The sequence below is a fragment of the Lactuca serriola genome, chromosome 4 (assembly GCF_051521515.1).
Source record: "Lactuca serriola cultivar US96UC23 chromosome 4, Lser_US96UC23_V15, whole genome shotgun sequence".
NCBI lineage: Eukaryota > Viridiplantae > Streptophyta > Magnoliopsida > Asterales > Asteraceae > Lactuca > Lactuca serriola.
In genome coordinates this window covers 118,323,686-118,395,774 of record NC_136411.1, presented here as the reverse complement: position 1 = coordinate 118,395,774, position 72,089 = coordinate 118,323,686, and positions in this window count along the sequence as shown.

Here is a 72,089-nt window from a genome sequence, read left to right as displayed (position 1 = left end):
AAGAGAAGTTCTAAATGAACCTACGACAATAGTCAGCGAGACCTAGAAATTTGCGAATTTCCATAGGCGTCTTTGGTGTTGACCAACTCTCAATGACCTTGATTTTTGGAAAGGTCCACTTGAATTCCCACTTCACTAACAGTGTGCCTCAGGAATTCGGCTCTTCGAATCCAAAACTCGCATTTAGAGAACTTCGCGTATAGCTTCTCTGATTGAAATTTTTTCCAAGGTCTGTTGTAGATGCTTTCTATGCTCTTTCTTAGTACGAGAATAGATAAATAGGTCATTTACAAGGAAAATGACGAACTGATCCAAGTAAGGACGACATACCCTATTCATTAAGTCCATGAATATTGCGGGTGCATTGGTCTTATCCGAGAGGTATCACTACGGACTCGTAGCGTGCACAACGAGTTTGGAAGGCCGTCCTCGGAACATCCTTCTCTATCACTCGTAACTGATGATACTCGGATTTCAGATCCATCTCCAAAAGGTAATTCGTTCCTTATGGTTGGTCAACCAATTCATCTATGCGAGGCAAAGGGTAACGATTCCTAATGGAAATCTTGTTGAGGTCTCCATTAGTTGATGCACATACCAACTAATCCGTCTTTCTTCTTGACGAACCATACTGGAGTTCTCAAGGGTGAGAAGCTCGGTCTTATAAAGCCGATGCTGAGCCGTTCGTTAAGTTGACCAGACAATTCTTGCATCTCTGTAGGTGCTAGTCCATAGGGTGATTCGGTTATAAGGGGTAGTATTTGATTGGATTCTAAGTTTATTCGCATGAAAGCATGATCACTCGTAGTCTTAAGCAGTCTCCGTCCTGAAGTTCATATTAGAAGTCATATTTGGTTCATCAATCTCAACTTCATGTATACGAGTCGTATATAATTAAGATTGAAAAGGAAGTCAAATAAATGATTCTTCTTTAAGCTCACATCCAAACAAGGAAAATAAGTTAAAGCGGAATCATCAATTATAAACATGTAGAACCTTGATTTTATATCGCACTTGAGTATACATTCCTCAGTGATAGATCAACCGTATGGGTCTTGGGATTGAACTTGACGTACTGTACGAGTGGTATTCCGAGAAGGTTTGTTGAGGTTTCTTCAGGAAGGACACGAAGCATAAGGTACTCTATGCATGAGTACCTCGGAGTTCTGGAATGACGGCTTCGCTAGAAGGGCGATTACGGAGAAAGAAATATACGCACGAAACTGCTATTGTGAGGATCAATTTGGCTCAAGTTGTATGATAATATCAGACTACTCAGAATAAGAGGCATTAGACTTAGACCATAAAGGCGTTACAGACAAAACACAATAGTGCAACTTCTAATAGAGTTTCAGTACTTTAGATTAACTACAAGACTACTGCTGCGAACAAGGTATACTACAAAAAGCAAGTATACGTAGCACGAGGGCCTCTTGACTGATGGGATCTTGCAAAAGATAAGATGCGAGTTGCACTAGGGTTTAAGAGTTTATAAGTCTATTAAAATGAAACGCCCTAGTATTTCAACATGGATTCGGAGTAGTCTCTCCTGCAACAGTGATCCTTAGTATCTTCTAATCTATGCCAGAGTTCTTTGTTATTGGACAATCCTTCTCGAGGTGTCCTATCTCACCGCATTGGTGACATATTTGGCTTGCACCAGCATCTGTGTTGGAAGTGATGTGTCGTGTCGGAGTTATGTGGACGCGGTTTCTTTTGTTGTTCCTCCTTTTCGAACAATTCCTTTTAAAGTGTCCGATTTCACCGCAACCATAGCAAGCTTGGTTGACTTCGATGTCAGGGACTTGAGTGATGGGCGGTGCCGGTGCTCCACAACTACGAGCATGGTGCCCTATTTTGTGGCAATTGCAACATTGCATTTCATATCAAGCCCCATTATGATGAAAGCTACACTTGTTACACTTCGGGAGTTTCCCCTCGTATGGTCTGATCGGTGCTGAAATGGTAGGGGTTGCCACTTTTTGCTGTTGCATGGCAAGTCTTTTGGATCGCTTGAGCTCCTTTTGGGCTTGACGCCTTCGTTTCCTATTCTCGGTTTTACGAATTTGCAAGTCTATGAATGTTATCATTTGTTGGATTCCCGGATCGATACAACGATTGGAATTGTCAACCCCTTTGCCATTCTTGTTTGCGTTGCCAAGGCTGAGGGTTGCAAGGACAACTGTCACGGCAGCTGTTACCGCGGCTTAGAACGTAGCGACGTCGATATGAAGGATAGGGGTTTCGTTGCTAGGTTGAGTATTTCTGGATGACGACATGATTCTGTTATACGAAAGAAAAGGAGTTGGTGAGTCATTATGGTTGAACCTAAATGTATTCCGATCATTCATGCAAAGAGTAGAAGTATGTTCTCGAGGGTTTGACCTACATCCCTATGATGTAGTCCTTGTAAAGAGTAGAAGTAAGGTCATAGAATGGTCACAAGATGTTTGTCGTCCAAATCGAGGTACCATTGGTTGGTGGATAACATGATCCAACCTTCGAAAGAGAATTGGAAATGTCTCGGAGCTAAATTACCATAGTCCAATAACTTGACTAGAATGAGTTTCAGATAGACTCCAATGATAGTATGATGAAAGTATTTGAACAAAGAGTGACATAGAAATTAGCTGACTGTCAATATCATTGAAATTTATGATGTAATAAGTTTGGGAAAATTGACCTTTTAGTAGGTCATACATCATATCCGGAGTAGAAAAGTTTTTGACAACATAAAGGCCTAATTAAAGTACTTACTGTACTGGGGTAGTTACATAGAAAAGTGCTACATAGGGCATAGACATGAAAACGATTCCTTATAACAAGGAAGGAAAGATAAACCATTCGTACTGGTGACGGCCATCCCTCTGGTGAACCCTTAGTTCAGCCAGCTGGCGCTCCATATCAAGCATGTGTCTCTCGTACACCCTCTGGCGTACTCGGAGTTCTATGACTTCGGCTCGTGTTTCAGCAAGTGCTTGCAGCAGGGCCTCATGGTCTCTCCCAGACCTCTCACGATCATATTCAAGATGGGTGGTACGGATGGTATGCATTCCTGCATTGGCATCAACCTCTGCGATATGATGGAGAGTTGTCCTGCCCTAGATTTCGTTTCGGGTAACTCTACGGATCAGGATTGGCAGAAGTCTGTCTACTGAGCCTCCTTCGCTTATGTTATAGAAAGTTCGGTCTCCATTGAATGGCATGGGCTGATCTTGGTATTTGCTGCATGTGTCCAAGTATTCTACCCAAGGGGGCGTCGGGCCTTGAAAAGCCGGACGAGGTTTAGGAATTTGGCTGGGGGCCACCGGGGGTAGGTTCTCAACCTCGGGCTCGAAGTTAGCACCATCCGAAAATCCTTCAGCATGGTGATCATTCAAAGGGATTGTGTAACAGCCCGTATTTCCAGGTATTATTCATTCTTATAAATTTGGTGATTTGTGAGGAGACTCGGCGAGTTGGAGCTCAAACTCGCCGAGTATGATCGCGGTTTGGGCACGGGTTCGCGTCCGGACTCGGCGAGTCCAAAAGGTGGACTCGTCGAGTCCACGCTGTTTAATGAAACCCTAAATTTCAGGGTATGAGACCTATTTAATGGGGCTTATGGCCGTCATTTGCGGCCACCAACCCCAGAGAGAACCCTAAAAGAGTCCTTGAGCGTTTTGTGAGAGAAAAGAGGAAGATCCTTGATTATTTGTGGGTGATTTTGCATATATAAGAGGATCAAGGAAAGAGGAGACCAAAGGAGGTGCTAATCCAGTGATTCCTAAGTCCAGAGACTTCATTTGAGGTAACCATTTGTTCCTTTCTCAGCCCTTGGTGTAAATCTTAGAGTTAGGGCTTCTTTGTGGAATGATTCATGGAGTAATTGGCCTCTTTTTGTGTTGATGCTTTAGATCTGGACCCAAAGAGGTCCAAAGACTCTTTTCCCTCAAGCTTTATGAGTGTTAATGGAGGCCATGAGCTTATAATAGCATTCTAGAGACCATATCATCAAATAAGGCCTTTGGACCTTTGCATGAGCACCAAGATTGTAACTTTACGTGATAAATGTGCTTGGAAGGACTGGATCTATGAGTTACTGGAATGGATCTGACCTCAGAAGTGAGTTTGAGTTCATGCATGGCTTAGACTCGCAAAGTCCGAAGAACAGACTCGGCGAGTAGCATGAAGATTGTCCATAACCACTCAGCGAGTGGTCTTACCGAGTTAAGGGTTGACTCAGTGATTCAGGGAGAGTCAGAGAGGGTTGACAGGTGGACTGAGTCAAGCTGGAACTCGCCGAGTTGTTCTTGAGACTCGGCGAGTTGAGTCGTGGTGGCCCTGCGATTCATGCCAGGTGGAACTCGTCGAGTCAGGGAAGTACTCGACGTGTCAAGAGAGGATCCTAGGGAGTCAGTGAACACGTATAGACTCGCCGAGTCCGATCAAAGTTGACCGTTGACCAGAGTTGACCAGTGTTGACTTGATAGGGGTAGTCAACCTTAGTTGAGAAAGTGTTAATTAGAGATATATTGTGTTATAGGAGGATTATAGCTCGGAGGATCGAGCGCGAGTGATTTCCGGGATTTGCGAGTTATCGAGATATGCGAGGTGAGTCTTCTCATTATACTTTACCTTGAGTAGGTAACTAGAGTTATGTGACAGAGTATTGGTATGCTATATGTATGTTATGTGTTGTACTGCATTATTTCTATGTGATTTATGCTGTGCATGCTTATAGAATTGGAACCCGAAGGTTCCCAGAGTTAGAACCAGAGGGTTCACAGAGTAGGGTCTACGGTCCCACAAAGTTATAGCCTCGAGTGGCTAATATGTGTTATGTGTGGTATTTTGGGGAACGCACTAAGCTTCGTGCTTACAGTGTTTTGTGTTATGTGTTTCAGGTTTCTCTCAGGATCATGGGACGGCACCGACTCGATTGTACACACCAGAGAAAGAGTCATGTTTTGAGGATCCTAGTTTATTATGCAAGTGAAAATGGAGTTATGTTTTGTAATTCGATTATGAATGAGATTTTAAGCAAAGTGTTTTTAAGAATTAAACGATTATTTTTAAATGAAAATTTGTTTTGAAATTTTCGGTGTTACAAGTTGGTATCAGAGCCTTGGTTTGAGGGATTCGAATGCGCCTTCGGGTAAATCTGGACTCAAACTGAGGAAGTAAGAAAAGTTTTCAAAGAAATAATTTTCTAAAGCGAATAAGAGTTCAAAGAGAAAGCGAGAAAGAGCAGTGTGTACAATCAGCCAGAGCCCGAACGGTGATTTCCCAAAATACCCTTACTTTTGTGTTATGAGATATTTATGATGCACTTTATGAGATATTATTGCATGCTAGAGACAGGCTAGGTATTCCATATTTTAGGATTAGAGTGGCCTGATTTGTGATGCCTTAGCCTAGGAATTGCTGTTATATGCGATGTGCTTTTGAGTATGTGATGAGTGAGAATATTTAGTTGGAATCCTTAGGGGATTTGAGTAGAGGAGTAATCTAGGGGAGATACCTAGATAAGTACCGTGGTACTTAGAGAAAGAATAGTTAGAACCCGCAAGGGGAAGAGTTGCAGAGTTCGGTGGTACTTTCGAGGATGAGCAGAGCAAGCAGAGTTATCACCCAGAGTGAGTCATATATATTCTTCGATGCTCGAATGCTGCTTGCTTCGTGCTTTGTGGAACTCCCGATGATGGGAGTCAGCTACCAAGCGAATATGACGATATTCAGGAGGTAAATGGCTGGCATCATTAGGAGCTCTTCAGCAACTGATAGCAGAGAAGTGTAGGAATCTAGGAAGAGCCTAGGGAGTAACCTTAGCCAGATGAGTGCGCTGGCAGAGTAGAGAATTTCGCTGGGGAGCGAGCGCGCGACGGAATTGGTGAGCGAGAAGGTCGAGCAGCTACTTAGGAGCTTCGGGATAGTCCGTGTGGAAAGTATGGGTAATTGTGGCAGGTAGTATGGGCCCGTACTACTGAAAGCAGAGGACACATACTTGATACAGGGAGTATTCTGAAGGTTCTAATGAGCGGATTGAGGAGTGATGTTATGGTTCGAGTACCATACATCGGAGCAGATTGAGGAGTGATGTTATGGTTCGAGTACCATACATCAGAGCAGGTTGAGGAGTGATGTTATGGTTCGAGTACCATACATCGGAGCAGATTGAGGAGTGATGTTATGGTTCGAGTACCATACATCGGAGCGGATTGAGAAGTGATGTTATGGTTCGAGTACCATACATCCGAGCGGATTGAGGAGTGAAGTTATGGTTCGAGTACCATAAATCGCAGCGGATGAAGGAATGATGTTATGGTTCGAGTACCATACATCGGAGCAGATTGAGGAGTGATGTTATGGTTCGAGTACCATACATCGGAGCGGATTGAGAAGTGATGTTATGGTTCAAGTACCATACATCGGAGTAGATTGAGGAGTGATGTTATGGTTCGAGTACCATACATCGGAGCAGGTTGAGGAGTGATGTTATGGTTCGAGTACCATACATCGGAGAGGATTGAGGAGTGATGTTATGGTTCGATTACCATACATCGGAGTGGATTGAGAAGTGATGTTATGGTTTGAGTACCATACATCGGAGCGGATTGAGGAGTGAAGTTATGGTTCGAGTACCATAAATCGGAGCGGATGAAGGAATGATGTTATGGTTCGAGTACCATACATCGGAACAGGTGGAGGAGTGATGTTATGGTTCGAGTACCATACACCGGAACATATTCAGAAGAGATGTCATGGGATGAGTACCATGGTTCGTAGTGAATGATTCTTGTGGTTCTCTGGTTATCCGGTCATGATTGATGAGTTATAGATTGGACACTATGGGTTTTAGGCATGTGGGCCATGATTGAGTTCGAAGAGGCGTCCCTTGAGAGGGAGGTCGAGAGCCTATCAGAGTATTTTTGGTAAGGAGTTAGAGGGAGGGGAGAATTTCGGTCTGAGTATAGCAATCAATCGATAGAGGAGATGTCACCTTCTATGACCTGAGTGGTGCTATTTATGTTCGTGTGCGGAACATGAGAGGCCTGATGTTTAAGTTTCGGGTTTGGGGGTAAAATCCTGCAGGTTGTCATTGATGATGATTTTCCATCAGAGTATCAGGTAGCATGTGTGCTGCGAGATAGTGATTTACCATGAGCAGATAGTCAGTTGGGACTAAGATAGTCGCGGACCACGTTACACCTATTTGAGTATAGTAGGGCGTATTGTAGAGGTATCAGTGGGGAGTCCAGTCAAGTTAATCAGTACAGTGGTTTTTTTATTTATGTTGGGTATTGAATATGGGAGTGGGTCCCTGTTCTTGGGATGATCCATGTGTTGGAACGTCGGTTGATGAGTCGAGGTGGGGGAGTATGATGATTTAGTGGTCCAGTCTATGAGTCAGTGATGTTATTGGACAATTGAGTTGTTTGGTATTGGATTGGTACGAGACTTGGAACGACTAGAGGCAGTCGTGACAAGAAGTTCTTGAGGGTTTCATCTGAGGTTCAGAGTTATGAGATCGATTGATTTCCTTAAAGGGGATTATCGGGCGTTGCGTAGCACTTTCCAGGGGCAGGTGCGTTATTGCTAGTGAAAATAGTTCGTAAGGTTGTTGATGTGTCAGATAGTGATGGTTCGAACCCTAAGTGGGGGAGAACCGGGTGGTTTATTGAGAGAACCAGAGATTTGTGCAAGAGCGGTTAGGGGTTGGATGCAGAAACCTGCGGCTTGAATTCATGAGATCAGGGTCATTAGTGATCAAGGAAAGGTGCAGGGCGAGATGATGCATGTGGTATATGTCTGAGAGAAGGATGGGTATCTCCATGGCGGGTGGTCAATGGTTAGGAATCTGGTGGTGGTTAGAGTCGTTTCAAGTGGAAGACTCGTAATGATGGTATGGGCAGTTGAGAACTTCTAGGTTGAAATATGGGTAGAAGATTGTCGAGTAGCCAACTCCCGGGCTGGGATGTGTATTCTTGCTTAAATTTTGAGCAGTAGTGGAAAGGGTTTCGGAGCATCATCAGTGTGTTCTGAAGGGTTAGCGCCTTCCTTGTATTCCAATTGTGTGTTTGGATGCACTGAAGTTGCGCATTGAGTGAAATAGGAAATTATTATGGGATTCAGAGGAAATGTATTGTTGTATGTGTATGGTGCTGGGAGTAAGGGAATCAGTGGTAGAGGCAGGACATTGTGATGCTCTGTTAGGGTGTCCCGTCGTTTCCGCGTATAGCGTCCCGATTTCAGAGTTATTTAGAGTCTTGGGTTTAAGATGACCAGTGATGTATCATGTATCCACGGTTCCAGTGGGAGCCCTTCGTGTATTGTCATCAAGAGGGATTATTTAAGGAAGTGGATCTCCGCAGAGGTAGGTTCTGTGTTATGGCGGTTGCCGCCAGAGTCTGTAATGCATATCGGGGAAAGTGTGTGTGTAACTATCTATGATAGTCTTCGGTGCATGAGTTAGTGAACATAGTGTGGCGTTGTAATGAGAATGAGAGTATAGGGTGAAGCTACGGGGAGCCGTAGTATTCACCAGTCAGAGGGTGTTGTGATGCTACGGGGAGCCGTAGTACTCACAAGTCAGAGAGAGAGAGAGAGAGTCGTGATGCTACGGGGAGCCATAGTATTTGCTAGTCAGAGGGTGTTGTGATGCTACGTGGATCCGTAGTACTCACAAGTCAGAGGGAGGGAGTCGTGGTACTACGGGGAGCCGTAGTACTCACTAGTTAGTTGGCGATGTGATACTACAGGGAGTCGTAGTACTCACTAGTCAGAGGTTGTCGTAATGTTGCGGGAAGCCATAGTACCCACTAGACGACAAGAGAGTGTGATGATGGAGTGTTCTCTGATAAGTGCATGATGCAGAAGAGTTTTAGGCTTGAGTAGCCCTAGTGTTGAGTTTTTTGGAGCCTAGTGGTTAAACCGGGGCGAGACTGGGGTCTCCGTCTCTGTCGGGAGGGTCAGCGAAGCACGCGGGAAAATATGCGCAGCAGACGCCAGAGGTTAGAGCTGAGTCGATCTTCGATTGGATTGTATTTCTTTATGAGGAATAGGGAATTTCGTGACTTGCGTGTCACTGGGCCGTGCTAGTGGTCACGGGGAGGAAGTTAGTGAGATGTTTTGGATCATGTTATGTGTGACCTTTGGGGGTTCAGTTGTGGGGCCAAAAGCTAACCTGGTGCTCAGTATCAAAGATGAATATGAGAAATGAGCTAGAGTTTACCATGGTGATGTCTGCGGACACTTCAGAGTGAGCAAACGATTCAGATGCTCGAGGATATGTTTTGGGCATGTGTATTAGATTTCGGGGGGGGGGGGGGGGGGGAATTGTGACCCGTATTTGCCCTTGGCAGTGTTTTCCTACAACAACAACCATCATTAGTGCATCAGTATGCAACCCTTTGAGCTATTGTAGGGAAGGGGGTATCGGACCCCATTTGCGGGGGAGAGGTAGAGCAACATGTGATGGGAAGTACAAAGATCGTGCTTCAGACGTCAGAGTAGATACGGCAGGTCAGACAGAGGTTGTTGACCGCTCAGAGTCACCAGAAGAGTTATGCGGACAGGCGCCAGTCCGAGCTCGAATTTTTGGTCGGTGACTTTGTACTCCTGAAGGTCTCTCCTTGGAAAGGAGTGATCCGATTTAGTAAGAGGGGCAAGTTGGGGCCCCGATATATTGGTCCTTTTCGGGTGATCGCGAGGGTAGGCAGGTAGCCTACCGTTTGGATTTGCCAGCAGAGTTGGGGCAGATTCACGACACTTTCCAGGTGTCGCAACTGCGGAAGTGTATAGCCGATGAGTCGGCAGTGGTTCCATTAGAGGATATTCAGGTGGATGCGAGCCTGAATTATGCTGAGAGACCAGTAGCAATCAGAGATCGGAAAATCAAGGTTCTGAGGAACAAGAGGGTACCCTTGGTTTTGGTTCAGTGGCAACATCAGAAGGGGTCCGAGATGACTTGGGAGCCGGAGCATGAGATGCGTGAGCAGCATCCGGAGTTATTTGCAGAGCGAGACTTCAATGGCGAAGTCTAGTTCAAGTGGGGGAGATTTGTAACAGCCCGGATTCCCAGGTATTATTCATTCTTACAAATTTGGTGATTTGTGAGGAGACTCGGCGAGTTGGAGCTCAAACTCGCCGAGTATGATCGCGGTTTGGGCACGGGTTCGCGTCCGGACTCGGCGAGTCCAAAGGTGGACTCGTCGAGTCCACACTGTTTAATAAAACCCTAAATTTCAGGGTATGAGACCTATTTAAAGGGGCTTAATGCCGTCATTTGCGGCCACCAACCCTAGAGAGAACCCTAAAAGAGTCTTTGAGCGTTTTGTGAGAGAAAAGAGGAAGATCCTTGATTATTTGTGGGTGATTTTGCATATAGAAGAGGATCAAGGAAAGAGGAGACCAAAGGAGGTGCTAATCCAGTGATTCCTGAGTCCAGAGACTTCATTTGAGGTAACCATTCGTTCCTTTCTCAGCCCTTGGTGTAAATCTTAGAGTTAGGGCTTCTTTGTGGAATGATTCATGGAGTAATTGGCCTCTTTTTGTGTTGATGCTTTAGATCTGGACCCAAAGAGGTCCAGAGACTCTTTTCCCTCAAGCTTTATTAGTGTTAATGGAGGCCATGAGCTTGGAATAGCATTCTAGAGACCATATCATCAAATAAGGCCATTGGACCTTTGCATGAGCAGCAAGATTGTTACTTTACATGATAAATGTGCTTGGAAGGACTGGATCTATGAGTTACTGGAACGGATCTGACCTCAGAAGTGAGTTTGATTTCATGCATGGCTTAGACTCGTTGAGTCCGAAGAACAGACTCGGCGAGTAGCATGAAGATTGTCCATAACCACTCAGCGAGTGGTCTTACCGAGTTAAGGGTTGACTCAGTGATTCAGAGAGAGTCAGAGAGGGTTGACAGGTGGACTGAGTCAAGCTGGAACTCGCCGAGTTGTTCTTGAGACTCGGCGAGTTGAGTCGTGGTGGCCCCGCGATTCATGCCAGGTGGAACTCGTCGAGTCAGGGAAGTACTCGACGTGTCAAGAGAGGATCCTAGGGAGTCAGTGAGCACGTATAGACTCGCCGAGTCGCTCTAGTGCACTTGCCGAGTCCGATCAAAGTTGACCGTTGACCGTTGACCAGAGTTGACCAGTGTTGACTTGATAGGGGTAGTCAACCTTAGTTGTGAAAGTGTTAATTAGAGATATATTGTGTTATAGGAGGATTATAGCTCGGAGGATCGAGCGCGAGTGATTTCCGAGATTTGCGAGTTATCGAGATACGCGAGGTGAGTCTTCTCACTATACTTTACCTTGAGTAGGTAATCAGAGTTATGTGACAGAGTATTGGTATGCTATATGTATGTTATGTGTTGTACTGCATTATTTCTATGTGATTTATGCTGTGCATTCTTATAGAGTTGGAACCCGAAGGTTCCTAGAGTTAGAACCAGAGGGTTCACAGAGTTAGAACCAGAGGGTTCACAGAGTAGGGTCTACGGACCCACAGAGTTATAGCCTCGAGTGGCTAATATGTGTTATGTGTGGTATTTTGGGGAACCCACTAGGCTTCGTGCTTACAATGTTTTTTGTTATGTGTTTCAGGTTTCTCTCAGGATCACGGGACGGCACCGGCTCGATTGTACACACCAGAGAAAGAGTCATGTTTTGAGGATCCTGGTTTATTATGCAAGTGAAAATGGAGTTATGTTTTGTAATTCGATTATGAATGAGATTTTAAGCAAAGTGTTTTTAAGAATTAAACGATTATTTTTAAATGAAAAATTGTTTTGAAATTTTCGGTGTTACAGATTGGATGATCATTCTCTGGATCTTCTCCAACCCATCCAGCATTGCCTTCGCTCGGGAAGTACGGGTCGCCATGGGGATGGGGTTCGGACATGTTATCTACGCGAGAAATAGGAATAAAGAAATCATTACTAGACGTACTAACTAGATAATTATAAGATAATCTTCATCAGTTACTTCAATACTTGTAAAGTGCATACCAGTTATATGTAATCAAAACAGGATAGGCCTTCGAATAGGTGACATTAACTCCAAGTTGACAAGGAACAGGGGGTAGAGCAAAATTTCACAGATTATAAGTCTATGTCATCCTTGTTACATTTAACCTTAGTGTATCCACTTAGCAACTATCGACCTATTAATGAAGATCTTAGTTCTCAACTAAGTAAGTTATAGTAACACAAAATACTCCTAATGTCTTCATTGTGGTAGGGTTGGTAAGTTTTTAGACTTGTTGCCATATCACAATCATTCTTGGGTATACGTTATTCATTCCCCGGACCAGCGTAGTTGATCAGGCTATGCCACTCCCAGGACTGACCATACATCCCTGAGCTCACTTGTGATATTCAACAATCGTAATATTTTTGTTTTTCTCATTGTGGCACTGATTTTAGTATGAATGCAGGCATGTATACTTAGTTAAATATTTTATTATTTAAAAGTATAAACTCTTGGTCAGAGTATTTTAAGCCCATTTTATTTCTAGTCTGTATATCTTTTATGGGTTGATATACTCAATTCACTATAAACAATGCTCTGATACCAATCTGTCACACCCCAAAACCAAGAACGGCGGATTCGTTCTGGGGCGGAGGACGTCATGTTAAGTATCACAACAATGTAAAGTAGTAAACAAACAACAACATCATCCATTGCATTAATAGTAAGATTTGAATACATGTGTGTTCTTTCATAGAATAAGACATGAACCTAAGTAATCAAAATAAAATACGAGGCTTGACTGCTCCGTCTTCTCAAAACCTGGTCATCGTACCTGTCTACTGGTGACCTGAGAATACAAGTTATTTTGAAATCATAGATCAGCATTTAAGCTAGTGAATTCATAAATACTTTAGTATCACTGATTTGTAAAAACAACTGTAATGAAAGACTTGTAATTGTTTGAGGAAAAGTATGTATAAGTATGAAAAACCTAGAAAATCCCATATTTCCTATTAGTAATAAATGTCGTCTTCTACAAAGACCCGTCTGTTTTGAAGGTATGCTTCTTTGTCAGAATGACGGTTTTTCCCATGTATATAACTATTATAATAAAAATATAGTCTACCTCATCGTTTATGTGAATGTATCACAAAATAAAGGTAATAAGGAAAATAAATATATTCATTTGAAATCGTATCAAAATATATTCTACCTCATCATTTATGTGAATGTGTCACAAAGTAAAGGTAATAAGGAAAATTGTATAATCCTTGAAATTGTATCCATTTGTCTAGGATAAACACGGCGTGGTAAATCGCCGACCAGTACGACCGAGAACATCCGTAGATGAACACACCTGATGTAGCGAGCAGCCAGGTGTAGGATGGTCAGTCCAGGAGTGTGTAGTAGTATTTCTTCATATAGTATGTAGTAGTGTCTCTTCATATAGTATGCAATAGTATCTCTTCATATAGTATGTAATAGTTTCTTTTCATATAGTATGTAATAGTGTCTCTTTATATAGTATTTAATAGTGTCTCTTCATTTAGTGTGTATTAGTGTCTCTTCATTTAGTGTGTATTAGTGTCTCTTCATTTAGTGTGTATTAGAGTAGTGTATGTATTAGAGTAGTGTATGTATTAGTATAGTGTATGTATTGTTTATAGTATGCATTGACTCATGTATGAACTGACTCTTAGTGTGATTTCTAGTACTAGGAATAGTAAATAGTATCTCCTAACTATACCTATTATAGTTACTAGTAATGTACGTGTATAACAGAAAGTATGCCTTTGCTACCTAAAGGTACGTAATTGACTAATAGAACTTTTATGTCTATATATGTATACATAATCTATAACTAATATTTAGACGACATTCAGACAAATAACCGATACCCTAAGGCCACATCCAAACAAGGAAAAGGAATTAAAGCGAGCTAGCAGTCCTAAGTCCTTTAAACATTACTTATATAACTATACATACATAGGCATGCACTTGACAATATAAAAGTTTAAAAGAAGTTTTGTAAAACCTTTGAAAAGTTTAATAATAAGAATTGATGACTTGATGTCAATTTATAACACGGTTTAAAAGCAGTTTGTTTGATATAAACAGTTTAAAGTATAATAAATCATTTGTCTGAAACACAGTTTGAAATACCCGAAAACCTTTGTTTGAAACATCGTTGTAACAGAGTTTGAAAGAAAAGACACAGTATCTAAGACATTTTGATAAAGATTTTAACATGTAAAAACATTTCAGAAAATCATTTAGAAGTAGTATGCTTGGTAGAACAGCTAAAAGCGTAGTAAATCCATCTGTTTACTAGTTATTAATCATATGTGATTGATATAATAACTAGTGTGATTCAACTTATCCCCCCCATAAAAGCATTTAAAAACATTTAAAAGGTTAATTAAGGGGTATGAACTCACCTGTAGTGAGTGGATTGGATGGAAGTGTTGGGCAAGGTGCTAGGTGTCAAGTGAAGACTTGAACACACACAATGATCCTAATATCACATAAAGACATATATATGTATATAATTAGTGATTATAACACTAATTAGACAAGTATAAAAACCCTAGAACAAGGAAAACACTTGGATTGAAGTGTTAAAAGAACTTAGGGTTGCATCTAAGGGTTGTAAGGCCTTGCTATTGAGTTTATGGCCCAAGGACCACTCTCCATGGAGTTTACTACCATGGGTTTATGGCCCAAGGAGTTCACTGCCGTAAACTCATGGTCATAGATGCATAAGTGTGGGTTTGAAAGGCTAGGGAAGCTTGAGGGAATTTCGCTTTACCCAAGGAAGTGAAAGACCCACTCAATGGAGAGTGTTGAGGAGTTTACGGCCCAGGGGAGTTTACTCCTGGCCGTAAACTCTCTAAATGGTCATATATATGGTCTTAAAGGTAGGGAGTCTCAAGGGTTTAAGTGTTCCAAGGTTAAACAAGAGTCTATATGAGTTTAAGGTCCAAGACTTGACCTTAATTGGAGTTTATGGCCTAAGGACCATTCCTCCATGAGTTTACGGCCGTAAACTCATGGTATTAAGTACCAACTCAAAGTTTAAGTCCCCTAGTTCAATGGTGGAGGGTCCTAGTCCAAGTTCTAAGCATAAGGAAGGAAATTAGGGCAACATTGCACCCTTATATGGAGTTTACAGCCTTGGGAGATCCTTGGCCGTAAACTCTCTTCCAACTTAGATTCCTTGATGTTTCTTAAGTCTAAACAAGTTCATTCTAGTATATAGCAAGCTAGTATAAGAGTACTTACGATATAGGATCTTGAAATGGCTGATTATGGCCAAGAACACTAGTGTGTGTTCTTGGTGAAACTTAAAGATCTTTGAAAACATGATTTTCATGGATGAAAAATCATGAGAGAATGCTAGATTAAGAGGTGTATCAACAAGTCAAGGAAGAATACTTACTAGTTATGAAGATCTAAGAAGGAAAATCGGATGATACTTGAGAGAGAAATAGGGTTTTCTCTCGCTTGGAAAGTGAGAAATGAGGTAAAAATGACTAAGTGTCATATATATACTCCTTAGAGTTTATGGCTGTAAACTCCAAGTTTGGGCCATAAACTCCAATCTATTGGAGTTTTGGGACTTCAATGTTGCACATTTAACCCTGGAGTATACTCCCTATGATTACCTCTGATGTATTAAAGCTCAGAATGCTCAAACAGACACCAAACGGGCTAAAAGTTAGCAGAAATGAGTTTGACTTTCAATTAAGTGTTTGAATGTATAGGATAGAAAATTTTGGGTTGTCACATCGTACAACAATAGCTATTACACTAGCATCAAGGTTGCTCCAGTCGAAGCCCTCTATAGCCGAAAGCGTAGATCACCTCTATGCTGGGCTGAAGTGGGTGACACGTAACTAGCTAGAGGTCAAATACCTGACAACACCATCACAAGCCCGAAAATCATAAGAGAAACAACCAAAAGGATTGCCAAATTCGGGAATGACTAAAAGCTTCAAGAGACATGCAAAAGAGTTATGCGGACAAAACACGAAAACCCTTGGAATTTTAGGTTGGGGACCGGGTTCTATTGAAGGTCTCACCCTGGAAAGGGTTAATACGTTTTGGAAAAAGTGGGAAACTAAATCCAAGGTATAACGGACCATTCGAGATCCTTTCCAGGATCGGCGCGTTAGCTTACAAGCTTCGATCACCATAGGAACTCAATAACGTACATCCTATTTTTCATGTGTCAAGCTTAAAGAAGTGTTTGTCCGATGAGACCCTCTTCGTCCCTCTGGACGAAATCAAAATCAATGAGACTCTCCACATTGTAGAGGAACCAGTAGAAATTATGGATTGGGAAATTAAAAGAACAAAAAAAAGTCGCATACCCATTGTGAAGGTCTGTTGGAATGCAAAGTGAGGACCTGAATACACCTAGGAGCGAGAAGATCAGATGAAACAAAAATACCCACATCTTTTCCCTAATCCGTAAATACTTATCTTAGAATAAATTTCAGGACGAAATTCTCTCTAACGGGGGGATGATGTGACAACCCGATATTTCAAGTCAATGGAATGACCTAAGTCAAGTATTGTAATCTATTTTGAATTGATAAATAAATAAAAATAGCGTCAGAAATGAAATGTTCAAAAGTCTCAAATGGGATACCTAAAATGATAGATCAGATGAAGAAGTTATGAATTTTTAACGGTCTTTTCCTGTCCAGGCCTATTAAAAATATATAATTAAAATAAATTCAAAATTTGCCAACGAAGTCTAAATAAAAGGTGTAATTATATTCTCACCTACGTGTGGATATAAAGAATGTCAAAAACTAAGCTCCTATGCGAAAGTTAGGCATCTTAGAAGATTGAGGCACACAAAACGAGGGGGTACGCCCAGCGTACGAGGATACACCCAATGTACGCCATACGGGGCCTTGGATCGACCACGTCTCCCCTATACGTCTCTACCCCCTGTCCCATCCGAAGACCAATAATCGAGGAAGGCGTCATGCATGACGCACACACCACGTACGAAGAACGCTCCGCGTACGAGGCCAGGTTCCCCTCCTATAAACAGGATGCGAGGGTTCCTACTTTTAGTTTCAAATTTACCACCTTCTCTCCTAAATTTCATATTTCTACCCCCTCGAGACTATCCTGACATCCCGATTTCATAACCAAGCTCTGACGGAAGTTCGAAGCCTTGAGATTCCCGAGGAATATACCACGTTCCGGTCAAAGTGCTGCCCGAGAAAAGTCTTGTTTTCGTCATATCACCACACTTTCCAGGTGAGTTCATACCCCTATATTTTCACGTTTTTACTATATTTTAGGGGAAAATACAAGTGAAATGCAAGAAAAGCTTATGTTGAAATGCAAATCGTTACATACAGTTTCTAATGCTTTATCTACATTTTGTTTATAAATGTTAAATAAGTAAAAGAACTTTATTACAAATTTTATACTTTACATGCAAAGTTGGTAACTGTGACAACCCGAAATTTTCATTCGGTAAAACCCTAAAAGTCAATCACCGCATATTATAAGTCAATTTCATTTCTATTTGTTTTTAACAAATCTAAAGTTCGTTTGACTATTATAATAATTATTCTTTAAACGAACGGGTGAAAGGACGTGCCGTCTCGAGTCTTGAAATTTCAAAATCGCGAATACTACGTAGCTTAGAAGTTCACGGCCAAACTTTTATGTTTGGGCCGTAAAATACCCCAAAACCGTAAACTCTTGCTTAAGTATGAGTTTATTCCCCAAAACACTTCACTTCTCATTTCCACTTTCAAGAACAACTCCCAAACACTCTCAACTATCATCCCGGTTTTCACCCGATTTCCCGAAAACGTAAGTATTTCTTGACTTGATTATTTGATATATCATAACAACTAGTGATTATACATCTTTTCATCCATCCATTTTTGTGTGTTGATTAGGTTTCCAAAACACCAAGAACACACACTAGTGTTCTTGGACTTTTAGCTCATTTCAAGCTTCCAACTAGTGAGTATTCCTACCCTAGTGTATTGTAAGGCTTGTTATACATCATTAAATCAAGGAAATGTCCCAAGAACACCAGGAACAAGGTGTTCACGGTTTTGGGAGGCTCCCAAAACCGAAAACACCAAGTAAGGTGCCAAAGGGTACCTTAGGTTGCCTTAGTCCTTCACAATGCCTTAGGGACTTGTCTAGATCCTTCCTTGATGTGTTTATCATATGAAAAGCACCAAAGTCACTCATTTGTATGTGTTAACAGTTTGGGGATCTCCCAAAACCGTAAACACCCCTTAGAGTGTATAAATGGACCATATTTATTCCTTATGCCTAAAATCTAACCTAGAATATTACCTTGATGAGCTAAGGACTTGAAAACCCCCAAATACCGTAAACCTTATGAGTTTACGGTAGTAAACTCAAAGGAAAACGGTTTAGGGACCGTAAACTCCAATTAGGAGTGAAATGGTGCCCTAGTACCTTCCATGGTCACATACATCAAGTAGAAAAGCTTCTAGGGACTCTTAAGGCTTCAAATATCAAACGGTCAACAAGTGGGTAAGATTACGACTGTAAACCCAAGGGTTTACAAACGTAAACTCTTTTGGTTATGACCACTAAACCATAAATTCCCTAATGGAGTTTTCCTTGAACCCCAAACACACTAGCCCTTCCCTACAACACTTAGATGCAATCCTTGGGACTTATAACACTTGTATAAGGTGTTTAGCATGTCCTAGGGTGTCTTGACTTTGTTTATTAGTTGTTTAAAGAATAATTGGATACATATATGTGATATTATATGTTAACTAGGATCATAGAGTGTGTTCAAGACTTCACTTGACACCTAGAAATCCTACATCTTTAGTTCATCCGTACCACTCACTACAGGTGATTTCATACCCCTTAATCAATGGTTTAAATGTTTTTAAATGCTTTTATGGGGGGGGGGGGAGAGGAAAACAAGTTGAATACTTATAGTTATTATATCAATCACATGTAATTAATAACTACAAAACCAGTGATTTTCTTACTGTTCAAACTGTTTATCAAACTGTTTTACAAGCTCTTTTACTTATCAAATACTTTTACTTAAGATCTTTTATACTTATTATCAAATGCATGCCTATGTATTTATATTTATATAAGTAATGTTTAAAAGGCTTAGGAAGGCCAACTCGCTTTATCTCCTTTTCCTCGTTGGGATGTAGCTGTAAGGGCATCAGTTATACGTTCGAAGGTCGTCTAAATATTAGTTATATATTATGTATATATATATATATATATATATATATATATATATATATATATATATATACACATAAAGGTTCTTCTATTCAATTGAATACTCTTGGGTAGCAAGGTTATACTTTCATGTTCATACGTACCAGTTACATTACTAGTAAGTTACCATAGGGGTATCACAGGAAGATACAAATACTATTACTAGAACAATGAGACATAAAATGAGTCAGTTCCTTCATGAGTTAGTACGAGTAGCACATACAGTACATTACTATACATGCTAGATAGAGAGATAACATGCATTACAGCTAGCACACACATAACATTACAGTACATACTGGCTAGACAGAGAAAGAGTACACTTACAGTTAGCACATTTAACACATGTACATTTATGCAGTTATGTAAATCATTAAGCGGGTTATGGCATTTCCTTCCATGACAATTTTTGTATCCCGAATCTCCTTAATTGGGGAGTGTATGACTTTGCGTATAGATCTATACTGGATTGACTATCCTACACCTTGCTGCTCGCTACAGTGGGACTTGCAAGTCTACGGGTGCCAAATGTCATTTGTTACGGCGTCTTACATCGTCGTTTTACTTGAGTCGGTAGTAGGATACGGTCGATCACATGTTACTTTGGACACCTTTTGTTTTAAGGTAGTTAGTACAGCGGTAGTCACTTATTACAAATACTACGGTGCTATGATATTTTCCCATACATTCACTTCGTGAATATTCACACGATGCACGGTAATGTAAAAACTATATTTTTGGTAAATGATGGTCAGAATTGGGAAAACACACACTCTAACAAGAGACACACACACAGACACTAGATGCATTGGTAGAAGGCAATAGTTAGTAGGAAACATAGGGGTTTCTAGGAGAGTTCAAACATTTTACAAAACATTGTACAAAACATCTTACGAAACATCTTACAAATGCTTTCATACAAACACAGACATTAATATACTTATGATCTCACCAGCTTTAAGCTGATACTCACTTTCAAAATAACTTGTATTCTCAGGTCACCAATAGACAGGTACAGGTGCCAGGCTTTTGAGAAGATGGAGTTCGTTCAAGACTCGTCTTTTATTTTGAGATGTATATTTTGGTGTCTATATAACTTGACAGAACACACATGTATGAAATTATATTATTAATGCAATGGATGATGTTGTTGCTTGTTTACTATTATTCATTGTTGTGATACTGTATATGACGTCCTCTGCCCAGAATGTTTCCGCCATTCATGGTTTTGGGGTGTGACAGTAACACACTAAGGCTTATTATTCAAATGAAAAACACTTTTGAAAAAACTATAATAGGTATAGTTTACGAGATATTCATGATATTTTACACTCTATGAACAATATAGAAAGGAAATACTTACATTTACAAGAAAAATGGACTTTTCATAAGTAAACCTATTTGATACAAACTTTTTGAGACATATGACTTCACGTACTTTCACGTATACATTTTAAGTCCTGTATTATAAACCATAATCTCTTGTAGGGAGAGTGTGATACTTGTGTATAGATCTATATGGGATTGACAATCCCACACCTAAACTATTAGCTACAGTTAGACCGACAGGTCTGGGGTGACATATGTCATATCACTGCAACGCTTGAAGAACGTTGTTACAGGCAGTCTGGGTCAATAGTACGGTTATAAAACTCACATGAAGTATTGAAACATTTGATTTACGAGGCTATCAAACGCCTTAGTGGTTATATATACATACATAAATCTACTTACACTATTTTGGGTATGTAAAATACTTATGCATTCCGGTTTTTAGAACTTTTAAAACTACTTAATTGTTGACACTTTTTCAAAACTACTTGTATTTCTCAAGGATTCAGTAATGCAGGTAAACCACAGCTTTTGGGATGGAACACTAAGGCGTCAATTTCAAACTTATTATATCATCATAATGTAATTTCTTTTGAAACATGTAATACAATCAACGATGTAACTTTTTACATTATATTTATGATTCTTGTTCTTGCTTTCTTTACTATTTACTCAACTGTTATGATACTACATGAAGTGATCCGCCCTCGAACGATTCCGCCGTTCTGGTTTGGGGGTGTAACACTGACCACTCGACAGTACACCCAAAAGGTGTACTGGAGTATGTTCTTGTCGAAGTGAATAATCTAATCTTATCCGCTGATTTTTTTATTCTGGACATGGATAATTTGGATATATTGGATGCCAACTCTATCATTTTGGGAAGGTCATTTATGAAAATTGCAAAAACAAAAATAGATGTATTTAGTAGCATAATTTCAATGGAGTTTGATGAGGAAGTGCTTAATTTTAAAATTAATGATGATAATTTTCTTTCTGATAATATTTGTGTTAATTATCTAGGTACCAATAGTCCTTTATTTATGGGTTACTGTGAGTTTTCTAATGTCTTTGTGCAAGGCGTATTTGTAGATGAGAATTTATTAGACACATCAAAAGAGCTGGATAAGGGAAATCTTTCGGGAAAAAGAAGTAAAATTAACTTCTAAAAAGAAGTTATATGAAGGATCAGAGAATGAACTGACAAGAAATAAGCTTGGGGGGTGAAGGAGAATTTGATTTCTATTAAGGAAAAATTAGAGACGAATCTAAAAAAGAAAAAATGGTTTTAGAGAAAGAAAAGGTGGGAGAGGTGATTTGACACCTAAAATTTCAAACCAAAAATTTCATTTTCAAATTACCCAAAACATTGCTCATAATCCAAACCATCAGAAAATCACAAGTATCAAATACAAATCATTATCACAAATATTAGTGTGCCACGAAATGCCCAGTAACAAAATCTCCCAGCGAGTGTGTACAATCAGACCTTCGCTTTCCCGTGATCCTCAGAAGTACTTGAAACACATATACTCAACAACTATAAGCACGAAGCTTAGTGAGTTCCCCAAGATATCTCATACATCACAACACATAAACAACTATGGGTTATCAGCAACCCTAGAGACTACATGAAGTCTCAGTGGGCAAGCAACATGCCATGTGGGTTATCAGCAACCCTGGAGACTTCCCGAAGTCTTAGTCATATATAAACATCATAACACAATAATAACCTCTAGACCCAACTGCTAATCACAGATACAACTATTCTACCATATAGGTAAGAATAAGTGAGGAGACTCACCTGATATGATGACTGATAAATATCACTACCGAACTGTCGGAACTAGACTCCACCTAATACACACAATAAGTAACCCAAATCAGTTAAGGTCATTATCCTGACTCACAAGTCCAAATCCCACAATTACACTCCTTGAGGGAAAAAAACACCATTTTGCTCCTTCGATGTTCGAAAACCCTAAATCTTTAACCAAAGTCATAAGTCAGCAAAAACTCAACACGGCCAGCGCGTACACTGGGTGTACGCCTCCTATGCGTTGCGTACTCCGTGAACGAGATGGGTCGGGGTCAAGCTTGGCTACGCTAAGCGTAGCCAGAAGTACATTTGGTGTACATTGTATGATCCCAAACTTGACTTATTAACGTTTTAATCATTAAAACATGCAACCAAAACTTAGGTTGACCTCAAAAGAATGTCTTAAGCCATAAAGTTAATAACTTTAATGTTGGATTAGTGTCTAAGTCCATAATTATTTTGGTATGTACTTGCCCCGATGGTGCATGGTCCTTTTGGGTTGCCTTCACCAAAGCAACTTGATAGGACGAATTATGGAGAGAAAGGAATAAATATGATTTATTAATATATTATGGGAATAATATATTAAAGGAGAAATCATATTGGTTAATTAATATTAGTCAAGAATTAATAAGAATTAAGTTTGTGACTAAAAGAGATTAATTAAACTTAAGGGACTGGAATTGTAATTATAAGATAATTGCAATTGGGCTATGGATTGCCTTATATTATAAGGTTGGATGAATTCTATGGGGAAACCCATTAGAAATCGTCCAAGGCCTTTAAGGAAAGGAGTCCATGGGTTGCTTAGGGCTTAAGCGTCCAAATTAGTTTTTGCTTGTTAGATAACCCTAATAGCCTCACTATATATAGAACCCTTATGCTCCAAAAAGGTGGTGAACTTGTTCTCTAGGGTTTCCACACGTTTTTTTGAGAGCCTCCTTCTCTTCTCTTCTTCATCCTCTTGCTCTTGGGGTTTGTGAACCATTAGAGGGGTGACATTTGTGACTCTAAGCTTTCTAAAGTCATTACAACGAGGATTTGAGATTGTTATTGATATATAACAATCAAGTTATGATCTAAACCCTAATTATATGTTGTATTGATTATCATATGCTAGATCTAGGGTTTATAGTCTTGGATAAATTGCATGTACAATAGAGAAACCTAGATCCAAGCATTAGGGTTTGTATGAGCACATAGGATGTTCTTATGGCTAAAACCCATCAGTGGTATCAGAGCCTTGATTGGTTTCTATTGTCTTGATGCATTATGTAGCTGAAAATTGAATTCTGGCTTACTGTTCAACCTGACTCGGCGAGTCACTACTTCGACTTGGCGAGTCAGCCCTACTCGGCGAGTTCCAGAGTGTGACTCGGCGAGTCGGAGCGTCAGACAGAGGAAATTTCGGATTTTATTACTGTTTTGCTTAAGGATAATTACCAAATTCGTTTTAAACCTATAAAATACGAATTTTATTGTTTCTTAAAGAATATCCTTGCCAAAACACAAGATAATTACCAATTGATTAGATAATAACTTCCTTATATGATAAAGATTGGATTATTTGTATTAATTGGGTAACTTATTTTGCAAGAAATTGAAATTAGGTCAAATGTAGATAATGATGAAATTAATTCTTTAATTTATATTATTTTTTATCTGATCCTTGTGTTATGAAAAGTTTCAATTTTCCCCTTTAGGTTTTATAGTTTAAATTTGAACTCAAAGGTTTAGTTTTGAAATTTAAATAGTTGAAACCCTAATGTTTTGAAAAAGTTTCAAAACTTGCCTCCAGTTTTGGAATTTAAATTTTGATTAAAAAGTTTAATTTTGATGTATATTTAAATTCTAAACCTAAATGTTTTGAAAGGTTTCAAAACTTGCCCTCAAATTTGGAATTTAAAAGTTGATTAAAGTTTAATCTAGGATTGTTAAATTCTAAAACCCTAGTATTGTTTTGAAAAAAGTTCAAATCACACCCTTATGGTTTTATTAATTAGTTAAGGTGTATAATTAAAAGAGATTTAATAAATCCATAAAAGTTTTGGTTTACAATTTAATTGAATTAAAAGTATAATTGTTAAATTTGACAACCTAGTATTTTAAAAGTGTAAAATACACCCTATACTATATATAACATTAAAAGTCTAACATTATATATATGTATGAGTAAAAGTCAGTCTTACCGTTAGTAGGCCTCATTCACGAAGCTGGTCTATAAGGGGTGTTTAAGGAAATTGCCTATAAAATGGCGATTGAATGGGTATCCACTCTTACCCACCGCACTCTTGACTAGTGGAGGCTCGTTAGCCGAACGGGTAGGATAGGAAAAAACCTTCCATTATAAGTATAATGAAGTACAAAAGTAACTAAATGTTTTACAAATTCCCAATCTTAGTTACTTAGGCAAAGTGAATTGATGCAATTCCATGAAATTACACTTTGTTCCCTTGCGAAGACGTTAGTGGAGCGTGTGTGGTTTACCAGCACACTAAATGGTTCTAAGCAAAGGTAGCAAAGGGTGACTCAATGTTTGTCATAGTTCGGTGGAGCGTGTGTGGTTTACCGGCACATCGAATAGGTGACTGTAACATGTGAGGGCACCATGTAAGTTTGCATGGTTATTCACACCCGCTTTGTGATCCTCTACATCCCAGTCACAAACAAGAGGGGCATATCGAGATTTAAACATGCCATTGAAATGTTCAATGAATCTCAAAGGATCTAGGAGTTTTCATAAATTTAAAACATAAATTTCTTTTTCATTTTTCGTGGTGGAAATTAGTGAATCGTCATTCACTTATATTCAAATATTCTACAACTAGACTACGACATCCCTTTTCTAGGTTGTAGCGTATTGTGTTGGGTCCTAGCCTTAGTATCTCATTTGGGTGATTTACTAAGGACTCAATCAATCAACTAACTTGAATTTGTTTTCTCCCGTTTTGTAGATGTCAAAGTACGACAACTATGGTCTTCCCAAATCCCGTGGAACAAACTTTCAACATGAAGATGATATTCCACGATTCGATCGAGGAACAAGAAATCATGCTTTACTTCCTCCACTTCCTCCAATTATTCTCCCTAACCCACAAGTTCAAAGGCTTGAAAAGTTCAAGCTCACTCAAGCCCTTTTGGCAAGTAAACATGAAGAGGGAAAGTCGGTGTGTGCACACGTCCTAGGGATGAAGTCACAAATTGATAGGTTAAGAATGTTAGGATCCGTTGTCTGTGAGGAGATGGCTATTGATTGGGTTCTTCAGTCACTTCCTAACTCATATAGTGAGTTCGTAAGAGAGTACTATATGATGAACTGCGACGTGACCCTTATAGATCTCACCTATATGCTTATTGCTGCTGAATCAACAATGGTTTGGCGCAATAGAAAAGCAAAGTTGATTGGTGAATCTGCCTTCAAGACCTCTATGGATATAGACAATGGCAACGAAAGACATGCTATGATCGAAAATTTTGATCATAAGAGAATGGCAATATCTGAAGTAGTTCCATGTCCTGTTCCAAAAGAGTCAATTTGCTTTTATTGCCAAGAGAAGGGGCATTGGAGACGAAGCTGCCCTATTTACCTAAGAGATCTAAGAGATGGGAGAGTCAAAACGTATGGCTCTACTTTAGGTAAAATCCATTGACTAACTCTTTTAAGCTCCTATTCTAGATTCTTAATACATAATGTGATAAGATTACAATTGATGTTTTGTAGGATCGAAGAAAAGAGAGGAAGCTTAAGGGATGAAGTAAGCAGAATCTAACCGTGAAGAAATGGATTTCGATCGCAATACTTGAAGATTAGATTCTTGAGCTACTACTTAGAGTTAGAATTAGATTGCTAAGAAATATGTATTAGCATAGTTTTTCAATGAATTGCATTGTAAGGACAAAATTTTTCTGCAATAAAATAAATTTTGACTTTATATTATTTGTTTATCCTTGCAATGGCGTGTATGAAAAATTGATGTTTGAATGTTTCTATTATTAGCAATAATGGATTTGATTCTTAATTATGGAAATGTCGAAAATTTACCAAATAAGGAGAGTTTCTCATCGCCCAAGTTTCAATTGGACAGAAACTTGGAATCATGCAACTTGGTTGCATGATGAATGAGAAATTTCATATTTGGAAATTAGACTAATTCGTTGACAAAGTGTCAAGTGAAGGACTAAGAGATCAAGTACACAAAGTTGTGTGTTGATCAAGTCCACCACAAGAGTAACAAAGACGTTCATCATGATTTACTAAAGGTTTAGTAAATATGGTTATACTTATAAGATTAAGTGTAATTCTGAATTGATTGAAAAGGTTTAAATCAATAGCAGAACGAATAAGAAGAATCAAGTAGGCAGAAAGATAAAAGTTTTTGCATTCTAAGAAGAAGGGAGAGTACCTTTTATGATTTATGATAGGTCTTAATGATTAAGAACCATATCTCAATTGATCCTCTAAGTGAGTATTAGTACAATTGTATGTCTAAGAAGAGGAATCAAGAATTGAAGAAATGGTTAAATCAAGAAGTCAATCATACTTCGTTCCAAAACAAGTCTTAGAGTTTAGATTGTGACATTGAGTAATAAGTATCAAGAAGCTTTATAACATTCATCAAATGTGGAAAGTTGTGATGTCTTGGATAAGACAAAGACCAACTAGGACCAATTTATGAAGTGTTTTGATAAAAACTACACTAACTCTTGAATATTTGTTTGTCAAGAAATGTTTATTGACAAGAGAATCTTATATATTAAGGAGTCAGTGGGAGTCTTAATGGTCTTGAAAGGTTTCAAGAAAAAATCAAAATAAACCTTATCGATCATCACTAGCACACAAGTTGAGGTTTACAACCTATCGTGTTGACATTATTTTGTTTCTATGCCATTCCAATTAAGTTAATTATGCATGTGAGTTCTATGAGTTCTCATTTGAACGCATAAAAGGCAGGCACCTTGACATTGATAGGAAAAGGTGAGCTGCTTAACTACTTGGAAGACATGGTGGGCAGCTGTGCTACCATAAGGCAAGAAATCAAGATTAAGAAAGTTCGGTCCATATGAGTTTAAATTTGTCGTAAACTTTGGTTTTGACAAATTCACATGGACAGGAACACATACACCATTAAAATCTAAGTGTCATAAGATTCCCTCCTTCATGAAAGTGAGTGTGAGGAAATGATTTCACTAAGAAAGATTTTAAGAAGATAGTGATTGTGAAATTGAATTCTCGAATTCGATTATGGTTACGGTATCCCTTTCCATGATTCGAATTGTGAGATTTGGCAATTAGTCTAACTTGTTTAGACACACATATGAGCTATCTAAAGGAAAGGTGTATAAGCTTAGATAAAGGATTATCAAAGCATTAGGTATTAGAAACATGAACTTAAGGAATTCAACAATTATTGTTTTTCTGGAAGTTAAGCTGTTTTCTGAATACATGTCAAAGCTAGTGGGAGCATAAGTGTTATGTTTATAATAATCATCTTGATAGTGGGAGCATAAATGTGATGATTGTATGATTATTATGGAAAGTATTTCAAGTTAGCAATATTAATTATAGAAAACAAGAGTTATACTTTGCAAAGTCGCAATAGTTGAAAAGTTGTTTTGCTATAATTAAGGGAGAGAATGTTATGCTTCATTTCAAATCTAAAGGCTTAGGTTGTGGAATGTTAATATTTTAGTCAAGGAAACATAGTGTGTTCACAAATTTCGATTATGATTATGGCATTCCTCTTCATAATTCGAATTTTGAGAACGTAGCACATAAAATATTATGGCAGAAGATTGATAAAGTATCAAATCTTTATGTAAGACGTTATGTGTCGTGTCCCATACGCTTCGGGTATAGGATCGATTGCAAATGCTATAATATTTGACCATTCTAAAATTTTCCAAATGTCTAGCGCATTTAGAGGGAAAAGGACAAGAATCGGTTTTGACTAAGATAATTAAACATCCATCAAAGGACAATCCAAAGTTCACCGAGGATTGGTCACTTGTGAGTAGTTGGAAGTATAGCATTGGATGGAACATATCGAGATTATTATAAATATATAGGATTCTATTGAGAATGATTTATCATATGGTAAGTATGGAAAGTTTTCCATATTGGGAATTGAATGTTGAAAATCTATGTCTAGATTAGAAACTTTTATGCAAAAGGATGTTCAAAGGAATGTACTTTGAGTGAGAGACATCATATCTAAGGAATTGTATTGTAGCAATCTCCGATAGAGGACTTTGTAATATCATTGGCAATAGTCTTTGTGACTTTTTGTGCTATGAGATTACGAAAATGATCATTGCATAAAATGTTAGAATCTAACATATTCTATAAGTGGCAAGAATTTGATATTCTTTCACTTATGAAAAAGGATTTGGAGTTGTGAAATGAGTATGATTGGAAATGTGTTCATTTGATATATTTCACAAAGTAAGAACCATAGGTAAACATTGTGTGCATGATAAGAGCATGGGACAAGTGTAATAATTCAAGTAAAAAGTTGATTACCCGAAACAACAAATAATGAGTAATCGATATGGTGATAAATAAAAGGTGTTTTATTTATACTCAAAGGTTTGAGGCCATATGGGATTAGTATTATCCTTGTGTTTCACTTTGCATGTTTTGACTTCCGGAATAATTTAATTAGTTTAGAACAGTCAAATTATTCGAACGGGCCACAGTCGTTCGTATGTTGGAAGTAGGTATGAATAAAGACTATCATGAATTGGTGTGTGGATTGTCTTAAGAGTATTAGACATAAGCAAATGTTTGCTGCAACGTTCGTGAGTGCTTATGAATATGATTTGAGCATTGGATTAAACCCACGCTCACTTGGATCACTCCATGAATTGTATTACAAGTGATTGGTGAGACGATAATATCTTATATTCTTGAAACCAAGATGTGTGAGTTGTGTCTTGCAAATCGGTTGCACATTGATAATATGTAAACGCACCAGTAACTTGGTCTCATAAAACATATTGTTGTGTGTGATTCGGTGAGTGAGTGCAAGCGAGCATTGAATCAAAGTTTATCCATTCCTTTTATCCAAAGAAGGATAAAAGCGATATCTTTGGGCCCCTCGATGATTTAGTGATAACAAACGTAAATGCTCGGCCGGGCTAGGGCTAATTTGATTTGTTCAATTAGTCAGTCGTCATATATCGGATGTCAAGAAATGGTACAGAAAGAATGATTAGAAATCATGTCTTATACGATATCTAGAATGGAGGAATATATGATCCCTTATCTAAAGGACACGCATATCTGATAGGATCAGAGTTGACAGCGGCTTTAGAAAGCTACGATTGCAGATCAGGATCTGAAGTCATACGCATAATAGTTATTAGACTTATCCAAGTGGGAGACTGTTGGATTAGTGTCTAAGTCCATAATTATTTTGGTATGTACTTGACCCGATGGTGCATGGTCCTTTTGGGTTGCCTTCACCAAAGCAACTTGATAGGACGAATTATGGAGAGAAAGGAATAAATATGATTTATTAATATATTATGGGAATAATATATTAAAGGAGAAATCATATTGGTTAATTAATATTAGTCAAGAATTAATAAGAATTAAGTTTGTGACTAAAAGAGATTAATTAAACTTAAGGGACTGGAATTGTAATTATAAGATAATTGCAATTAGGCTATGGATTGCCTTATATTATAAGGTTGGATGAATTCTATGGGGAAACCCATTAGAAATCGTCCAAGGCCTTTAAGGAAAGGAGTCCATGGGTTGCTTAGGGCTTAAGCGTCCAAATTAGTGTTTCCTTGTTAGATAACCCTAATAGCCTCACTATATATAGAACCCTTATGCTCCAAAAAGGTGGTGAACTTGTTCTCTAGGGTTTCCACACGTTTTTTGAGAGCCTCCTTCTCTTCTCTTCTTCATCCTCTTGCTCTTGGGGTTTGTGAACCATTAGAGGGGTGACATTTGTGACTCTAAGATTTCTAAAGTCATTACAAGGAGGATTTGCGATTGTTATTGATATATAACAATCAAGGTATCACCTAAACCCTAATTATATGTTGTATTGATTATCATATGCTAGATCTAGGGTTTATAGTCTTGGATAAATTGCATGTACAATAGAGAAACCTAGATCCAAGCATTAGGGTTTGTATGAGCACATAGGATGTTCTTATGGCTAAAACCCATCATTTAAGCCTTTGCATGGCTGAAATAAGCTGAAACCTCAAACCCTAACTTAAACCATACTCAAAACTACCACACTCTTGCATGGAAAGAAAGGGACCTTCAAGCAAGCATATTATGATTCTATATCACTTAAATCACATGAAAGGATAACTAATATGCTCTGGAGTGCACCATACCCACAAAGATCTAAGATTGGGACAAAAAAGTTCATAAATAACCTATTTAACAGATCTAGAAAGAAACACACCAAGGTATAAACTTTATACCTCCAAAAGATGCACAAGATGAGTTAGTTTCTGGATCTACAAGCTTGCAAGCAATACCACCTTCTTTAATGGCCTTCTTCTCCAACAAGAAAGCACCAAAAATCACTAAACGCTTCAAAATCTTCACACACAAGGATGCGACTCGAGATTAGGGTCTGGAAGGAGTGAAGGCTATCTTTATAAGGTCCAAGGGGGGTATATGGTCGTTTAAATAGGGAACAATCCCTAAATTTTAGGGTTTATGGTATGAGCTAGTATGCCCTACGTACCACATGTACGCCCAATGTACTAGGGTGAGCCCTGCTATTCTAAGCCCTGCACAGGTATCCTAAACGTACCACTTGTACACCAAGCGTACAAGCTAAAATGCCAAAAATTCTTGTTACATGGGCCAAAGATGAAAATCTCTGAAAAACGGATGTTACAATTCTCCCCAGTAGAATTAGACATCATCCTCGGAATTAGCCTCGAAAAATAGATCGGGGTAGTGCTAGCACATCTCAGTCTCGGGCTCTTAATTTCACTTCGAGCCTTTGCGGCATTTCCACTGAACTTTAACCAAGCTCACTACATTGTTCCTCAAGGTCTCCACTCTCCTTTCCAGAATTTTCACTGGCCTCTCGATGTAATTCAAGCGATTATCGACCTGAATGTCCTCCAACGGAACCAGCACTGTCTCATCGCTATATACTTCCTTACCTGGGAAACATGGAAGGTATGATGAATGTGACTCAACTCCTCAGGTAGCTCCAACCGGTAAGGTACCTTTCCCACCTGGGCCAACACTCTAAAAGGGACAAAAAACTTGGGGCCCAACTTACCCTGCTTCTTGAAGTGGATAACACCATTTTAGGGTGATACCTTTAGAAGCACCAAATCTCCCACCTGAAAATTGAACTCTTCTAGCGGATCTGGGTCGTTAGTAATCACTATCTAACTTGCTGGATAAGCTTGGTCGTCTTGAGCATTATCTCAGTGCTCCCTATGACTCTCTGGACGATCTCGCCCTAGCAAATAGGAGTCAGACTCCTCCTCCCATACAAATCTCAAAGGGATGCATGCCAATGTTGGCATGATGGCTGTTGTTATAAGAAACTCAACCAAAGTGACATAGGAGTCCCAACTCCCACCAAAATCAATGATGTAGGCACAAAACATATCCTCAAGTGTCTAAAAAGTCCACTCGCTCTGCCCATTGGTTTACGGATGATAAGCAGTACTGAAATGCAACCGGGTGCCCAACTCTTCATAAAACCTCTTCCAGAATCCGGAAGTAAAACGAACATAGCGATCTGACACAATCGATGTCAGCACCCCATGCCGAGCCACCACTTATTAGGCATAAATCTCAGCTAATTTCTTTCCAGAGGAGCCTTCACTTATGGCTAGGAAGTGATCACTCTTCGTCAAACAACCCACAATCACCCAGATAGTATCAAAACCCCTCGCAGTCTTTGGCAATTTTGTAATAAAATTCATCGTGAATTGCTCCCACTTCCACAGTGGAACCTCCAAGGGCTGCAACTTTCCGTGAAGGCGCTGGTGCTCGGCCTTAACCTTCCGGCAGGTCAAACATCGCTCTACAACCAGGCCACATACCTCTTCATACACGACCACTAGTAACTATGATTCAGGTCGGGATACATCTTCGTAGCCCTAGATGAATGGAAAATCTAAACCTGTGGGCCTCCTCCATCAATACCTGTCGAGCCACACCAGCATAGGTACCGAAACCTGCATGTGAAGAGTCAAAGGCCCCTTGTTGTCGATATCAAAATGTGAAATCTGACTGATCACCCGATCATTTTTCCAATTTTCTTCCTTTATTTTCTCTGACCGTGCTTCTTTGATCGTTTCCAAAATTAGGGTCATTAAAGTCATCCTTATACACAGACCCTGGATCGGGGTACTGACCGCCCTCCGGCTCAAGGTGTCGGCCACCAAATTTTCCTTGCATGGGTGATACATAATCTCACAGTCATAATCTTTGACTACATCCAACCCCCTCCTACGCCTCATGTTTAGGTTAGGCTTATCCATAAGATATGTCATGCTCTTATGGTCTGTATAGAAGGTACACCGAACATCATACAGATAGTGGCGCTAAATCTTGAGAGCGATAATAACCGCCTCAAACTCCAAATCATGAGTGGGATACTTTGCTTCATGAGGCTTCAACTGCCTCAAAGCGTTTGCAATCACATGCCCCCTCTGCATCTACACAACACCCAAACCTGCAATGGATGCATCACACTAGACCATAAAATCCTCAACTACCATAGGGAAGGCAAGTACTAGTGCCTCACACATTCTCCGGCGAAGAGTCTCAAATGATGTCTGCTGCTCAGGCCCCCAACTGAACGCAACATCCTTCTTTATCAACTAAGTGAGATGAAAAACAATCTTGGAGAAGTCTCGAATGAATCTCCGATAATATTCTGCCAAACCGAGGAAGCTCCAAATCTCGGATGGAGACTTCGGCACTTCCCACCGCATCACCGCCTCAATCTTCGATGGGTTGACCAAGATACTGTTCTGGTTGACGAGGTGTCCTAGAAACTAAACCTCACGCAATCAAAAGTCACACTTGGAGAACTTAACATAGATCCTCCCCATCCTCAAAACTCCGAGAATCTCGTGCAAATGCTCTTCATGCTGCTCTCTGGTATTCAAATAGAAAAAGATGTCATTGATGAAGATGATCACTGATCGATTCAACATGGGCCTGCACACCCATTTCATGAGATCCATGAACGATGCCGGTGTGTTGGTGAGTCCAAAAGGCATCGCCACAAACTCGTAATGTCCATAGCGAGTTTGGAAGGTCGTCTTCTGAATATCCTCCTCTCACACCCTCATCTGATGGTAACTAAACCTCAAATCAATCTTGGAAAACCAAGATGCCCCCTACAACTGATCGAAAATATCATTAATCCTTGGGAATGGATAACGGTTCTTGACCGTCAACTTGTCAAACTCCCGGTAATCAATGCACATCCGATGTGAACCATCATTCTTCTTGACAAATAGGATTAGTACTCCCCCCAGAGAACTGCTCGGGTGCATAAAATCCTTTCCTAACAGATCCTGAAGCTGAGAGGATAACTCTTGCATCTGAGGAGGTGCAAGACGATATAGTGCATTGACAATTGGTACTGCACCGAGGATAAGATTGATCCAGAAATCTACTTGCCTCTTAGGAGGCACACCAGGATATTCCTCGAGAAAACATCAGGGAACTCACGCACAATGGGAACATCAAAAATAGAAACTAATCCCTTATAATCAACCCAAGTATCCACTACATATGTTAGATAGCCCTTACAACCATGCTGTAAACTCTGCCTCACCCTGTTACAAATTAGTTAAATAATTTGTAAAACTTCTAAAATATAAAGCATTGCAAAACTTAGTGTTCACTTTTAAATTTCCAGTGACGCACCTTCAACAATGTATAATTACTTTTCTAAATCTATTGAGTCTTTACCTTATATGTTTTAACTATTATTGAACTCCATTCTAAAAAGTCAAATTGTCAGATTTTCAACTGCCGTTTGTAGTGCATCTTCTTTTTCACAAATGAATTTTAAATTAATAAGATAACTCGTGATTTTTAGCAAACATTTTAAGACCCCCACATGTCTATTTAATCATCAACATACATCAAATATTGAAGTTTGAAAAATATCTCGACTTGGCTTTAAATCTACCAATACATATTATTCTTAAAATTTTAACAATAGTAATCATTGTCGCTGGTACCTTCATTTTTCTATCCCCCACACTTGATTTCTTGCTCTCCTTCTAATTTTCGATATTGCACACCCACTATAATAACATAATACATTGGCTAGCTTTGTTTCTATCTATTTTGTTTCTCGTGGTATCATGTTCGTACACATACAGACTAGAAGTCTACCCTTTCGTTTTGAGCGATTAATACGTGTATAGTCGTGAGACATAATTTTGATTTAGTCAACTTTGATATATTCAATTATCAGTACTCCCCCCGGAGAACTGCTCGGGTGCATAAAATCCTTTCCTAAGAGATCCTGAAGCTGAGAGGATAACTCTTGCATCTGAGGAGGTGCAAGACGATATAGTGCATTGACAATTGGTATCGCACCGAGGATAAGATTGATCCAGAAATCTACTTGCCTCTTAGGAGGCACACCAGGATATTCCTCGAGAAAACATCAGGGAACTCACGCACAATGGGAACATCAAAAATAGAAACTAATCCCTTATAATCAACCCAAGTATCCACTACATATGTTAGATAGCCCTTACAACCATGCTGTAAACTCTGCCTCACCCTGTTACAAATTAGTTAAATAATTTGTAAAACTTCTAAAATATAAAGCATTGCAAAACTTAGTGTTCACTTTTAAATTTCCAGTGACGCACCTTCAACAATGTATAATTACTTTTCTAAATCTATTGAGTTTTTACCTTATATGTTTTAACTATTATTGAACTCCATTCTAAAAAGTCAAATTGTCAGATTTTCAACTACCATTTGTAGTGCATCTTCTTTTTCACAAATGGATTTTAAATTAATAAGATAACTCGTGATTTTTAGCAAACATTTTAAGACCCACACATGTCTATTTAATCATCAACATACATCAAATATTGAAGTTTGAAAAATATCTCGACTTGGCTTTAAATCCACCTATACATATTATTCTTAAAATTTTAACAATAGTAATCATTGTCGCTGGTACCTTCATTTTTCTATCCCCCACACTTGATTTCTTGCTCTCCTTCTAATTTTCGATATTGCACACCCACTATAATAACATAATACATTGGCTAGCTTTGTTTCTATCTATTTTGTTTCTCGTGGTATCATGTTCGTACAAATACAGACTAGAAGTCTACCCTTTCGTTTTGAGCGATTAATACGTGTATAGTCGTGAGACATAATTTTGATTTAGTCAACTTTGATATATTCAATTATGCCTTTTATCATATACATCTTGTTTTTATTTTGAAATCTACTATAAACAAGTGATCCTTATTTACATTTGCTCTTTCGGTCTAAATTTGGAAACTTGAATTAAAATGCAAGTTTCATTATATTTTTCCTTGTAATTAATACACAAGATGAAGACCCTTATGCTTATAATTTTTCTATATCCGGAAAATATATGTGAATGATATGTTTCCTTATATTTCTTCTTTCCTTTAAATACATCAAAAGTCTTGAATTTTACTATTATATATTCTCTGAATGATTGTTTTGTAGAAACACTAAATTATGAATCCACTATTTTCAATGATCGATATTTTTACACAATTCTTAAAATAGCATTCTACTTTGTAATTTTCAGTGCGTTCCTAAACTCTCAACTTTGTTTTCATAAATATTCTAACTCGTAAGTTTGAATTTGTCCTAACTTAGACAATTAGACAATTTTTCTAAAGAGTAATCAAAATATTTTTGTATAAATTCCCTTATTGATGACTTAAACCTATAACCTTAATTAATCTTTATATTATTTTACTACTTCGTTTGATCGCCAAACATGTATTTTCATTATCTTGGAATTATTACATATTTGATAATAGTGAGATTAATTATCATTTGTAAACACACATTTTGATAATAGTGAGATTTTTATTACTTCTAAACACTTAAAATGTTATCTACACAATGTGATTTAATCGCCTCCATTTGCAACATTGACTCTCTAAATAACTATATTCTTCGAATATAGTTCTATTATTGTAAGAGTAACCGTACTAGTAATTATAACCTCGGAGATCCTCAATCATTTCGTAATTTATTTTGTAGATGACACTTAAATAACCTTTACATTGGAGATGTACCAAAACATCGTTGTCGACCCTTAGTACGTATTTTTAGGAACTTACCTTCGATCGCTTCTTTTTCATTCGTGCTACCCCTTCTTATTTCGGAATATATCTTTTCCGGATATAGTAGCCAACCCGGAAGTGAACAAATTGTTCCTAATATCTTCTTTATTAGGTGGCGAAATTACACTTAGTGCTAATTTAGAATGCGATTTAAGGATCAATGCGGATTTAATGTTCAATGCAGTTGGTGCTTCAGAAAAACTTATAACATTCTTTTAAGTTAGATAATGTCTAACTATATAATCTTTTTCAACTAGGTCGCTTTGGTTAGATCATGATTTCCATGATCCTAATTTCTCCCAATCTAGACTGTAGAACTCGAATTAGGGAAACATTAATTTGATTATAGCTAAAGAGTTCGACTCTTCCCTTGAGGAATTAACCCAAAATAATCAAAGAGCTCTTCAAGTCACCATCTCTCCAATTATACAATTGTATTCGGCTAAGTTCTAATAGAATGTGTCACGAATTGAATTTCGGGACGAAATTCTTTAAACCGGGGGAAACTGTTACAACCGTCAAAATTCGAGTCAGTTCTAGATTTGACTAAACTTAATTTCACATATAGGCGCAACATATACTAGACTTAGTAACTAGAAGCTAAGTTATAACCTACTAGAAACTTGGAAACAAGTAGAATCCAAGGAGAGTGTACTTAGAGTTCACATTGATATGTGAATTCTACAACTACTTAACTATAGAGACTATCTATATTCGGGTCACTCTTTGACTCGAACACATTTTCATGAATCATATACATACATCATGCACTTGACTTAAAAGTAGAAATTAGGTCAAAGTCTTATAGACACTTAAGTCAAAGCTGAAGATCAGAACTAGTATACTCGATTCCCCAATTTCGCTTGAATCTCGAAATCGATAAAAATAAATTACAAACATTATTTTCAACAAGAAAAGAGTTTTTTAAACTCTATTATAATTTGAGATCTCAAATAATTCAATTTATTTCGATATCCAAATATTTATTACATCTCAAGACCCTAAAAACCCTAAAATCTCATATTTATAAACTTTAACACCTAAAAATCCATAAAATTTGGTATGGAGTATATAATATCAATTTAAAATAACTCAATTTTTTAAAATATAACCAAGGAAAAAATAGAATTTAAGTCATTAGTATTTAACCTTATTTTCTAAATAAAAAAATCAAGATTTTATGTGTAAAATCTATATTAAGGTGCATATTTTATAAAAAAATTGATATTTTTATAAAGAATTTGAAATTTATAAAAATGGAAGAGAGGGAAAACCTCTCTCCTCCTTCATAATTTCCTGCTCCTTCTTCCAAGGTAACTCTTCCCAAAAAAAATTAATCGCTCTTCACTTTACTCTCATACTTTCTCTCTTACACTCCACCTCGTCTCTCATTTCTCTCTCACACTCTCACACACATTCTCTCTTATTCTCTCTATGAACCACGAAAATTTCCAGAAAACAAGTCCAAGAACACTCATGATGCTCAAAATCTTCATCATCTAGTGGTGTTCATTAAGGTAGAACACGATTTCCTTTCATTTTCCTTTAAGTTTTCATGGATTTTCTTACATTTCCTTGTTTTTCTACACCATTCTCTTAGAAAATTTGTCTGAATGTTCATTCACTTCAGTTTTGATGATGATGGTGGTAGATTTTCACCAAAAACATCTTGCATGTTACAAAATGGTGAAGATCCATGACCTAAACCTAAGTCAAAACAATGGAAATGCACTTTTCTACACGATTCGGTGGAAAATCACCACATGCATCCAAAGTTTTCTTTCAAAAACAAATTTTGAACATTTCAAACTCATGAATGATCTTCAAACAAACATGCATGTGATGATCTTCAAGCTTAGAGGCTAGATCATCAAAGTATGTTGTTAAAAGCTTTCAAATATGTTCATGAAGGATTTATTTCCAAATAAATATCTAAAATTCTTTTTCTGACCAAATCCGATTTTTCCCAGATTCCCATCAACAAGATAAGATGATCTGTAAATCTCTAGAAAATAATTCATTTATCTCGAATTATTATATTTATTGCAAGAAAATAGATCAATAATTAATATAAAATACTTTTATGAGATCTATAAATCCTAGATAAATTGATGGACGACCTTTAAGGTAAATAATAAACTCTGATTAAGTTTCATCAATTTTTGTTACAGTGTAGTATGGTTTTGAATTTTCTTTTTGCTTAGCTCCAGTAAATCATAAAGCCACTTTAGAAAATGTGAAATGGCTACCTAATAATTTTTACATCTCCGACCCCATGTTGAAGACTTAGAAAAATATTTTTAGAATTTTTGATAATGCATTCCTATTTTTACCCGATTTTTGTATTTATAATGGTCTAAAAACAGGAAAAATAGTTTTACCCATCCAAAATTCATGAAAATTTACCAGAACACCTTAAAATATATTAGGATGCTACATAAAATTTATGATGTTTTCTCTCTTCTGTATGCTATTGTGCTTCTATTTTCCTTAGATTAAATACATTAAATCCATTTTTTATTAGAAAAAATGCACAAAATCATAAAATTGGGTTAAACAGTTTATAAATCCATTTTTATATTTTTACCAACTTAATTATTTTTAATAACAGTAATAAAATTTTTTGGGTAATTTTGGAAACTGTTTTCTCTTTATCTCCATTTTTATTAGAATAAATGCACAAAAATCATAAAATTAGGTTAAACAGTTTATAAATCCATTTTTATATTTTTCCCAGATTAATTATGTGTAATGGTAGTAATATAAAATGTTTGGGGAATTTTATTAACTGATTGCTAGTTTTCATGAATTTTTATCTATTTAGAGAATTAAATATAAGAAAAATGGTTATACATATCTATAAACCATGAAAATTTATCTAGAAATCTTTTAATGTAGTTAGAACCAAAATCTGAAGTTTGGTAATTTGTATTAACTCTTTATTATTTTTCATGATTTTATGGTTATTCAAGAAACTAAAATGGTGAAAAATAGTTAGACAAATCAAAACATCAAGAAAATTTATATTGAGGTCTTTAACTTCAATTAAAACTGAAATGAGATGTTTGGGAATTTTTATCATCTGGATTCTACTTTTCATGAATTTATATTGTTATGAAGGCACAAAAATGTGGAAATATAGTTAATCACATAAAAAATTCAACATAAAATTTCTAAAATACTTCTACTGTATTTGGAACAAAAATGTAAAACTCGATGAATTTTGGAAACTGTTTGATAATACTTTTGGAATTTTAGGAGTTTAAAATACCTTTAAATGTATTGAAATGCCCTCAATTAATATTAAAAAATTATCTTAATCACATGAGTTATAAAATTTCACGATTTCATAAAAATCTTTGTAACTTATCAATATTAAATTTGACACGATATTGGCATAATTCTATAATAGTAGTAAGTATATACTAGTATTAGATTTCGATTAGAGACTCACTAGCGAATACCATTATTGTAGGAATCGATAGTGCTACGAGTGGAGCATAGTCAATGCACCATTTGCATGATCTCAATGTATTGTAAGTATTCACCACTCCCCTATTTTCGGTTTTTAAATGTTTTGGGGTGGAAAAGCATGTCCTAAACTTTTTATATTCGTTGTATTTATTTTGACTCGTATAAAATTGGTTGCTATATTTCGTATGTATATGTATGTTACTTTAATTCATGAGGACTGTATCGCGGTTAAGTCCCTAGAATCTCTAGAAACAACTCATTAACTCTTTTGAGCCTATGGTTATTATGGATAGCGCTATCAGGAGGTAGACAACTCCTCACTCGCACGATTCGCTTGAGTGCATTTTACCATTTTATACACTATGTTTGCGATACACAAAGTAGTCAATAGGGCACGATTCGGTCATTAGGCTTGGGTTGTGAACTCATGAATGGAAACTTGATGCACATACGAATCTTACATCTCATTTTAGCGACGAAACCTGTATACTCATTTTAGCAACAAAAGTTATATACTCATTTTAGCAATGAAACTTGTATACTCATTTTAGCAACGAACTTTTATTACTGAAAATTTATATACTTGTTTTAGCAATGAAATTGTTTACTCCTTTTAACAACGAATATTATTTCGATTCTTGAAAAATCATTTTAGCAATATACTTTTATTTATGAAAACTTTTATTTCGATTCTTGAAACCAATATTATTTTTAATCTGTGAGTTCTCACCAACTATTTTTATAGTTGACGCTCGTTTTACATGCCTTTTCAGGAAACATCTAGTAAGAGGCACGTAGAGACACAACTTGTAGTAGCATTTGCATGTCTTGACTTTTAAATACATTGTAATTTCTTTTAAAAAGTTGTTCAAACTCATTGTAAATTTGTAATTATTTTTAATACTATGGTTGGTATTGTCTTTAAACTTTTGCTATGAGACCCTTTGTACTGCCTAGCCTCGTGTTTCCGCTTTAGCGGGGTGTGACATTAAACCCCTCTTGGGTTTGATTTTCTTCAAAGCCTTCATTCGTAAAAGGAATTCCGAAATTTCTCCTCTCTCTCTCTCTCTCTCTCTCTCTCTCTTCAAGTTCCTTGGTTGCTAGGGTTTGGGTGTGAACCATTAGAGGCATGAACTTATGGTACTTCCTTCCATGAATTCTATAAGAAGGTTTTTGAATAGTTATTTACTACAATAACTAAAAGGTAACTAAACCCTACTTTGTTTGTTAAATACGAAAAATTTCCTAGGTTTTATAGTTTTTGTTGTTCAATAAAATATTACTTCAATAGAGCTATTACATAGATCCTTACGTTGCATGTACCCTTAAGTGTTAAGGATTTATCTGTGTTAATACATGTAAAACCCATCAAAATCATTATTGAGAGATTGATTGACATAGAGATTGATCACAATTGAGAAATAGATCATGATTGTGAGATATATTATTCATGAGAGATTGATCTTTAGTTAGATAGATCATTGATGAGATAATTCTTTGATCAGAGATAGATCATTGATTGAGACATAGATTATGATTGAGTGATAATTGGTTACTAAGAAATTTGATATGTGTACACCATTAAGTGGTGTAATTTATTTGTTGCATATTATTGATACTGAGTTGATATATGCATATATGATCTATATAATTTATCTTACAGTAGTTGTTATTCACTAAGCTGTGAGACTCATGTTGTAGTAATGATCATTTTGTAGGTATATATTAATAATGACAAGGAGTATTGCATAAAAAGTTGTGGAGTATGTGGCGCGACGACTAGAGATATATGGCACAATGATCATATATACGTGATGTACTTAGACCGATAAATAGCAATGTACATTGCTAACCACGATGCGGACGGAGAGTAACCGCGACATGACAATAAGCAGAATGCTAGATTTGAAAATGAGAGAACATGTTGCAGTGAGATTGAGAGGCGATTAGACAATTGATAGACTAACATAATCGATATATGAGAGGCTATTGGATCATTTCATGTAGATAATTGACTTACTTGTTTAGCCCATGAGAGGTGATTGGGTTTGCCCATGTAGACTATATTATGATTGACCCTCTAAGAGGTGATTAGGCTTAATCACGTGATTAGGCCCCCAAGAGGTGGTGATGCATAATTATAATATGAGATTGATCATAGAGATATGTATATAGGTCTCCGAGAGGTGTCGAGGTTTAATCCCAAAAAAAGATCCATTATGGTTGATTTGAGTGACTAATTTGAGTAAATGATATCAATATAAGTAATTAATTTGCATGAATGATATTGATTTGAGTGATTAATCGTACTGATCTGAGGAATCCGAGTACTAGATCTGAGTAATTGATATTGATCAGAGTGATTGATTTGAGCAATTGATAGATTTGATTGATTGATCTAAGCGATTAATATTTATATGAGTAAATGATTTGAGTGAATGATATAATCAATCTGAGTGATTAATCTAATCAATAATAGTGATTGATCTAAGTGATAAGAGTGATTGAATTGAATAATTGATCATTGATACGAGTGAGTCAAGAGATTGATTAAGTAATTGATATGAATATTCATATTGATCTTAACGATTGATATTAATCAAAGTAATTGATTTGATCGATTGTTATTAATTTGAGCAATCTGAGTGATTCATAGATATTTGAATAAACGAACCACACTACGAGTATCATAGAGATTAATGTGATTGATATTGATTTGTATGATTTACAAACTCATGAAGTTATTGAAAAATGAGTGATAATATTTGACATATACTGACTTGTTGAGTATCTAATCGATATTCATTGTGAGAGGGACTTAATGAGTTTTAGTCCATATTTTATGACAATAATGATAAAGATGATGATGATGATTTCCATGAGCATCTACACTCGTTACTTGAGGGTGAGTCATAAGTCCGAGTGCCAAATGATTGATAAAAAAGGATAAGAGAAATGGCTGACTTGAGGTATGATAAAGCACAAGAGTATGAAGCGCCTCTATGGAGGATAAGATAATCAGTTAAGATGAGTATGAGATGAAGGATCTTGTATGGTGAAGAATCATATTAAAGTGATATTCCTAATTAACATATGATACTAATGGGTCATACTAATAACACCTTGATATAATTGAGTATTTATTAGAAATTGATTTTAATAAATATTCAGTAAACTCTTATAACCAAAATTGGAAATTATTTATTTAATCGAAATATTAATTTTCAATGGAAAGTAACATATTGTTTCATATGGTATGAATTAATAGGTCATGTATAACCCTTTTTGGACTAGATAAATTCTTTTGTCTTTTACCTAAAAGTTAGAGTTTATATTTTATAAACTTGTTTTATAAAATTTTAACCTCTTTCTTTCTTTTTCTTCCTATTGCCGAATGTTACATGGATTAGAGGAAGTATGGTGTTTGCATTTTTTTAATGTAAAGAAAGAACCCTAAGAGACATGTTCATGACATAGGGACATGGTTGTCTTAAAGTGTAAAGGCCTAATGGGTAAGCACTTCACTTTATGCTTAAAGACTAAGCCTTGCATTCTTGTTTACTCACTTGCTTGCAATTGTTGAAATGTCTTCCTCTCAATGTCTTTTCTCTATTGCAGAGAATAGAAGTATTGAATGTTACTTGTATTTGCTCTCTTGGATCAAATACTTGTGTATTTGACTCCAATCTTAAGATTTCATCAGAAGGACTAGCATCCAACACCATGTTGGCAACTTTTTAGTGTCTCTAAAGTTCGTACTTCTTAATCAACTTCTAAGACTCCCAAGAGGACCCAAACAACTACATATGTTGTTATTTCTTCTTCCCTTCTTTGGTTGATGATCTAATCTTTCTACAGCTTGCAAGATGATACTTGGTGGGTGTTAACGTTACCAGGAACGACAACGTTAAATGTAACGAAAAGCATAAACGAGACGTTATCTCGTCAGGACCTTGGCTAAGGCAGTCCAGCACCAAGATGGTAGTTCGTTTCCCTCTACGAGGGACGAAATGCCCCGTGATCTTCTCATTCACTCACAACCAATCGGGACATGACAAGAAGCTTAGGTGACACCCAGAACTAACGTCACCAGGCAGTTAGTTATTGTGGGAGTTATCCTCCCAGTCAAAGGAGGCCACGTCTCACGCTCATCAGAAAAGGTCCCCACGATCCGTTAGAAACAGGTATAAAAGGATCTCTTCCACCTCAAGGAAGGGATCCATCTTCGTTCACACGAACGTTACCCTAAAATTACCTCTCTCAGAAAACAAACTTGATCATCAGAGCGACGTCCCCGGAGAACACCCGGACGTCCTTTAACGATTCTTCTGTGTTGTGTTCTCAAGAAAGCTTCCAAAACAGATCTATTCCGACATTCAAACCCCTGTAGAACATGTCATAACATTTGGTGCCATCCGGACATATCATCAAAGTGATACAACCAATAGACGTTGTTGGTTCTCTGCAAAAGGGGGGATCTAAAACCTACAACATCTAGGATGGCAGTAAAAGATTTGTTCAGAATATCGGTGACATTAAGCAACGACCATCATCATGAGTGAAGAACACAGGCCCCAATCTAGGTGCTAATGGCACAGATCCCGCCAATTACGGATGACATAGCAGAGCTAGTACTCCAGAGCAGTTTCCGGCAACTGTCGTCGGATGTTTCATTACCTCAAATGGCGATATCGCATCTCGGTCTGTTGTAGAAAAATCCGTATGACGGCATAGACGTACTCTCCATCTCTAACTCTCGTAAGAGAAACACACCTCACTATGCGGAAGACGAGTTCAAGGCACTCTCGAGAAACCTACTCAACATTAGTTTCTCGAGCAGCGATCCCATACCATCGAACTAGGATCCGTGAGACCCACTCCTTATATCTGGATTCATTCGTAACATGAAAGTCCATCAAATATACATTGACAATGGTAGTTGCTCTGATATACTCTATGAGCATTGTTTCCGGAAACTACCAGACGCGTGGAAGGAGGGGCTACAACCCCCAACCAGTGGACCATTGGTAGGATTCACTAGGCATAGCTTGTGGCCATTGGGCACTATTCGTCTGCCCTTAACATTGGTCATCCACAACGAGAGGTACCGAATCACAAGAACAATTGAATTCTCTGTGATCCGGTACCCAGCAGAACACAATATTCTGCTTGGACGATCAGCAATCTCCTTATTGCACCTCGTACCATCGATGATCCATGACATCGTTAAATTTACCACACGCCAGGGATCAGTGACGGTCCTAGCGACAAACACCAGAGCACAACCTTGCCACCAGATCATAGCCTCTCCAGAGCTTTTGCGAGCACCAAAGATGTCCAAGGAGGGATGTTCCACTAAGCAACACCAGATAAACATGGAATATCCCGAACAACTCGTGCGAATCGGAGCTCACTTATCAGATGAGACCAGGTCACAGCTGGTTGCACTCCTGAAGCAACACTCCTCCGTTTTCGCCTGGAAACCAACAGATCTGACAAGCGTTGATCGACAGGTTATAAAACAGAACCTTAATATCATGCCTGTAAGCAATCCGGTTAAACAAAAATGAGGGGCCAGCCGGCAGCACGAAACAAGGCCATAAACGCAGAGGTGGCTGATCTGGTGGACGCCGGCATCCTCAAGGAAGTAATGTTCCCAACATGGATCACAAATCTCGTCATGGTAAAGAAAGCCAATGGGTCATGGCAAATGTTCATTGATTACTCGGACCTTAACAATGCATTCCTAAAGGATTTTTATCCTCTCCCGGAGATTGATCAGAAGGTCTAATCGCTCGATGGATTTCAGCTCAAATGCTTCCTTGACGCATACAAGTGCTACCATCAAGTATAGATGAAACGAGAGGACGAAACAAAAATTGCCTTCCACACCGAAAAGGACACCTTCTGCTACCATAAAATTTCTTTTGGACTCAGAAATGTGGGTGCTACTTATCAAATGCTCATGGACAAAGTATTCGCCGATCAAATTCGTAAGAATATCGAAGTCTATGTCGATGACATGGTAGATAAGAGCCACAATGAAGAGGCATTACTCCACGATGTTGAAGAAACTTTCTAAACGATAACCAAAGCGAAGATGAAGTTAAACCCAGCCAAATATACTTACGGAGTAAAGGAAGGGCAATTCCTTGGCTATCAGATACCCAAGGAAGGAATTCTGGCCAGTCCCACAAAAATCTAGGAGTTCCCGAATCGAAAACCCCTCACACCCTCAAGGGTGTGCAGGAGATCAACGGCAGGTTAACAGCATTGAGAAGATTCATCACCAAATCTGCAGAAAAAGCACTCCACTTGTACTAAACACTTAAAGGGTGCATGGACACAAGCAATTCATGTGGACAGAAAAAGCGGATGCGGCATTGCAACAACCAAAAGATGCCCAACACCAACTACCGACTCTCACCTGCCCGTTACCAGGGGAAACGCTACAGATGTATCTAGTAGCTTCCAAAGAAGCCATCTCCTCTATGTTTGTGGTCGAGAGAGAAGGCAAGAAGGTTCCCATCCATTTTGTTAGCGGGGCCCTACAAGGACTAGAGGTCAATTACCCAGCCTTAGAAAAACTTATCCTCGCCCTGGTATACGCTGTCAGACGGCTATGGATGTATTGTCAAGCCCACAAGGTGGATGTTCTGACTAGTTATCCAATAAAGCAAGTGATGTTAAGGTTGGAAAAGTCCAGTCACCTGGCTAAGTGGGCCATAGAATTAGGCGAACATGATATCCATTACCACCCCTAGACTAGCATCAAGGCACAAGCCCTCGCAAACTTCCTGGTTGAAATTCTATATACCATTAAGGGAGTGCCAACAACGATCTCCGTTGACCTACTCGAGCCTAAAGCTGGCAAAGAACTCTGGAAGCTATACACCGATGACACAACAAGCAAAGAAGGTTCAGGCACAAGACTGATCATATAAATCCCCAAGGGTGAAGATATCACTTACGCGCTGCGGTTTGACTTCCAAGTCTCAAACAATGAGTCAGGGTACGAAGCACCCATAGTAGGTCTAAGGCTAGCCAAAGAGGTTGGCTCAAAAAAACTAGTGGCCCTTAGTGATTCGTTACTTGTCACAAACCAAATAAACAGAACATATGAGGTAAAGGACCCCGGGATGCAGAAATACCTAGACGCGGTCTGTAGCTTAGCTAGCACATTCAAAAGCTTTTCAATAAAAAAAATCTCCCAAGGAAAAAATGCAAGGGCAGACACTCTCAGAAAACTGGCCTCTACTTCATATGATCACCTCACAAAGAAAGTGTTGGTCGAAGTACTCCTGGAGAGAAGTATTGATAACCAAAAGGTTAATACAATATCGGCTCCTCCATAATGGACCAAACCCTATGTCAATTACTTGCGCCATGGCGTGCTCCCGGACGCCCCAGAGGAGGCGAGAAAGGTCAAAATCAGAGCACACCATTTTTCAATCAGGGACAACCAACTGTACTGAAGTGGATATTTAAGCCCATGGCTCAAGTGCATCTCTAAAACAGAGGGGAAAACATTCATCAAAGAAAACCATTATGGGGACGCATCAGCACAAGAAGGTGCTCGCGCACTCACAGGCAAAATACTCCGCATATGGGTATATTGGCCAGACGTGTACAACGACGCCGCAACCCTAACCAAGAAATGTAAAGAGTGCCAAGCATTCGCTCGCTTCCAAAATCAACCATCCATGCCATTAACTAGCATCACCATCCCCTGGCCCTTCCATCATTGGGGGATCGATATAGTGGGACCTTTCCCACCGGCACCGGGGGACGTGAAGTTTTTGCTCGTAGTCGTGGATTATTTTACCAAATGGATAGAGGAGGAACTACTAGGCACAGTCACTGGCAAGTAAATGATAAAATTTCTGACCAAGAACATCCTGACCCATTTTGGAACTCCTAGGATCCTCATAAGTGACAAAGACACGCAATTTGAAGGAAGCCCCTTCAAGGAGTGGTGCGAAGAGAAGAAAATCCATCGTCGGTTCACCTCAGTAGCGCATTCTTTGGTCAATGGACAGACTGCGATATCAAAAAAAAAACCATAGTCAATGGTTTGAAAAAAAGGTTACTCATATCAAATTCCACCTAGGTGGATGAACTCCTAACCGTGATCTAGTCATATCATACCACAATAAGGTCAAGTATAAGAGAAAGCCCATTTAGCTCAACTTATGGGACAACAGCAGTCCTCCCCCTGGAAATAGTGGCAGGCTCCTTGAAAACAGAGAGTTTTGAGGAAGCAGCTAACGAAGAAGGGCGGTGTCAGGACCTCAACATGCTCAATGGAAAAGGTGAGGCGACACAAGTGCGCCAGGCACTATACAAATCACAAACTGAGAACTATTACATTCGAAAAGTCTGGGTGAAGAACTTCAAAGTTGTAGAATGGGTGCTAAAAAAGAAAGAGTCTATCCACGTTGAACCATTGGGGAAACTCAATGTCACGTGGGAAGGACCATACAAAATTATGGAAGCCCATAAGAATGGTGCTTATATCCTAGAAGCTCAGGACGGGCGTGCCATTCCAAGAACGGGGAATGCGTAGAGCCTGCATCACTTTTTTCTCTTAAAATGAGAATTAAAGATAGAATTAATGCTAGCAAAGTTATTGTGTATTAGTTTTAACAAGTAAATGTAATCAGCAAAAATTACTTTACTACTTTCAGTCTTATTACACTCGAAACAAAACTAGATCAAACAGAAAGGGCAATTCAAATGCTCCTTATTTTCTAGCTTGAAAAAAACAAAGAGGATGTGTACCTTTACCGTATGACAACAACGATTGATCATCCAACGTCACACGAGCGAAATCATTACAAGGAGGCGGCCAGGGAGTTTGCAAAAAAAGGCTCATAACCTTTCTCCCAAAACATGTTCATCAATCATATCATAGCAAACATACAAAAGAACATGTGACATGAGTGTAGAAGAGTCATACCTTCCACTAATGAGAAAAGAATAATCGGGTGAGCCTCAAGATGAGATCTTGGCTACACCTATGGTCTTTAAGAAGCAAATTAGAACAAATTTCTCAAAGACCAGCTTTAGTAAAGCATAAAGAGTTCACCAATAAAGGAACTCAAACCAGGGGTATAAGCCAGCCCTGCGTAAAAACCATGTGGTGCCAACATAAACCATACATGAAGCGACCAAACAACAAGAATATATGTGGTAGTGAAAAACATTCATGCCCAATAACAGAAAGTAGAAATTGTTAGATTGTCGGACTCTCGGACATTCAGGCTACCTCTGTGGGCAGCAAAGGCAAAAAACAAGAGAGAAAGGTTCACTGAGATTACATCACAACAAATCAAATAAACATGCGCTACTTGTGGGTAGGGGTGTTACCATCACTGGGTGAAGAACTTGGGTTAGGGCCAGACCCATCTCTCTGAGCATCTTGACAAAGATCGCGGAGCCCGGCCATGTACAGACTGCCCAGGCGGAGATAGCCAATGAAATTTGTCTCAGTAAAAGTCGTCATGCCATCTTCCATCTCTTGGGTCTTAGTGGCCACGTCGACCTCAACCTCCGGATTCAACTCCCCTATAGTCACTAGCTCTTTCACATCTCTCTTTCCATGCTCCAACCCTGCCGCCCACACTTAAACCAAGCCTTGGAGAAATTGAGGGCTCTCGATCACCTTGTCCACCACCTGGCTGAGCCCATCACTAAGGATCGACGAAACATCCTTCTCCAACACTCCTTTTGCAACACTCTTGGCAACTAGATCAACCTCTAGTTCTACCGTCCACTCGCTCAGACCGGTATTCTCTAGACTGTGGGCCCTCACGCGATCATTCAGGTACCTCACCTCTTCCTCTAGCTTTGCCACTTGCTCTTTTAAGCTTGCATTCTCGAGCAGCACTACCTCCTACTTGGCCTCCCAGCTACTCTGATCAGCTTCTGTGTTGGCCACCTGGGCTTTCAGTTCTTCACATTCAATGCTCTTCCTATCAGAATCAGAATGGATGGTCCCCATCTCGGAGATACATTCAACAGTTGCGACCAAGTAAGATGGCACTTAGGCGGCGCTGTAACGCAAGCCGTCGGCCATGTACTCATCTGACAAGACAGTTGAGGCCTCAATTATAGCAGGAGGAAAAGCATATCGACACCATTCAAGAGCGGTGTCATGGTCGGAGACAAGGTCCTGGTAAGTTAGCCTGTAGGCATATGGATGAGAACCCGGAAGAAGGGAAATGGCTGCAGGTTTATCCGAAGAGGTTGATGCGAGACCTTGGGAAGGAAAAGAACCAGTTTTTTCCAAGGCCCCTTCAACCGTGGGAATAGGGTTGGTCTTGTCGGTGTTTTCTTCTCCTGTACGACAGGGCGGTTCAATCGCCCTAATTTGTGCCCCTTCCAGCAGTTTTGGAGGACTTTCCTCAGGGGCATGGTTGAAATCATTGGTACCTGATGAGATTTAAAACCTTTAAATCTATGAAGATCGATTAGATCTCAAACAGGCAAATAAATATAAAACTGTAAGAACACGAAAATATGAACGAGACAAGTGTGAATCAAACGAGTCGAATGATTAAAACAAAATCCTCAGAAGAGCTCGATTAAGAACATCAACTGTAGAGGATTGGTAGCTTACAAGAACAATTAAAGAAATCTGGAAATACTATCGTTATGCTCTAGATTAATCACTAAAATCGTTATCCTAATATGCATGCAAGCATATACTTATATATTAAACATAATGGGCTCTCGGTTGGACAGGCCCAAACCGGAATACAAAATAAATAAATAAACATACGAGCTCAACGACGCAACACTTAACCAAAACTTCAGCCCAACAATCTCCCCCTTTGCGTCACTTGGAGCGAGACCTTCACTTGTTACTTGGGCCAGCAGCTGAAGCAGGTACCTTCTTCTTCACAGTGTTAAACAGACATTTGGTGAGCGAGAGAATCGTTTGTCTAAACCGGATGTACCATTGGATCATATCGTTGAAGTACTTGATGTCATCAGCTGAATTCTCTTTACACCTCTTGATGATTGATAACACGTGCTCCAGACAAGCAGTGGTGTAAAGGTGTTTGTCAGCTAAAGCAAAGAGACATTTCTGTCCTTCTGCTCTAGTGAACATAACCGAGTTGCATCTCGGGTCGATCTTTCCCATTTGCATTTGGTTGAGATCACTGGCCGATCCCACAGGAGCTATCTTCGGTTTCTTCTTGAAGACTGTGGCAACCTCCTGATCCATTAGGGCAACCTCCATGATGTAGCAGGCTAACATCCTTTTGATATGGTCTATAACGGGACCATATTCGGCTTCATTAGTTCAAAGGATATTATACAGTACAATCCAATCATGAGGATTTAAGTTCGGTAGATCTGCCAGGGAGATAAGATGAGCAGTTCTTGCAGATCCCCGAATCACCTTGAACCGAACGTTTATAAAACGACCTTCGGTGTAAGGATTTAGTACCCGAACGTTCACAATCTTCTGGGTGCTCCAAGTTAGGTACTGAGGACGAGCAGCCACCAGATAGAAGTCGATGAGCTCCCTGTCAAGCTCAGCGTTCGGATGAGGGACTTCAAAGATGTTTGAGAAGGCGTGGAAGATAAACGCCTTTCGAGTCAGCGGCATGTCGAACTGCGAGTCGACAGTATTATTGCAGTCGAACGAGATAACCGGCTCGAGCCATAATATGCTGGGAGTGTCTATGGCCTCTTTAAACATTCTCTCCCGAGTCCATGCAGGGAATAGAGTCTTCCTGCTCTCGAGGAGATCGTGGGCTTCCTTTTGCTTGCGTTCGGCTTCTTCAGCCTCTCGCGCCACACGATTTACATCTTCATCCACATTGCGACTGTTCTTTCGTTTCAACATGTCAGCAATGGTCTCCCTGTCTTCATCTTCATCTTCATCTTCTTCCTCAGCTATGTTTTTCCCTTTGTCCTTCACACCCGAACCCGAAGCTTGACCAGTCGGAGGTGGTTCGGTTGTGTGAGTAGCTTTGGAGGAAGGAGGTGGTTTCGATCCGTTCTTCTTCTCATCTCCCCGTTGTTTCGGAATGGACACGAAACTTGGAAGACCTTCGATTTTGCTGAGAAGGTCCATGGCCGGAGAGAGCTTTTCAGCGAGGGTTCGCCTCACCGAATGGTTTAGGATCGGTTCATGTGCTTCCAGGATGTTGGATAAGACAGCGTGTACATCCGAAACACATGTCTTGATGACCTCCCTTTCGGATCGAAGAGCTTCAAGTTGTTGTTGTGAGTTTGAAAGCTGCGTGCTCTTGATCTTGAGGGCGGTTGTTTTGCTCGCCAGAACGTCCATCAAAGAGTTTTCAGCCGCAAGATCCTCTTGTAGTTAGCAAGGCGTTCATCGATGGAGGCACAAAGATCCGAGTTGTCGTCGCTTAGGGTTTGGCGAAGGGAAGCGAACGAAGTCAACTCCGTTGAGACAAACTTGGCCAATTGCTGAACAATCGGTTCCAAAGTTGTCTTGGTGGCGTCGGCGCTTTCCTGTAAGGACTTCAACAGGATAGAAGCGTCGGAGAATAGTTTATCGACTTTTTCGGTCGCTGCCTCACAGGCTCTGGTTGAGGCGTCAATAGCAGCAGTTGCGGAGGCCACCGAATCATGTTGAGCCCTAGAGAAGGCATCAACAATTTTCTGAAGCGCAACTTCAGAGAGAGAGGACTGCTGGTTGGAAGAGGAGGCGAGAAGTAGATCAACCTTCTCGTTAAGCTCTTTAAGATGCTTCTCGTTAAGCTCTTTAAGTTCATGTGTTCACCACCAAGGTAAGGGTTGTCTCCATCAGAGGCATTTTCTGGAGATGGAGGGGGTGGTGAAGCTGGGGGTGTTGTGGTTGGGGTATGTTGAGGTTGAGTATTGGGTGGGGTAGTTTTGGGTGGTGGTTGAGTGTGGGTAGGTTCGGTTGTATGGGTTTCGGTTTGTGGTGGTTCGGTTACGGGTGGGGTTTCAGTTACTGGTGGTGTTTCGGTTGCAGTTGTGAAAATAGGTGGTGGTATAGGGAAAGAGGTTGGAGGAATAGTGGTAGTGGGGATTATGGTCGGAATGGAAGTAGGAATGGTTTGAGTGGGTGAAGGGATAGGAGAGTTGTGGGATTCCATTTCTGGGGTAGGTGAACGAGGTGGTGTGTTGCCTCGTTGAGGGGTTTCGCCTCCTTGAGAGCCGTCCGAACCCGAACCCTCGTTTTCTGATTCACTCGAAGAAGAGGGAATAAAAAGCTTTCGCTTCTGTTGAGTCTTCCTCCTCTTCGGTTGTGGGGACTGTGCAGCTTTAGGCTGTTTCCTCTTCTTGGGAGTAGGACCCTTAGAAGCTTTGGTCGCTTGCTTCCCTTTGTCCGCCTTTTTGCCCCTGTTTACCGGTTTGTCTGCATCGTGGATAGACCTGAGCATCTCCGGTGTAAGTTCCCTAGGACCAGTTGCCCTGAATTCCTTGATCGTCCGAATGAGTCTGCTTTCAGAGGGGACGACGCCATACATTGTCTCCGGAATAGAGCCAATGAAGGAGAATTTGGATGCATCCGAGACGATGATCTTCTTGGTATGAAACGTACCAATAGAAGACATCGATGCACCTTCAGGAGTGGGAATGTCGAACTTGTCCATCGCCCACTTTGTGATCAAAATCCAGAACCGGGCCAGTGACACCTCAGAGTGTCGTGATGATGAAGAAAGGCTCTGGACGAGCTGTTGCCAGAGGACCAACCCAAAGTCCAAGTTGACCCCGTTGTAGATTGCGTACATGATCGACAAGAAAAGTTGACTGGCACCGTCGGATCCTGAGCTCCGTTCCGACAAGCCCTTGAAGAGGGCAGATTTATTCTCGATGGGTCAACAGCCAACCCTAGCATTGTGCTGAAACGTTGTCGAGATATGGAGGTCTTGTGTTCAGCAATCTCGAAGAACACCCGCTCAACTGCTTTGTCGTAATAAGCAGTCGCATAAACCTGCGAGAGAGATGCCATGGGCACGGACTCGATCCTGGATAGAGCCGGTGCGATTTGTGAGTACTTCAGGAACTCGATGATCGGCGACATGTAGGAGTCATACGCCAGGGGGTTGAGATCGATCACCAGGCATTGTTGCGGACGAATAGGAAGTATTTGTGAGGTAGCATGCACTGAGGATGATTCCGCCATTGTTGAATGAAGTAGAAGAAGAAGATGAACAGTGAAGCTTTTGGGAGTTATTGCTCTGTAGAAAATCCGGAAACAGTAAAAAGGTAAATGAGAGTGTATACTGCCTTTTATAGTGAGGGATTGGAGAGAGAAAAATCGTTTCGTATCTTCTATGCGATGATCACGTAGGAGAGAGAGTGTCAGAATCCTAGGATCACGCTACCCAACAAGCGCCGTTTCAGAAGAAAACCGGTTCAAATCCTCACGCGCCTTTAAATGCCAGAAGGATGTCGCTTGGATTTCGCACACGCGTCCATAATGTCAGTAAAAGTATGGGCGTTTCAAATTCACACGCGCCCCCTTTTTTACCGTCGTTTGAATTTTAATCCGTTTAACTCCCGCCGAGTCAGCAACCTTTCGTCTTATCTTTTTAAATGGCATCTTTTGAATTAAATACCCACGTGGATTGTTTTTGACCACAGCTCCATAGTTAACCACCAAAGTAATAATACAGCCTGAAAATAATTAGTAACGGAATTTTGGAAAATCAAAGATTTTCGTGCAAAGAGTGTAAAAGAAAAAGAAATAAAGCAACTCTTTTAAGGATATTTGGTGATGTCAATAATGACACGAAACTGATGATCCGGGCACGAATCTCTTCCTTCAAGGTGAAGAGAGACCTTAAAGTGTTAGTGTGGATTCCCGTTGAATTACGATCAAACACTTATTAATAAATGTTGAAAGGCTTCTTTTAATTAGGCTAATTAAGGGTGGCTTTCGCTTTGATTCAGCAATTCTATTCTTGAAATAAGAAAGAAAGTGAACAAAGTACTTGTGAGACCGGTGTAGTCTGTTGAACAAGTAGGTAGGAATTTATTTTAAATTGGCTTGGATAAAATATAAAATCTCAGATAAAAAAAATTTAAAATTGGATCCCATGGGACGAAATGTTATGGTGTTTAACAATTTCATAGGAATCACACAAAAGAGAATTTGAAATTTCATGAGGGTACATTCGTCAATCCTTTGGTGAAAGCTTGAGCAAATTAATTGTTCACCGTCAATTCATTAGGTGTTGAATTTTGGGTTTCACTCAGCTCGTAGTGACATGAAACTAAGATCATAAACACAGATGTTGTGTAACCATAAACCTCAGTGGTAATGTCCGAGAGTCTCAAGGGTTACGATGAGGAAATGAATGTGATGGAGAAGTGTAATAGAGATGGTGTAAGAAAACATAGTACCTCTGCTGCGAAAATAAGGACCAAGCAGGAAACTCTTAACTCATGTGAGATGAGAGTGAGGTAGCTCACGATTAGAATAAATGTGATAGCCTTATTGGGAAGACAAGGTTTGTGTATACCAGGTCATGAAGGCTATTATTCAAAATCTTATGAGGCTTGGGACACATACAGCAGCATGCTTCTAGGGACACTTAAGTAATTCATCAATTATATCCATATAAACGAACGAACACAAAAAAATAAAAGAGAAAAATATTTTTGGTGTTTTTGAGTTTCATGTCAAGGAATAAAATAAAATAAAAAAATAAGTAAGAAAAAATAAGACTTAAAAAAAACTTGAAGAAAAAAAATGAAAAACCGAACCCGAACGTTCGGTTGGTTTCGGTTGGAAAAAGTTGAAAAACCGAACCTGAGCGTTCGGTTGGTTTCGGTTCAACAAAATTTTGAAAAACCGAACCCGAACCTTCGGTTGGTTTCGGTTCAACAAAATTTTGAAAAACCGAACCCGAGCGTTCGGTTGGTTTCGGTTCAACAAAATTTTGAAAAATCGAACCCGAGCGTTCGGTTGGTTTCGGTTTTGGAAAATTTTGAGAAACCAAGGAATTTAGAGATGCAATTTGGAAAATACTTTTAACACAATTTTGTACAGGAAATATACAACCAAGAAAAGCTACCTTTGAAGTGATGAGCGATTCAGATGGTTTAACCGAACCCGAACGTTCGGTTGGTTTCGCTTCTTACGTTTGAGGTTGATAGGTAGTGTGAGGTACTGACTCTGATTCCATGATACCTAGCCCTTGCAGTATTCTGTTGAATGATGCTTCAGGAAGAGCTTTGGTAAAGACGTCAGCCAGTTGATCAGTGGTTCTTACGAAGTGAACTTCGACGTTTCCATCTTGCACGTGATCTTTGATAAAGTGATACCTCAGTGCTATGTGTTTGGTTTTAGAGTGTTGCACTGGGTTATGACAGATCCTAATTGCACTTTCAGAGTCACAATATAGTGGGATCTTCTTCATATTGAGTCCATAGTCTCGAAGTTGACTCTGGATCCAAATCACTTGTGATGTGCAGGATGCAGCGGCAATGTATTCCGCTTCGGCAGTAGACAACGACACACACGTTCGTTTCTTGGATTGCCAGCTGACCAACTTCCTGTCAAGGAATTGACAGCCACCAGTTGTGCTTTTTCTGTCGAGTCCACATCCTCCAAGGTCAACATCAGAATAGGCTTGAACGAAGAAGCCTGAGTTGGAAGGATACCATAGACCTAAGGAGGTGGTTCGCTTGAGATAGCGTAAGATGTTCTTCACTGCAAGCATGTGAGGTTCGCGTGGGTTCGTCTGAAATCGAGCACAATAACACACAGAAAACATGATGTCAGGCCTGCTAGCAGTAAGATACATTAGAGAGCCTATCATTTGACGATAGAGCGTGATATCAACAGCCGGTTTGTCTAGGGATGGAGTTATCTTGGTGCCGAATGTCATTGGGACTTTGACTTTGGAGTCTCCCATCATACCAAACTTTACTAGGAGAGTCTTCGTGTAAGCTTCCTGATTGATAAAGATGCCTTCGGGTCCCTGTCTTATATTTAAACGAAGGAAAAAGTTAATAGGACCTATTGAGCTCATTTCAAACTTAGTCTCCATCAACTTTCTGAATTCAGCTGTTAAACTGGGATTCGTAGAGCCAAAGATGATGTCATCGACATAAATTTGAACTATCATAAGGTGGTTACCTTCCTTTTTGCGAAAGAAGGTTGGGTCAACCGAACCTTGTTTGAATTTAGACATCTTTAAAAATTTAGTTAGCATTTCATACCAGGCTCTCGGAGCTTGTTTAAGGCCGTACACAGCTTTATCCAGAATATAGCAATGGTTTGGATACTTTTCGTTCACGAACCCAGGAGGTTGCTCCACATACACCGTTTCTTCGAGTTCTCCATTAAGAAATGCACACTTGACGTCCATTTGGAAAACTTCAAAGTTTTTGTGGGCAGCATAAGCAAGAAATATTCTTACAGATTCAAGCCTAGCCGCAGGAGCAAAAGTCTCTTCATAATCAATCCCTTCCTCCTGACAGTATCCCTTTACCACCAGACGAGCCTTGTTCCTTATAACATTACCTTCCTTGTCCAATTTGTTCCTAAAAACCCATTTAAGACCAACAACCGAAGCATCTGGAGGAGTTGGAATGAGGCGCCAGACTTTGTTCCTTTCAAATTTGTTCAGTTCGTCTTGCATTGCTTGAACCCAATCAGAGTGATCGAGGGCAGTGTTAACTGTCTTCGGTTCAACTTTTGATACGAATGAGTTAAACATACAAAATTCAATCTTTGAAAATAAGGATGTCTGTTTTGCCTTCAGTTGTGATCGGGTCAGAACCTTCTCAGATACATCACCAACTACTTGAGAGATAGGATGATCTCTGGTCCATTTGGTAAGAGGAGGGTAATTCGGATCAAAGGTTGGGTCTAGTTCAGCATTGATCATTTCTTCTGGCTCAGATTGGCTATCGTAATCAAGCGTCATATCATCATGCTCCCCCTCGATTGATGAGCTTTGAGAAACTTGAGGTTCAGGGGTTTGTTGTGGTGCTGAGCTTTCAGGCGTTGAAGCACCTTCGGTTGGAGAGGTACCTTCGGTTGCATTTGTAGAGCTTGGCTCCCCCTCGACTTGTGAGCTTGGCTCACCCTCGACATTTGAGCTTGACTCCCCCTCGACTTGCGAGCTTGGCTCCCCCTCGACATTTGAGCTTGGCTCCCCTTCGACTGAAGCATTGTTAGATGGAGGGTCATCAGTAGTCGATCCTCCTTCATGCATTCTCCTTACAGCATCTTCGACAATCCGCTTCATGTGATCAACCTTGTTGTCTGCTGCACCTGCTTCTGAGAGAGAGGCTTTCTCTGGTTCGTCAAAGAGCTCTAGAAATTTATCGTATAAGTTAGCGATCGAGACTGTGACTTGGCCAGTTTGAGGAAAGATTTCCCCAGCGGTATCTTCTTTGGCCTGCAGCTTTTTGACATAGCTGTCGTCAAAGGTCACATAGTATGTCTCTTCAATTTTTCTTGAACGCTTGTTTAGGACCCTGTACGCCTTGGATGTGAGAGAGTAGCCCAGAAAGATTCCCTCGTCGGCTTTGACATCGAACTTGTTGCGGTGTTCTTTAGAGTTAAAGATGAAACACCGTGAGCCGAACACATGGAAAAATTTCACATTGGGTTTTCTGTTGTTTAGTATCTCATAAGGTGTGAGCGTGAATCGCTTGTTGAGATAAGACCTGTTTTGTGTAAAACAAGCAGCAGAAATAGCGTCAGCCCAAAAATAAAAAGGTAAGGAAGCGAAACTTAGCATAGTTCGGGCAGCTTCACACAAAGATCGGTTTCGTCTTTCGACAATTCCGTTCTGTTGTGGTGTGTAGGGAGCTGAGAAGTTGTGACTAATTCCCTTTTCTGCAAGAAACTCTTCAAACTCCCTGTTCTTGAATTCCAGACCATTGTCACTTCTTATGTTTCGAACGACCTTCTTGAGCTGTACTTCAATCTGCTTGATGAACATTTTCAGCTTATGAGTCGCTTCAGATTTGAGCTTTAGAAAGAACACCCATGTGAATCGTGAAAAGGCATCAACAATAACAAGAATATGCTTGCTACCACCGATGCTTTCGATAGATGAAGGACCACACAAATCGATATGAAGTAATTCGAGTGGTTCAACAACTTTTGTGTTAATTACAGATGGGTGACTTTGACGACTCTGCTTCCCCATTTCGCATGCAGCACACAAATGATCTCTGTTGAACTTGAGCAATGGAAGACCCCTAACATGACCTCCAGTGACAAGTCGGTTGATATCTTTAAAGTTGAGATGAGAGAGTCTTCGGTGCCACAACCAGCTTTCGTCAGATTGAGCTTTTGATAACAGGCATATAGCTGGGTTTCCTTTGATGGGTTTCAGGTTTAGAGGAAACATTTCACCCTTTCGCTCGGACTTGAGAATTACCTTCTTTGTCTTTTTCTCAATAATTTCAGAACCTTCATCATCGAATGAGACTTTGAGACCTGTACCTCCAACAAGCTGAGATACACTGATGAGGTTGTGTTGGAGTCCTTCTACATAAGCCACCTTCCTTATAGTAAAGTCGCCATTTGTTATCATCCCGTATCCCTTTATGGTGCCGAAAGAATTATTTCCAAACTTGACGTTGCCACCATTTGCAAGAGATCTGTATTCCCGGAGCTCCTCTTTCCTCCCTGTCATGTGACGTGAGCAGCCACTATCGATGTACCATTCTTCGTCGAACTGCTCGTCACTTATAACCTGCAAAAATTAAGCAGATTTAGGAACCCAAAGTTTCTTGGGTCCATGTGAGCTTTTCATGGGAACAGGAATAGTAAGAGAGATGTCAACAAGAAATGTTCGTTTTATTAGTGTTGTTTCATCTTTCTTTTTAATGGTAAAAACTTTTATTTTATTAGGATTGGGTGCGTTCAGTTTGGACTCTGGTTTGGATTCATTGACCTTCTGATTTCTCTTTTGTTCAGCTGACGGATGAGATTTTTGAGAACGAACAGAATTAACTTTAGAGCAAGATGGAGATGAATTGGTGGAAGTTGAAGAATTAGAAGAAGTAGAAGAAGTGGGTTTAGATGGAGAGGACTTCTTGGCTTGAAACTCTAGGTGACCCTTTTGCTTTTGATCATTGGAGGGATGGACCTTAGAGTTTTGTTCTCTTTTAACTTCAGAACCGAACGTTTGCTTTCGGTTGGAATCGCTCTTTCAACCGAACCTTTGCTTTCGGTTGGAATCGTTCTTTGAACCGAACCTTTGCTTTCGGTTGAAGTCTTTCTCAGAACCGAACCTTTGCTTTCGGTTGGTATTTTCTGGTGAACTGAACCTTGGCTTTCAGTTGTTGTGACTTTCAGACTTTTCGACAGGATTGTTTTCATACTTCAGATTCTTGTCTTGATGTGAGAAGTATGCATTCTGGGATTGCCAGAATTGTCTCCTTTCAGTGAGATTCTTCCTGTATCTTTGGTTCCTTTCTCTCTTCTTATTCCTCATCTGCTTTGGTTGATGATGAACATTAGCTTTCGTTTTCGGTTTCTCCTTGGCTGGTTCCTTTTGAACAGAAGGAGTTTCACTTTGAGCTGAGGGAGTAGAGGGAACGTCTTCTTTTGCCGAACTTTCATCCTCCTTAGGAATGTCTTTCGTACCACTGGTGCTTGGCTCGTCGAAATTATCTGGCTTATTCAAGGGTTCAGGTATGTACCTACCTTTACTCATCCAGTAAGTTATTTCTGACAGGCCTACTGTTTCATCAGCATTATCGATTGGAGCCGTCCAGAAGAACTCATCACAGCCATCAGCATTGTCTTCGTTCACAATAGCCGTGAGTTCAGCCGTCTGATGTTCGGTTATTCCAGTGACCTTGTATACTTGATTTGGAGTGGTCATGACCTTTTGATACACAACTGCTTTCTCTACTAAGATCGGGGACTTTTGTTGGGACAATCGAGCGAACTCCACAGAATTTTCAGAAATTAGATTCTTGTGGTTTTCAGGTTCGCTTTTAACAAATTCTGAGCAGTCAACCGTGTCCTCTACAGAAATTTCACTCATGTTGTCGTCCTCGTTAAGCTCAGATGCATTTTCAACATCAATTTTGTTTTCTGAGCTTACGTTGGCGTTTAAAGAGTCAAATTTTTGTATGGTTTCGGTTCTCAGTTTGAGTCTATCATTTTCATCCAAAAGGTTTTTAAGCATATTCTTGTGGTCCTTGGATTTAATAAAGGACTCAATTTTGTCCAGTCCATACATGTAGGTCGGATTGACATCATCAGACGATATCACACTCTCACAGTTATAAGCCTCGGCATCAATTTCATCCTCCTTAAACTCCAGGAAGGGCAAAATTATGCGATGGATCTTTTGGCCTATTTCACAAGCTAAGTGAAGCTGAGTAATATTAGAATAAAGACGTTTTGCAATTAAACAAAAAACATTCCGCTGTTTTAATAATTTTAAATTATCTCTTTGCAAGTAAATGTTTTCGTCTTTAACTTTAACTAATTCAGACTCCTTCAACTCGATCCACATTCGCCGCTCCTCACTCTTCGACGCCACCCTGCTTAATTGATCAGTTAGGTTAGAATTGGTGACTCGAGTTTGAGTTAAGCTACTATCTAGATGAGAAATTCTTGTATTAACGTTTTTTAGTTCTTTCTCATATGAGGATTGTGGTACTTTAGATGAAATGAAAACCGATTGTACCTTCTTTATCAGTTCATCAAGCTCATTGAAGTGTTGGCTGAGTGGTTTGGCCGTAAAGCACATGTCCTCCTGCACCTTCGGTCCATCGCTTCCACCATTGGTGTTGTATCCCCTCATTTGAGATACGTCAGACACCATGAAGCATCTTCCTACACTGCTCTCCTCCTTTGCCACATAAGCCTTTCCATGAGTAGGCTTCCTTACTTCATCGTCTTCTGAGTCGATAGACCAAACTTCCGTGCTACCGAACTCGTCATCAGCAACTGAACCCTGCACAATAAGAGCATTAATAGAAGGTTTAGCGGTAGACTTCTTATTTCTCAATTCATCCAGCCTTTTCTGCAACACAGCTTCCTCATCCTTTTCATCATCCTTTTCAGCCATCTTCTAAAGCACACAGTCTTTAGCATAGTGGTTTTTCCTACCACAGTAGTAGCAGGTTACTCCGGAATCGCCATCCACCTTCGGTTCCTTCTTGGGCTCCTCAACCTTCGGTTCATTGTTCACCTTTTCTGAGCTGTAACTCCCCTGCCAGTTTCGGTTTTTATTGCTGGGGAATCTCTTCTTTATGAACCTCTTGGGATTGGACACCATCATGGCATAATCCTCAGACGTGAGGTCATACTCCTCCAAGTTGAGGTCTTCATCCTCCATCACAGCTTTACTTTTTGATAGGAGGGCCAACGAACCAAGGCTTGAAACGACGTTCTTCTCTTGCAGCACAATCTTCTCTTGGGACTTGAGAATGCCCACCAGTTTCGCCAAAGAGTATGATTTAAACTGCTCATGGGCTTTGACTGTAGAACCCACTGCTCTCCATTCAGACCTCAGACCATTTAAGAAAGTAACCTTCTGCTCGATAAGCTTCCTTTCAATATTGTGTTTGATCATCTTGCTGAGAAGATGATTGAAGCGATCGAACGTCTGGGTCACTGTTTCTTCGGCTCCTTGCCTGAATTCTCCAAACTCAGATAAGAGCAAGGTTTGGATAGAATGTTCAAGATCCTCATCTGTAGAGTACAGTTCTCGAAGTCTATCCCAAACTTCCTTTGCCGTTGTGCATGAGCTGACCAATCTAAAGGTGTCAGATTGAAGGGCGAATCTGATTAACCTTAACGCCTTGATATTACACTGGAATTTGTCCTTTTCGTCTTGTGCAATATCTTTAACGTCCTTCAGCAGATCATTGTACTCCTTTTGAGTTTTAACAATTCTGGACGTTGCTGAATGAGAAAACGGTCCATTAATTATAGCTTCCCATATGAGATATCCATTATCCTCAGATCCTATCACGTAGTCTTCGAAGTGATGCGCCCGGACTTCATAGTCATGGGTATATAGGGTTGGAATCTTTGTCGTCGAGCCGATGTTGTTCGAGATATTAATAGGATTTGATTGCGACTCGTCCATTATGATCGAAAAAACCTGTTAAAAGATCAGACTTGTAATAACTCAGATTATGGCAAAACAATAAATATCAAGATACGTCAATAATGAGATGACGGCTCAATAAATATTATTAATTGCGGAAAAACCCTAACTGTAACCTTTTCACAGAAAAGATGTGTATCGATTACACAGCCTCCTGCTCTGATACCAATTGATGAGATTTAAAACCTTTAAATCTATGAAGATCGATTAGATCTCAAACAGGCAAATAAATATAAAACTGTAAGAACACGAAAATATGAACGAGACAAGTGTGAATCAAACGAGTCGAATGATTAAAACAAAATCCTCAGAAGAGCTCGATTAAGAACATCAACTGTAGAGGATTGGTAGGTTACAAGAACGATTAAAGAAATCTGGAAATACTATCGTTATGCTCTAGATTAATCACTAAAATCGTTATCCTAATATGCATGCAAGCATATACTTATATATTAAACATAATGGGCTCTCGGTTGGACAGGCCCAAACCGGAATACAAAATAAATAAATAAACATACGAGCTCAACGACACAACACTTAACCAAAACTTCAGCCCAACAGTACCCCCTAGTAAGAAACTCAGATTATGTTTCTTACGAAGAGGGGGCCTGGTGCTGGCCATCTCAGTTCGACCATCGGAGGAGGCTTCCAAGAAAGCAAAATGCTTATTGACACAACGAAGACTCCTCTGGGATCCGAAAAGTGTAGGATCCTTCTGAGAAACACCAGTGACAACAAATGTCCTGTAGATCCGGATCCTCTCCAGCGCTGGTAACACTGTAAGAACCGATAGTAGCCTCGATTCCTCGGCTAGAAATAAGGGGTGGAAGAGCCTCCACAAGATCGATGTCACGACACTGAAGCTCACCGTCGTATAGACCTTGAAGAGCTTCCTCTAAAGAAACAACCTACTCCACACCTGGTAACAAAGCAAAAGATAACAACGGTTAAAAAGAATACCTATTTAAACATGCTTTGCCGATATTTTTTTAAAAAAATGGGGAAGAGGAGAAAGAGAAATACCATCTTTCTCAACGAAAAACTTGGACATTCCCCGCAAGCCCTCCAAGCGACGCTCATTCCGCCGGTGGCAAAGAAACAGTCAGGTCAATCTTCACCATTGATGTTAATCTTCTCTAAGACATCAGCCAGGTCCATGTCAGATCCAAAAAGTTTCAGAGCGCGGTCGACATACACCTTAGCCCATTGGGTAACTGAGCACCACGAGATCGTTGTTCACCCATAAGAACTTCTCCTACCAATTCTTCTTGGACTTCTTATCGTGGATAAGAGTAGGGACTCAACACCGACGAGAAAGGTTTCAAGTCCCCGACTGAGTAGATGCATTGAAGAAGTGCTTGAAAGTTGGAACAGTCGGTAGGCGGCCTAGGGCATGGCAGAGAAGTTTAAAACCTACTATCTTGTTTATAGCGATAAGGGTTAGTTCTCTCACGGAAAACCCGTATTCCCGGATGATCAGGTTGAAGAAATATATGGTAGGCAAGCGTAGACCCGTGTCGAACAAGGCGATTAGGATGCCAACTTTTCCCTCAGGAGGACTGTAAAGTGATGCATCTGGTAAGGGGATTTGCACTCCGTGTTTGGGAACGAACCCGAACCGGAACTCAAAAGATTCCCATTCTTCATTGGTAAGATCCCTTCCCAAAGAATGAGTGGCGGCCATGGAAAAATATGAAGAAAGGGTTAAAAGGGTTTTCTTAGAAACAAGAAGTCGAAGAGAGAAAAGTAGAAGGTAAGGAGGAAACGCCAGGAGGAACAAAGGTTTAAATGCCACAAAAGGGGGCAGTGAACCGTCTTTTATGATGAAACCGCTGAACAACGGCGATTTCGCCCTGCCAACTGCATAAGCTATAAATAGTAGCCCGCCATATGTATGTGAGTAGACCAGAACAATTCTGCTACGTCGTGAACGCGTAGGTATACTGGTCCAAGGGACTTGTTAACGTTACCAAGAATGGCTACGTTAAATGTAACGGAAAGAATAAACGAGACTTTATCTCGTTAGGACCTTGGCCAAGGCCCGGTCTTAGCCAAGGCAGTCCAGCACCGGGGTGGCAGTTCGTTTCCCTCCACGAGGGACAAACCCCTGTGATCTTATCATTCACTCACGACCAATCAGGACGTGACAAGAAGCTTAGGTGATGCCCAGAACCAATGTCACCAGGAAATTAGTTAACGTGGGCATGATCCTCCTAGTCAGAGGAGGCCATGTGTCACGCTCATCGGACGAGGTCCCCACGATCTGTAACGCCCGTAGATCCAGGCTAGTCAATTTAGAGGCAATAGGGGTCGAAAACAACTTTTAGAAAAAATATTATTTAGAACAAATAATCTTAACCAAGTTGTAGAATATGTCTACTGGTTTCCGTACATTTAAAGAACGCCAAAATCCGAGTTATAACGGCCTGTCGAAGTTTTTCGGCAAAACCGGCACGACACCGGGAGACGTAAATACTGAATTTAAGATAGAGGACTTTTTAGCCTTAGTGATCTAAACCAAAGTTGTAGTATATGTTAAACCGAGAACATCCATAAAAAGAACGCCCAAATCTGACTTCGTATGAGGAAGTTATGATTTTTCTAAGATTCGGCTTAGCAGTGCACGACCCGAAACTCGAATTTTAGTTCGAGCAGTTTTTGGCTTACGCGACCTAAATGAGAGTTGAAGATATCATTAATAGGAACTCAAAGGTAAAAATACATACGAAAATGGAGTCCGTATGAAGGAGTTACGAATTCTTCGCGGTCATTTAACAGTCTAAACGCCTCCTACTGTTAAATTTGAGATCGGTCGAGAATTAGCCGAAAGAGTCTAAATGAAAGTTGTAGATCTTGATTTTACCTACACGTTGAAAAAAAACGTCAAAAACAGAGCTCGTCTGCGAAATTTATGATTTTTCTAAGTTTGAAGGCTGATACGCGATAGGGGGTGACATGGTACCACCAGAATTGGACACATGGCACCACCAGAAGGCTGCCACATGCCCCAAATCGGCGAGTAGGTTCTCCTACACGGCGAGTCCACCAGTCAGGCCTCCTATAAATAGAGGTGTCGGGCATTCACTTCTCTTCACACCTCTCCAACATTCTTTCTCTCTCTAAGCTCCCTACCCCCCCCCCCTAAAAGCCTACGTAAACCCCCTAGCACCCGAAGGAATCCCCGAGGCTCCCGGAGTCCCGAGAAAAGATCCTTTCAGCTCGGGAACGCTGCTCCGGTGGAGCCCGGTTTCCAAGGAAACCCACTGTAAGTGAGCTGTACCTAACCTGTCTTTAGTATAGCTTATGTTTTAATATAGTAACATTATTAGGACCTTAAAATAATTATTTAGGCTATCATTATGAGTTATATGGAGTGTTGTTTAACGCTTATATAATAATAATAATATCTAGACTATTAATTAGTCACGGTTAACGTTAGACTAAACCCTAGTGGTATTGATACTAGGTTTTATCGAGGGATAATTGTTTTGAGATAACGAAGCACTGCTCGAAGGCAGAATCACGACCTTTTTCAGGTGAGTGCATAGTTACTTTCAGCTTACACATAGATATGAAGTATTTATATAAATTATGTGCTGTGTGTGCATATTATCCGTATACTTGCTATCTATGTTGGATGAACAATTTTATACACGTTTTAAATGATTTAAACTGTATATGTATTTTATATCTACAAAATGTGTTTGGTAGAACATGGGTAGATGTAATAGTTGCTGTGTAATAAAATAAAATAATGAGAGGCCTCGTTATAGATGTTATTGATGATTCAGTCATCTAGCGGAGTATAGATGACGACCACAGACTATTCTAGACAGTCCAGTGGAACACTAGCAGGCTCGCAACATGTAGGTGTTTATTTGAACTGTGTGCTCACCAGGTGTACTCCATCCCCCACATGGTTGCCTTAAGGACATTTATTGCTGAGGAATCCCCTTAGCAGTAGTGTCCATCCCGATGATAGTCCTTAGACTAGGTCCCTTGTGTTAGATGTTTTAGGGACGTAAAGTGAGGATAACGGGAACGGGTAATCGGGTTTGTTTGGTTTGATAAATTTAATAAACTTATTTATTGTGGGTTGAAAACCCTATGTGCTCACCAGGCTCCCAAGCCTGATCCACTCAGTTTCTTGTATTATAGGTAGTGGCGCATGAGCATAGATGTTATGTCTTGGGATGAGAGATTAATGGATTTTAGGCCTGTAAATACGGAATAATGTAGTAAGGCCTATATTGTATTGTTTATGCTTATGATCTGTATCGAACATGACATCCCGAGTCTTTTTAATGAAATACATTTCTACGGAAATGCTTTTGATAAATCTTTATCATATATTGTTTTGGGACAAATTCCGCAACACTTTTATTTAAAATATTACTCTGATTTTTAAACAAAGCATAAACAAAATCAGTCTTTTCTGGCCGTGAAAATGGGGATGTCACACGATCCGTTAGAAACACGTATAATAGTAAGTTGATCGTCGGAGCGACATCCCGGGAGAACTCCTGAACATCCTTTAACGATTCTTCTGTGTCGTGTTCTTAGGAAAACTTCCACGACATATCCATCATCCAACATCCAAACCCCTATCGAACATGTCACAATAATAGGTATAATTTGTTATGTTATTTTCGAAATCTTGAAGTTTTCTATTTGCCATTTTACTAGTTTTTGAAACTAATTTTGAAATAAAACCCAACAATTGGTATCAGAGCCACCTTTAATCTTGGTTAGATTCTTTTAATTTTTAGAAATCTTAGTTTTTGGAGAATATGGATAGCTTGGTTTTGTATAATAGTAAGTTCATACATATTTTATTTGACAAATTCTTAATTGTTATTTTTGTGACAAAAGTTTCATGCATCTTTTTTCATTTAAAGTTGTCTTAGAAAAACAAAGGATGTACAATGTGTATGTTGATATGTATGATATGCATAAACTTGCCAATGACCATTATGTTTGTTGTGTTGCTGTGTTTGCTGTTTTTGTTATAAAAATGGTTGTAGTAATTTACTTATTCATATGGCATGTAATAAATAAAATAGACTAGTTTTCTTGGTTTATTTTCTATAAATAATAAATTAGTTGTTAGAAATAATTTATTTGTACAAAAATGTAACAAGAAATGAAGTTGGATCCATTTTTTTAGATAAACGTGCAATTTTCACAATTAAAAGGTGTCTAGGATTTTCAGTGACAGTTTGCAAACTATCGCTAAATGTTGTTGTTGTTGTTGTTGTTGCTGCTGCTGATGGCAGAATTCACAAAGGGTTGTTAGGCATTTGCAATACCTTCTGAAAGTGTTGCATATTGCTAAAATATTGCAATAATGAAGTTATTTCTAATCTTTTGCAAGCAATGACTGTTTTCTCAAGTGGGAACTTCTACAACAACATTACAAGAAAATTTTTGTTCCCTTTAAGTGCCCCTTTAGGAATGGACTTGATATCTTTTGTGTTGGCTCAAAAAATATCATTAGTTGGTTATGTTTATGCATATATATTTTTATGCATGTTTGTGTTGTTTATTTTATGCAATTATTATGTGTCTTTGATAAATTACTTTTTCACATAAAAAAATAATTGTGGAAAAAATAAACATCACGTGGAGTGTGGTTTTCAAAATTAGTAATGCCGACATAAGATGTAACAAGTTATTGTTTTAAAATAAAAAAAAATTTTAAAAAAATACTAATAAGGAAAAATATTGAAAAACTCAATTATTAAAAGTTTTAAAAATTGTGATTTTTGTAACTTATACAAACTCTCTCTCTCTCTCTCTCTCTCTCTCTCTATATATATATATATATATATATATAAGTAATAAAAAGAAGTTTTATTAAAGATATAAAATGTTCAAATGCACTAAAACTTAATACTTAAGGTGAATCTCGTTAAAACTATAAAAAAAAAATTAGCTTATATATATATATATATATATATATATATATATATATATATATATATATATATATATATACACACACACACACACAAAACCTTTAAAGTGATTTTCTTTTGAAAATTGGTACCATGGTTTATTATATGCAAATAATAACCATGATATCATATGTTTTTTAAAAATAGAATTATATAATATATATAAAAGACCATTTCAAATCTCAAATCTATGCAATTCATTTTGAAAAACACTCGCATATCACTTAGATGCACTAGTGTGATAAACGTCACCTAATCGCTTAGTGTTATCTTTTGATGGCCAGGGTGTCTTCGCAATTTCTATAACCAAGTTATTGGTCGATTACACATGTTTTTCAAATTGGATGATTTGATCAGAAATCTTTTGCGATAAATGTCACCTAAACAAGAGAGTTCCGAGGCATAGATGAGATCAAAGATGTCTAATTAAATTTATTATTAGTGATCCCATAAATCTAGGAACTATATAGTAAGATATAATTGATAATCGATATCAACCGGATGGGATTCAAATAAATGGGATAAAGGTCACCTAACCATTTTTTTGGTTTTACAACTTGGATCCTAGACTTTGATAATTAATGTTTTTGGATAGAAGAGTATTAATTGTTAAAGAGTTTATATATTGAAAATACTAAATGAATTTTGTCAAAATTTTGTAGATGAGAACCAAATCCAATCTCACTACTATGCATCAGTATGATGTTGTCAATCAACGTGAACATTTAATATTATAGGGGTACATTATTATCTAATGGACGTGTGTATTATAAGAAAATCTCCAAAACGATAATAAGTTGCACGTTCTTGAGGGATCTATTCCCGCACAACCTGATATCAAGAACATACCGAATTATAATGTTTGGTGGAAGCGTTGCAATGATTCTGATGATGTTTCTAAACTGATATTGTATTCAGTTATTCCAAAAACTCTAGGAGGAGTTGTAAGGCTTAGAAGCATTTTATATTTTTCGTTAGGTTGAGAAAATATTCCGAAAAATACAGTGATTTTTGGTATGAACCAGCTCATATGGAGGAAGAATGCAAGGCTGAAAAGAGTCACCATGTGTGCTCTAAAAGGCCATTAGTTCATGGAAATGGCTCCTTTAAGCCTAAGAGATCTAAGAAGGTACACATAGATGGAACTGCTCCTCTTATCTGGAAAGAAAGTCTAGAAGAGATTAGTACTTCAAGTATCTACTAGATAGAAATCATACTTTTTATATAACACTCAAGTACTTGGTACTAAATCTTAAACTAATATTTGTAAATGTCTTGCATATATTTACAGAAGAGCAAGTAGTTGAGTACAATCAAGTTGGAGCTACACTATCAGAGTTTAGTTTATTAATTATGCTAGGAATGTAATGTACTTGTAATATAAAACAATGTTTCTTTTGGAACAATGTATGTTTTAATTTAGCTTGTCTAAACATATGCCTCAGTTATTTTAATATATGAATGATTGACTATTTTACTTATATTGTTTTTCATAACGCTCACCTTCATATTCGGAAATGATTAAAATCCTAATTATGAGACTAGATCTCTTAATAAGAACTATAAAGTACATATCCATGTTTTATAAATAACAAGTTCTATATGCAAAATATTTTTGACTTAAACTTGTTTTCAATCAAATTTATCTAAGATATTGTTATCTGTTAACATGCTGTCGCGGACGTACAAAGCAAATAAAATTTCATTGCTGGTTGCACTAATAATATAACATAGGGAAGCAGGGTTAAATGCTCAGGGATACAGCATAATGGTCAATGCCGTTTTGCATCAGGCACATTCTAGTCAAGAAACATAAATCATAAAAGGGGAATTTGAATTAAACTAAAAACTAAAAGTTGTAGTGAAAATAAACTAAACGAAAATCAATAATTAAAACGATTTCAATTCTGCTACGACTTTCCTAATCATGAAATCAACCTAGATCTGGTTATTCATAATGCATTCTATTTGTATAATTTCTTTTACCTACTCTAGTTAATCAAAACAAGCTCTTTGACTTAACCCTAACTTTTTACTATTTAATTAAACAAGCTCTTAATTAAATTAAAAAAAGAAGCTTTATGATCTTTGTAAAATTTCCAGCAATACTCAATACTTCTCACAAGCTAGGAAGCGTAAAGATATTTTTTACAGTTTATAGTAGAATTAAATCCTAAACACAGAAGCAATCTGACACATGTTACTTATTACTAGTTGACAAGAATAATTACGGATTCGATTAACTGATTAATTGGAATGAGAAAATACCCTAGCTAGGTGATTAGACTAACAAGAATTAAAATCAAACATTCATTAAACTCAAAACAGAAAAATCTATATAGAAACACAAAAAGAAACCAGATATGATAACTAATCACATGAAAACTACTAGTCTATTCAAAACTGAAAACTAGGATTTTAGCCAAACATGACTAAAAACGAATCTAAACTAGTAAAAAGAAAAATGAAATGAATAATCTTCTAAACTAAACATATGAGATGATTCACAACCTTCAGGTCTTCATAAATTGTTGGAAGGTATTAGAAATTGCCTTCAAAAGTGTTCTTCATTGCCTAGAATCGTCTAACCCTTTAATCTGATAATGAGGGTCGTATTTATACTCAATACAGAAGCTTCTGGTACAAGTTGGTGAAAAATGTGATCGCGGATAAGGATTATGCGATCGTAGAAATCATGATTTTTTCCATATTCACCCTTAAATGATGTACGTAGCTATTTTCAAATTTTTCAGAACTTTGGGACAAAAATGCAATTGCAGAAATGAAAATTGTGATCGTATATTTCTAAATTTCTTCTAGAATTGCGTTTAAATGAAGTACGAAGCCATTCCTAAAGTTTCTGGGGTTG